The 72,089-nt window shown below is 46.3% G+C and overlaps 1 long non-coding RNA gene across 4 annotated transcripts; it reads left to right on the top strand.

Annotated features, from left to right (window-relative positions):
• The first annotated feature begins 31,915 nt into the window (after positions 1 to 31,915).
• Positions 31,916 to 68,099, top strand: LOC132388797 (uncharacterized). Of its 4 annotated transcripts, XR_009510344.1 has the most exons (4): positions 31,916 to 32,099; positions 33,499 to 33,666; positions 41,904 to 42,018; positions 43,236 to 47,135. It is a non-coding gene; the product is annotated as an uncharacterized LOC132388797 (long non-coding RNA). The 4 variants fall into 4 exon arrangements; XR_009510346.1 differs by lacking the exons at positions 41,904 to 42,018; positions 43,236 to 47,135 and adding an exon at positions 68,075 to 68,099 and having other exon boundaries at positions 31,919 to 32,099; XR_009510345.1 differs by lacking the exons at positions 41,904 to 42,018; positions 43,236 to 47,135 and adding an exon at positions 59,486 to 59,874 and having other exon boundaries at positions 31,919 to 32,099.
• Positions 68,100 to 72,089: the final 3,990 nt, after the last annotated feature.

Below are 72,089 nucleotides of genomic sequence, written 5' to 3'. Positions count from 1 at the left end.
GGATGACCTGTTGATTTGCTCCCACAGTAAGGAACAGTGTGAGCAGGACTCTATAACTCTGTTAGAGAAGCTGTCGCACGGAGGACATAGAGTATCCAAAAAGAAACTGCGATTTTGCACGCAACAAGTGGAATACTTAGGCAGGGTAATATCCAAGGGAGTGAAGGCGATAGCACCAGATCAGATTGAGGCAATATCTAAGGCCCAAATACCCCAGACTGTAGGGCAGATGATGACGTTTTTGGGAAAGGCAAGTTACAGCTCAGATTGGATAGGAGAATATGCTGAGACTGTGGCACCTTTGGGAAAGATAATGAAAGAAGCAGGACATACAAATATGAAGAACGGCTTACAGTGGAATGGAGAGGTCTAGATAGTTTTCAATGCTATTAAGCAGGAATTGCAGTCAGCACCAGCATTAGCTTTGCCTGACTACGAGAAGGTTTTACATTTGTATGTATCCAACCGACAGGAGGGTTATGTCACAGCGGTTCTAACACAGGAGAGAGGCACAGGGAAAACAAAGCAGCCGATAGCATACTACAGTACGAGACTAGATGAGGTGGCTCAGGGGTATCCACCCTGTTATCAGGGATTGGCGGTGCTGTACTATGCATATGGAAAGGCATCATCAGTAACCCTGGGCGATCCTGTGACTCTGTACACACACCACAAAGCAGCAGAATTGCTGGAAAGAGGGAAATTTGTGCTGTCGCCAGCCAGGATGGCAGCGTATCAGATGCTATTGACATTTCCAGACATAATTATACACAGATGTACTCCCAGTAATATAGCTGATTTTGTCCCTTTGGGCTATGAAGGAGAACCCCATGATTGTGTAGGGAAGACGATGGCATTTGCCAAATTGAAAGCAGATTTATGGCCAGAACCACTAGAGGATGCAAATAAAAAGGTTCTGTTCGCAGATGGCTCTTGTTAAAGGGATTATAGTAGAAATCATGCAGGGTTCTCAGTAGTACAGCAGGATCAGTCGAGCTATAAGATTATTAGGATGGAATCCTTTCCCCAACCGTGTTCCGCCCAACTAGCGGAAATCAAAGCCCTGACAGCTGCATGTGAAATGATGGAAGGTGAGAAAGTAGACATCTATACTGATTTGGCATGTGCTCATGGAGTATGCCATTTGTTCGGGGCAGTGTGGAAGCAGAGAGGTTTTAAAAAAAAAGTAATGGGGATCCCATACAACATCGTCAGCAAATTCTAGACTTAATAAAAGCCATAATGAATCCTAAAGCATTGGCTAGAGTAAAATGCCAGACACATAAAAAGGGAAATGATGTAATTAGAAAGGGAAATCAAGCTGCGGACGAGGCAGCCAGAAAAGCGTCTGGATGTACATCAGCTGTCATTGCCTCCCAGGTAAGCCTAACTCCAGAACCCGAGGTAGAGGACCTAATTGAAATACAAGGTAAGGCAACTTTGGTAGAACAGACAATGTGGAGACGGAAGTGGGGCCAAGCAGAACCCGGAAAGATTGTGGAGCATGGAAGACGTTTTGTTGGTAGCGCCCACCCCTCTACTGACGATTCTGATTTCAGAAGCGCATGGGATGGACTATTGTGCAAGGGGGGAAGTGATAAAGAAAATAAAGGATAGTTTTTGGTTACCTTATTTACAGGCTTCAGTGGACGTTGTCTTGTCACAGTGCGAGGTATGCGCACAGGATAATGTTCGGAAGGGAATTACAACCCCAATAGGTCACATTCCTGTACCTGAAGGACCATTTAAACACCTAGTGATTGATTACGTAGATATGATAAAGACAGTGAGAGGGAAAAGATACATGCTGGTAGTAATCGATCGATTTAGCAGATGGGTGGAGGCGGTACCGTCAAGAGATCAAGGGGCAAAGACAGTGATTACATTTCTGACAAATGAAGTGATCCGAAGGTTTGAAATACCTACAGAATTTAGCTTTGACAATGGTTCAGCTTTTATCCAGAAAGTGGTCAAATTGGTACTACAAGCGCTGAGGATAAAGCAAAGATTTGCATGTGTATACTACTCTCAGTCGCAGGGCATGATAGAGAGAATTAATGGAACCCTGAAAGCATTGGACTGGCTGTTGGCAGAAAAAGGAGGAATTTGTGTGATGTTTGGAGAGAAGTGCTGCACTTTTATACCAAACAACAGTAGTCCAGAAGGATCGTTTACTAAGGCAATGTATAAGTTGAAAATTCCAAGATAGTAAGTTAAACAGAATGCAGGGTCCGGACATCAGTTTTTGACTGGTTAGAAAGTAGACTCGGAGGATGGGGAGCATGGCTGACTAAAATGGCAATAACTGTCAGTATTGTATTGTTGAGCTGTGTGCTTGTGCTGAGCTGTTTTCTTCCTTGTCTCAGATCTCTTGTCGTGCGTGCTGCAACCAAACAATTTCCGATGCTCCTGGCAATTACTGAAGCAAGCTTAGTGGGGAAAGAAACACCGAAAATGTATCGTTACAGCCTGCAACACCTGCGGGATGAACAAGAGCAAAACGACAGTGTGGGAATAGATTGCAAGGGCTTCTGAGTCTTTTTCCCTGTCTCAGGTACAAAGGGAACAGAGTTTTGGCTCTGCGGCCCAGGGTAACAGGGAACAAATATTGTGAGATCTTGGCGGAGAAAATTATACTTTAACCCGAGATTTGGGAATAAGTGCTTGAGTTTATTGGGGCTTTTGTGTGCGGACTCTTAGTCTTCTTTCTCTGTGTAAGACCCCATGTAGAGATGTAGATTATGTAGTCTGAGTTTGCTATTTGCTATGCATGTACCCAATTTAGTAGGAGAATGAAATCTTAAGAATGTAGAAGACAATGGTGTGTTAATGAGAGGTAGCTAAGAGATGTAGAAACAATAGTGGCGGATGTACTTGTGATACGCAACTATAGACTGATTGGATATGCTAATGCAATTAAACCAGGAGATTGCTATAAAAATGCTATGTACAAGGATGGGTGGGCAATCAGCGACAAGCTCAATGACTGTATCAGCTTTGATTTGAAATTAAAGTTTATCCCTTCTTGAAGAATATTCTGCGTCGCCTGGTCGTTTGTGGGGCACCGCTGACATATCCCTCTCATCCGTGGACTTCTCCAATCATCTCTTAAAGGTTTCCATCTTCTCATGCAATACCCATCCATAAGAGCTCCGGAATCTTATATTGTTCCTCATCAGTTGAACCACTGGATCTCCAAATCATTGGCTCAAGGTCACCTGACCTACCTGGGTCACCTGGTTACTGGTCATTGTACAGAGCTACAACCAACATATGGTACCTGGCTCTGCACAGCCCAGCCTTATGTAATCGTATCTTTACACCCTGACCGGTCCGAACCAGTTAAATGAGGCAACCCAGACAGAGTCTAACGAGACTACAGATAGCCTGTTTGATATGTCTGGCATTTTACATAACAAGTAGCTGCTCCTCTGAGCATGGTCTCAGGTTTACTGCTCTGATTAGATTGTCCCTGGGTCAGGAATCAGTTCAGAGTCCACGCCCTTCACATAACAAATGGCGACTTGTTTGAGAATGGTCTCAGGTTTAGCAGATCATTACCTGAAGCTCCCTGTGTCCACATTCTGTTCCTCTGATTAAATTATTCCAGTTCAAGAATCAGTTCATAGCCCACAAAATAGGAGAAAACAGAGAGAACTGGTTTGTCTGCATCCCCGCCCTTGATCAGACTGTAGTTTCTTCTGGCCAACAGTGAGCCATTCAATCTGACACGACAATATCTTTCTCGGATGTGCTGCCGTCTGTCTGCACCGGGGTGGATGATGGAGGTTTTGCAGAGGTGCCGAGTGCTGTAGGAGTCGAAGGGGTTTACAGAAATGCGGTGTGATGTAGGGGTTGGAACGGGTTTGTTACGTGCCCCCCGTAACGGGTTAAAATAACCAGCAGAATTGGAACACACCTGGAGTCTGGTATTGTTACAAACAAAACACTACTTATCAGTATCTACGTAATCTCGTAATATAAAAACAGACAAATCAAACAAGTTACCAGAATTTATGCAAATCTAAGTGTGTAAATATAAAACCCCAAAATTCTTCAGCTTAGGTAGTAAATGATAGTCTTCCAATGGTATAAGAATGACGTCTGTTCAGTTTGTGATATTTTGAGGAGAGAGAGAGAGAGAGAGAGAGAGAGAGAGAGAGAGAGAGAGAGAGAGAGAGAGAGAGAGAGAGAGAGAGAGAGAGAGAGAGAGAGAGAGAGAGAGAGGGAGAGAGAGAGAGAGAGAGAGACAGAGAGATGATTTGTTTTCCAAGTAAGCTGATGTCGTCGATCTTTCCGTTGCCTTCCGAAGTCCTGGTAAAGTTTTGTGATCACACAAAAGAGTACCGACTTCATGCAGTAAAGCTGTCAAAGGTGAAACACACCGATAACAATCCACCAGTCACCCCTTTCCCACACTGCAATCAAAACCCAGCCTTTCGTGGTCACTGAAAGTTTATCCAGTGTCTATTCTTTCTGCATTACCCTCCGTGTCTTCCGTGTGTCAGTGTGTCTGTCTGAAAAGCCAGCTGACCCTGTCTATATCCCAAACATGCTGAACATCAGCTGTCCATTACATAGCTCCGCCCTTCCGTAACCATGGCAACTCAAGAGCTCGGTGGTGTCTCTCGTTCTCTCTGAATCGTTGTACACCAACTCTCTCTCTCTTTATAAAGGCCCAGTCCATATATAATACACCTCAGCATCTCGTCACAGTTTTACAGATAGCGAGGGATGTCAGCACACTTCTCCACCAATTTGGAAATGCAATTAACTTGTAGTACCAAACTGGCATTTCTGTCTGTAACAAAATGAAACCCGTCTTGTGTCGGAGTGTTTTGCTAATAATGTTCGTGCAACATTATGCTGAGTGATCCTGAGTACCTGACTGCAGACCGCAGTCCCTACACTATAATGGCAGAATATGGCATTAAAGTCAAAACTTCTGACAGTGCGGCGGATCAGATGGATCTTGGGGTCTGAGCCCACTTAACACACAAAGCTGCTACACAGGTTGATTCTGTGGTTAAGATGGCATATAGAGCATTGGCTTTCATCAAATGTGGGATTGAGTTTCAGAGCTAAGAGGTAACGTTGCAGCAATATAGGACCCTGTTCGGATCCCACTTGGAGTACTGTGCTCAGTTATATTTGCCTCACTGCAGGAAGCCTCACTACATGGAAACCATAGAAAGGGTGCAGAGGAGATTTACAAGGATGTTGTCTGAATTGGGGAGCATGCCTTATGAGAACAGGTTGAGTGAACTCGGCCTTTTCTCGGAGCGATGGAGGATGAGAGGTGACCTGATAGAGGTGTACAAGATGATGAGAGGCATTGATCGTGTGGACAGTCAGAGGCTTTCCCCAGGGCTGAAATGGCGAGCTTGAGAGGAAATAATTTAAGGTGCTTTAAAGTAAGTACAGAGGAGATGTCAGGGGTAAGTTTTTTTTTACACAGAGGGAGGTGAGTGCGGGCAATGGGCTGCCGGCGGCGGTGGTGGAGGCGGAAACGATAGAGGCTTTTAAGAGACTCCTGTATGATTACATGGAGCTTAGAAAAAGAGGGCTATGGGTAAAGCCTAGGTAGGTCTAAGGTAGGGACATGTTCGGCACAGCTCTGAGGGCCGAGGGCCCATATTGTTCTGTAGGTTTTCTATATTTCTATTCAGACGACGGCCACTGGGTTTGCCCCACCTTCCTTTAATTTGCTGTTACTAATCAAACCCAAATGCCGATTGGCCACTAGTTGATTGCTCACCGATTGCTCTATTGCACTGCCGTGAGCTGCCCCTCGGACAATGAGCCTTATCGAAGTCCCTTCCTCTCCAGATTTCCGATGTCCAGGTTGCCACTAGTCAAAGCTACCGGACTTAACTCTCAGTGATGACCGTGTCAATACCAGCAACATGACACTGGCAACCGAGTACATTGTCTTAGACAAGACACCTGCCAAATCTAATGCCACTCCCCTTCGCACTATATATGGACTGCCGTCTATGTATGCATATTGATCTGTTGTCCCCACATGTTCATTGATCCCTTTCCCTCTCTGCAATGTATATACACCAGTTAAAGCCATCTCCTGCGTGTGTGCTTTTATTTGATATGTAGTTTACACAGACACAATGCAGGCTGACATTTGAGTACAGAAGTGATGACCTTAAGTTTCTCTATTCCTCCAACCATGAGACAATTTTAGATCTAGATTCTTTGTTGTTCTCACAGTTCCAGTCCAAGAAATTCATTTGTCTCTTTCACATTTTGCAAGGGTCATGTAAGAAACGGCAAGAAAAAAAACACAGATATAACTGTTGCTAAAAATTTTATTGGAGTGTTATTATACAAATGCACCAAGTTAACATGCTGTATCTATCTGCACGCAATGCAACAAGGACTGTTCACTTGGAATAACTTTACAATTGACTTAAATTGCGATGCTCCTGTCTATATTGTAATGTCATTATGGGTGCAGTCAGAATTAGGCTGAGTGATGACACCTAATATCTTTACAAACATTTGTAGAATGTAGAAAGGCGCCAACCTTATGAATTAATGAATCCTCCAATATAATTTAGGAATTAACCTTCTTACATTGCATAAACAACTGATTAACAAACACATGTTACAAACTGCATTCCATTCCAACAGTTGCTGCATTCTCCCATGACTCATGTGGTCCTTTCCGTGGATGCAGACGTCTGGGGAGCATGAACACACTTCAGATTAGCATCATGCACTGCATCCCACAACAATAGCATTTCAAAAGTCCGGATACGGTGCACTAGCAGCAACTCACGGTAATAGCAAGGATTGAAAGATTCATCTTGGGTAGAAGGAACACTAAATCCAGCTGTCCTAAATCCGCTATGGTGATGTGGGGCTAGTCCAGCCTTGGCCAGACACATCCCAAAAAATACATCATCAATGGGGTACAGTTCAAGGTCTTGGGCTATGTGGAAAATGATGTGAGCTGTATACACAGACATGAGTATGCCCGCTCCACTAATGTATGGTGGGTAAAACTTGATGGTGGTCAATATTTCTGGTATATAATACTTACTCGACTTCTGGCGTTTGGGCCCAAACCCATAAATGAGACGGCCCATAAACAGGTGTTGCTGAACCTTCATGCCTAGCAAGTAGTCAACCATGTTATCGGTGTTGACAAAGGCATCATCATCTGCACTAAAGATGAATTTAGCACTAGGGCAAAATTCACTGACCCACTGCAGCAACTTGTATTGTTTGAGGGTGAGGTTGTAAAAGGTATCCAAGAAATCCCATTGTAGTATATCTCTGTGTTCTCTGTTTTCCATGGCTAACAGCTGATTCAATTTCCTATTTTCATTTTGGTCAGAAGAGACACCAGAAATAAAGACTCTCTTAATTAGGACCCCATTGAATTCGCGTTCTTTGCCCCAAGTCTTCCTTATCATTTCCCACCGATCCTGATTGAAAGGGTGAGATTTGATCACCAGCAGCAGGAAGACATTCTGAGATCCTTCTCGACCACCACATTTGTCTGGAACATTTTGAATCATGTCAAATTCTCGACAGTGTTTATACATCAAGTAGTTTTTTATGTGCTCTTTCTCTTGATGAAATGAGGACAGGTGCACCAATGTCGTGTTCGCGTGGCACTTTGGCTTGAGCACTGATTCAGTTGCATCACCGGTAACAACCTTGGGCAGGTCATTGCGATGAACAGTTTCTGCAACAACATCAGTCTCTCGACATTGGTCATTATCCCAGAACATGAAGAACAATCCCAGAGTAATCAGAACACCCAGCACTACTTTCTCATGGAATCGCCGATGTCTTCTCATCTTTCACCTGAAGTACAGAAAAAAAAATGATTAATTCAAAGGAAACTTTACATTTCCATGATGCTTGAGAAGAATGGGAAGTTTAAGCTGTAATGAAGATCACTAATGCTTTGTAATATTGACCCCAAAATGTTGGTGAGGTAAGGAATAGGCAGAGCCCTACTCGCTGCTGAAAGTTTAATTAACCTGAAGCATTCCATCCCAGCAGAAAAACAAATCTACCTATAGGATATCATCTCTGTCATTAAACTGAAAGTCGCATAGTTTATTTCTGGGCCTTAAAGGTATATGATTCCAAAGGCTTTATTCCACCTCGCTTCACAGCTCTCATCACTCCTCTCGGGGCTTAAACTGAGCTGGGCCAGACATAGAGCAATATAGCACAATGCAGGGATTTTTGCCCATGATGTTGCACCGACCTTTTAATCTGCTCCAAGATCAATTGATCCCTACTCTCTCAAATAGATGTCCATTATTCTTTCATCCATGTGTCTATCTAAAAGCCTCTTAAATCTCACTGATACATCTACCCTTATCACTTCCCAGGCTGTGCATTCCATACAACCACCATTTTCTTTTTGTTAAAAAAATACTACTTCTGACAAACCCCTATACTTTTCTCTAATCACCTTAACATCATGCCCCCTGATATTAGTCATTTCTGCCCTGGGGAAATGTTGTTGGCTCTCCATTCTATCTATGCCTCTTATCAGCGTTTTCACTTCTATGAAATCAACAGTCCCCAAACCACCCCCCCCCCCCATCTTTGCTCTAAGAGGAAGGTCCCAGCTCGGTCACCATTCAGGTTGAGTTCACAGGTTACTGATACTATAGAAGATGATGTATTATTGACCATTGATTAGTAACTGAATATATGGCAGTGCAGGGAAGGTAACGTGTTAGTACAGCTACTGAAAGCATCTGATTTTCGTGGTATTTCAACCTGGTTTCTGTATACCTACAATAGGAGAAACAAAGAGAAGTATACTCAAGGAACTTGGCTTTTTGCTTTTATCTTAACCAGAGAATTGTATTCTGTTACGCATCCCGTAACTGGATCACTTACCAGCAAAGATAGAGAGGTCTGTTGAAGTCTGATGGCATTACTTTAAAAAGTTTTTTATTGATAAAGGGGCACAAAAATAAGGTTAATACAAACATTCAGAAAATATCCGTCATCAATACTAAATCTAAAAGCGCGGGTATAATATTTATCAATAAGCTCTATCGTTGTCTAGGGGATAACGAATTGTCCAATGGAAATATACGGTTCACTGCATTTCGACAAGCTGCCGTCTTTTGGTTGTCGCTGTGGTGCACTTTGTTGGAGAGAGAGAGAAATAGGAATAGAATGGAACAGTTACCCTGCGGGTTTTCCAACCTTTATGATTTTGATCCGTCGGATTCTCGTTGGTGTGGCCGTTCATTTGTGGCCTCTCCTTTAGCTAAAGCCGTTCTTCCGTGGTAAGGCCGCCAATCCCAGGCAAGGGAAGGACACACACGAACCCCCCACCGGCTGCCGCTATTAAACGCTGTCACAGGATTTCTAGCGTGTCTTCTGGTGCGGCTGAGGGGCCGTCTTTACAGACCCTCTTTTATCTGCACTCACGGGGTCTCAATCAGGTTGGGATGATGCAATCTCTCCCCGTCACCCAGACCACGTTGCCCTGAGGGTTTGCACGTAACACAGTCCCCATTCCACAAAGGTGACTCCAAGAGACAATGGCGGTTTCCGTGGCTTTGTCTTGCTGAGGGGCCAGGCCACATTCCAAAAACCTTGAGGCTTCTCTCTCATTTCCTGAGTCCAAGACCCGAGTTGTTGCTGTTGATCCCACTTCCACCACTTGTTCTGGTAGCTACTTCCGGGTACTCACTGTCCTCTGTGTACAGAAGTTATCACCAAGGTCTCTTTTCAATTTTTCTCCTCTTCTCTTCTATCTGTGATCTCTCGTGTTGGACTCTCCAACTTTCCAATAATGACAATCCACCTTATCAATACCCCTTATGATTTTAAACTTCTGAGGTCACCTCCCATACTCCAAGGTATAAAGGTCCAGCATGGGCAACCTCTCTGTAACTCACGCCCTCTAAACCAAAAATACATCCTCCTAAATCTCTTCTGCACCCTCTCCAACTTGGCAGCGTCTTTCCTATAACAGGGTAACCAAAATTGAAGATAATATTCCAAAAGTGGTCTCAACAACAACTTATGTAACTGCAAATAATGCCCCGCCCCTAAACTCTACACCATAACTGATGAAGGCTAGCATGCTAAACGCTTTTTTCACCATCTTGCTTTTCAGTGAACTATGCATTTGTCAATGCCTTGCCTTTCATTGTATCAGCCCTACTCCATTTGAATGTCTATCACCTCACATATCACCACCTAACAATTACAGCACGGAAACAGGCCATCTCAGCCCTTCTACTCTCTGTCGAATGCTTACTCTCACCTAGTCCCACTGGCCCGCCCTCAGCCCACAACCCTCCATTCCTTTCCTGCCCATATACCTATCCAATTTTACTTTAAATGATAATGTTGTACCTGTCTCTACCATTTCTACTGGAACCTTGTTCCACACAGCAACAACTCTCCTAGTAAAGAAGTTCCTCCTCGTGTTACCACTAAGCTTCTGCCCCCTAACTGTAAACTCAAGTCCTTTTGCTTGAATCTCCCATACTCGCAATGGAAAAAGCCTATCCACGTCAACCCTATCTATCCCCCTCATAATTTTAAATACCTCTATCAACTCCCCCTCAAGCTTCTAAGCTCCAAAGAATAAAACCCTAACTTATTCATCCTTTCTCTGTAACTTAGGTGCTGAAACCCTGGGAATATTCTAATAAATCTCGTCTGTACCCTCTCTATTTTGTTGACATCTTCCCTAAAATTCGGTGACCAGAACTGTACACGGTATTCCAAATTTGGCCTCAACAATATCTGGTACAATTTAAACACTGCATCCCAATTCCTATACTCAATGCTCTGCTTTATAAAGGCCAGCAAACCAAAAGCTTTGTTCACCACCCTATCCACGAGATTCAACCTTCAGAGAGCTATGCGCCATTATTCCTAGAACACTCTGTTCTGCTGCATTATTCAATGCCCTACCATTTACCATGTATGTTTTATTTTGATTAGTCCAACCAAAATGTAGCACCTCACACTTATCAGCATTAAACTCCATCTGCATCGTTCTGTCCACTTTTCTAACTGGACTAAATCTCTCTGTAAGCTTTGAAAACCTACTTCATTATCCAGATCGCCACCTAACTTAGTATCATCTGCATGCTTACTAATCCAATTTACCACCCCATCATCCAGATCATGGATGCATATGACAAACAATATTGGACTAAGTACAGATCCCTGAGGCACACCACTAGTCACCAGCCTCCACCCTGACAGTTATCCACCACTACACTCTGACATCTCCCATCTAGCCACTGTCGAATCCATTTTACTATTCAATATTAATACCTGACGATTGAACCTTTCTAACTAACCTTCCGTGTGGAACCTTGTCAAAGGCCTCACTGAAGTCCATATAGACAACATCCACTGCTTTACCCCCGTCAACATTCCCTTTAACCTCTTCGGAAAATTCAATGTTCTGTCAAACATGACCTTCCATGCACGTCCATGTTGACTGTTCCTAATCAGACCCTGTCTATCCACATAGTTATATATACCATATCTAAGATTACTTTCCATTAATTTACCCAGCACTGACGTCACAATTACAGGGCTATAATTTCTAGGTTTACTCTTAGAACCTTTTTTTCAACAATGGAACCACATGAGAAATACGCCAATCCTCCGGCACCACCACCTATTCTAATGATATTTGAAATATTTCCGTCAGAGCCCCTGCTATTTCTACACTAACTTCCCTTAAGGTCCTAACTAATACCCTGTCAGTTCCCGGAGACTTATCCAGTTGTATAACCCTTAATAGAGCCAGTACTTCCTCTTCTTTAAACAGCTCAGGTATTTGTAAAGTAGCGGCGATAGCGGGGTAACACACCGACGGGAGTAACGTAAATATACCCGTTAGTCAGGAAAGTCATCTGATTGATAAGTTTATCTATTTCCGGTAAGTGAACACGAATCTGATGGTGAAATATGTTGTACTCTTTTGGACGTGGTTATCTCCAGTTTGTAATCTCCACATAGTTGCCGTCCTTCATTGTAATATGGCCCAATTGTGGACAAATATTTAAAATTGCAGTGTGGAGTTAAATCTGGCGAAAGGGAATGTCCTGTGTTTAAAAAGAAAAGAATATTCTAAAATCATAACTTTTCACCAGAGTACACATGTCCCATCCTGCTACTGTCTCTTTCCTATAAGCCTACAGCGATTTCTGCCCTCAGCTGTCACTGAAGTTTATAGTCTGACAGTAAATTGGTCCCAAAGTAAACAATAATTTCATGCGAGGACACCACCTGATCTGAACCAGGATGCGAGTCGCAGTTGCTCCCTGGAGCAGATCGATTTGTCGTGAGATACTGTATGCAATCTTTGTCACCGTCTACTGGGATGCAAAATTAAGCCTGGATCGAACAGCACATCTCAACCATTGGCTCGAATGAGTTTTTCTGTCGTTTAGTTCCTGCGCTGTGGAGCAGGGTCTGGAGTTACGTGCTGATGAGTGTGAGTGCAGGCTTCTGTGTGTGTTGTCAACTGAACATTACTCTGATTGTGTTCACTTACTGTTTGGTCCCAAGGAATTCCGGTGCTCGGATTCGCTGGAAGCAGAAGCAGGAGCTCAGCACAGAGTAAACACAGAGACTGTACTGGGTGGGCGACGTTACGATGAGTTAATACGCCCACTTGTGACTGCAGGTTTCCTACTGTTTCTTGTTATGGTCCGGAGCCCCCATTCCGGGTCTTCATTTGGACCGCGGACTCCGGACTCCTGGTCTTGTAGCAGTCCCTTCTTTGAGTCAATAAGTCAAACCTGTGGATCATTGTGGCTTGTTTGGACTCAAGGAGACGCACCTGATGCCCATCGGCTGATAGGTGGATATAAGGGGCTGTGAGACTGTCTAGTTGGGGTGGGATACAGAGAGAGAGGATGAGAATTAATCTCAGGGAATTGGGAGTGCAGAAATTGACAGTAAAAGGTTTGCTGGGCATGGGTGAGAGAACACAGGTCAGGGTATTTTTAGCTTAAGGGGTACAGGGTTTTTTATAGGATATGATGGATAAACAGAAATAGGGTACGAGGATGGGGAGGATAAAGTGTAGGTTCGGGTATGTGTATGTGTGCGATTGGGTGAAGGGATTTAGAATGAGAGTCCATCGCATACTCTGGAACAGAAGGAGGCGGTAATGCACCATTAAGTTGGGTGCCAACCGGCGTAAAACAAGACAGATAGAGAGAGAGAGAGAGTCTAGTTGGGGGTCGTACTGCTCTAAACCAGTTTTGTCCTGCTTCCCTGGTAGGCGCTGGTCCCGCGGTTCTGTCCGGTTTGCCCAGCTGGCGCTGTCGCGCTGTCCGACCGTCCATCCCGTTTTGACCTCCTCGTCCTGTGTTGCGCTGGTCGCCCTGTTTTCCCTGTGCAGACCCGTGCGTCATGTTTGTCCTGCTGGTGCTGTTCGCCCGGTCTTCGTTCCTGTTCGCCCTGGCTTGGAGAACCCACCGCTAATCAACTAGTTCTGTGAGTCAGTCTCGGAGTCACACTGGACTTAGTCCCCATCCTATCCCTTGCTTCCGTCTGTCAGGTCAGGCCAGATTGCCGTTACCTGGCGGAGGGCTCTGCCCCTTTCCCTACCCCTCCCACCCCCTGTCTGGCAATTCAGGCCGGATTGCCGTTACCTAGCGGAGGGCTCTGCCCCTTTCCCTACCCCTCCCACCCCCTATCTGGCAGGTCAGGCCAGATTGCCGTTACCTAGCGGAAGACTCTTCCCCTTTCCCTACCACCCCCACCCCCTGTCGGGCAGGTCAGGCCGGATTGCCGTTACCTAGCGGAGGGCTCTGCCCCTTTCCCTACCCCTACCACCCCCTATCTAGCAGGTCAGGCCGGATTACCGTTACCTAGCGGAGGGCTCTGCCCCTTTCCCTACCCCTCCCACCCCCTATCTGGCAGGTCAGGCCAGATTGCCGTTACCTAGCGGAAGACTCTTCCCCTTTCCCTACCCCCCTCCCACCCCCTGTCGGGCAGGTCAGGCCGGATTGCCGTTACCTAGCGGAGGGCTCTGCCCCTTTCCCTACCCCTACCACCCCCTATCTGGCAGGTCAGGCCGGATTACCGTTACCTAGCGGAGGGCTCTGCCCCTTTCCCTACCCCTCCCACCCCCTATCTGGCAGGTCAGGCCGGATTGCCGTTACCTAGCGGAGGACTCTGCCACTTTTCCTACCCGTCGCCCCGTCGGTCAGGTCAGGCCGGATTGCCGTTACCTAGCGGAGGGCTCTGCCCCTTTCCCTACCCCTCCCACCCCCTATCTGGCAGGTCAGGCCGGATTGCCGTTACCTAGCGGAGGACTCTGCCACTTTTCCTACCCGTCGCCCCCGTCGGTCAGGTCAGGCCGGATTGCCGTTACCTGGCGGAGGGCTCTGCCTGTTTCCTACCCCTCGCTCCCGACGGGTGGTACCCCGCATCTGCCCAGGTTTACCGCGTCTTGCTCAGGCCTCTGTGTTCACGCCTGGGAGGCGGAAGTGCCAAGGAGTCATGCGGCCCATCCGAAGGTCTTTGCCCCTTTCCTACCCCTCGCCTCCGTCAGGTCAGTCAGGCCAGATTGCCGTTACCTGGCGGAGGACCCTGCCTTGCCATGAACTCCAAGACCCTGCTTTGCCTGAATCCTCAGGATCCTCCTGCCTTGTCTGAACTATCCCTGAACTCCAGGATCACCTTTGAATGCCACGTTCCTCGCGCATGTTCACCCCACCTTGTTCTATCCTTTAGTTGTTTCTGTCCCGCCCCTAGTACTTCAGTGTCTGCGTCCTGCATTTGGGTCCAATCTCCACGTCCCCTTGTGACATTTCTACCATTTCAATACTGTCTTTAACTTTGTGTGGCTTTGCGGATCCGCCTGATATTTTTTTGCAGGAGTGAGTGTGCTATTTTAGCAAAGACAACAAGTATGTGTCAGTAATATTGAAAATTAAACTTTACGAGTTAAATCTCATTGTTGATAACAAATGTCGATGTGCACTGTGTTATGCTCCTCCGGTACCTAATAATACGGCCACTGATTGTATATCCGTGGTATTCTAATGCCGTTGCCCATTCAGTCCAATGTTCGACCTGATTCGCGTCCAGTGATGCCCCTCTGCACAGTGCAATAGTTCGCGATTATTTGAGGTACTGTCGTCTTCTTGGCCGATTGAATCAGTCCGCCTTTAACCACCGATCTCTGTCATCACCAAGAAGATTTGTCTCTCTGAGAATTGCCGCTACCTGATTTTTTTCCCAGCACCATTCTCCGCAAACTGAGACTGTAGAACGGGACAATCCCAGGAGTTCAGCAGTTCCTGCGAAATTCAAACTGAACACTCCGACACAGACAAACATTCCGCTCTCAAAATCACTGAGATCACATTTCATCTCCATGGTGATGTTTGTTTGGAGACAGAACGTACCCTGTGCTAAGGAACAGGACATGGAGTGACCCGCTGATAACGCTGTGGGTTTAGATAATGATTATCGCCAGGAGCTGACTGAGCATTAACCAGCGTGTGTTCATTACTTCCAGAACCCGTAACCCAGCCTTACTGGGACAGGTTGGTAACAGAACCTGGAGCCGCGGTACACGGTAAGAAGCAGTATATACTGATATATAAACTTCACAAAGGCAGTCAGCCACTTTTATGAACACGAATGGAATTGATATCTTTGATCGACATTAGAACTGTAGCGAATCGCTTTTAAGTGAATTAATAATTCCTTTCGTCTAATTGAATGCATCGACTTCCTGTGTATTTCCCGCGGGAAACCGGGGCAGTTGACAGTGTTATTGGAATCGCCGCACTTTCAACCCTGCTCCGAATCATCAGCAAAGGCTCGGGAGGTGCGATCTTTCGGCATCTCGGAACTGTCCGCGGGCTACTGCTTGCCGTCACGGGACGACCGATCCGTCCATACTCGGGGCTTTATCGATCCCCTACCAAGGGAACTGAGGATTCGCTTTGTTTATTCCTTCACGGCCGGGATTGATACTAACTGTCCATCCTAGACGGCATTTCGGTTGATGGTCAAAAGCATGGAACCACCCACACTGGAGATTACAGCCGGGGCGGGGGGTGGTCGTGGGGGGAGGCGGTGTAAGGAGTTGATGGTTTCATTATATAGTCGGTTGGTGAGACCTGTTGTGGATCACCGTCTGCAGTGTTGTTTCCCTTCTCTCCGATGTTAGCGGGTAGGTGGGAAACCAGAGGAAGGTTTACCAGACAGATATCTGCCTCTGCGAGTTTTTTTTTGTGAGGAATCTGTTGTGATCTTGACTTGTGGTGTTACATATAACAGGGGAGACATGCTTATATACAGTGCAGTTTTTTTATATATAACAGTGCATTGATTGTATCCGCGGATATTTAATTTCATTGGCATCCAGCATTCACTGTGACCAGCGCAGATCTGATTGTGATCTCGGCGCATCAATCCTGCCTCTCACCTGTAACATCTCACTCATTTGTGTATCACGACACTGCAGGATTACAATATTAACTGAAAGACTCTCCTTCTGCTGAATATTGAGGACGGTCATTCCCATGATACACTAGACCCAGAGAGGGGGAGAGGAAAACATCTCTGCTGTCTTCAGCTGGCGGTGCTTGGTTTCAGACCCTCCCACAACAGGAACTATTTAGTCCACGTCCCTGTCAAACTCCGCGGCATACTTTATGTCTCATCGAAGGTCCCACACATTTTACCAAATTTCCGTGCATTATTATAACAAAAATGTATACAAGCAGGTAAGCATTCCATCACCAACTACTGCTCTATACATGCTGGAGTATTTCCTGCCACACCCTGGGCTCCTTCACCAACTACTGCTCTATACATGCTGGAATATTTCCTGCCACACCCTGGGCTCCATCACCAACTACTGCTCTATACATGCTGGAATATTTCCTGCCACACCCTGAGCTCCTTCACCAACTACTGCTCTATTCATGTTGGAGTATTTCCTGCCACACCCCGGGCTCCATCACCAACTACTGCTCTATTCATGTTGGGGTATTTCCTGCCACACCCTGGGCTCCATCACCAACTACTGCTCTATACATGCTGGAATATTTCCTGCCAAACCCCGGGCTCCAACACCAACTACTGCTCTATTCATGTTGGAGTATTTCCTGCCACACCCCGGGCTCCATCACCAACTACTGCTCTATTCATGTTGGAGTATTTCCTGCCACACCCCGGGCTCCATCACCAACTACTGCTCTATTCATGTTGGAGTATTTCCTGCCACACCCTAGGCTCCTTCACCAACTACTGCTCTATACATGTTGGGGTATTTCCTGTCACACCCTGGGCTCGCAGCTTGTAACTCTTACCTCACCAGGTGTTGCATTCAACTAAACCTCTGGTAGTTCTGACTAACAAAAAAAAAACGATTCCTGGAAAACTCACAATAATGTCAAATATTACAGGAAACTTAACTGATGTACTGTACATCATTGAGGTGGGTACACACGGGCTGGAGAGAGGTTGCACAAGATGTGAGTGAATGAGGAGTTTGAGCCATGTGGCTGAGGGATCAAGGACAGTCACTGGTGGTCATTCAGCGATACACGGGCACTGAATAATACGATAGAAAAAGATCCCAAAATGACAAACCCAGATCATACAACAATAACTTTAGCTTCTCGCGCACTGGAATGATGTAAAAGCAATTGTAGACAGCGGCTATCGATCCAGGCGAAGTTGCGGGGCTGGGTAAGGAAGGTAAAGTTCCCGGGATAAACGTCAGTGGATGAGTGCAGCCTCGGTATCACCACCCCATCACGCTACTAGGACCAGGGCAAGAGGGGCTGAACGGGGGCTCATCTCAACACAGACCGACCCCGGCAGGTTCTGTCCAGCAAGCGCAGAGAGGCCGCCAGATCGGGGAAGATAACTGGGTGCATTACCTTACATCAGACGTCCACACTGGGGACCAGCCTCAGTACTCACCGATGAGAACTTGTTTTCACGCCCGGACAGTGAACTCTCCCCCGGATTCCCGACACTGGGGGTGATGGTCGTCTCCTAATCCGGATCCTACAGACGATCCGCCGCCGCCACCGACCCGCTTCAACATAGAACTGAAGGGAAGTCAGGACTGTAATTTATGTCATCAGAGCCTCGGAAACAAGGCCGATCTGCGGTAAAATGGGAGCGGGAAAGGGCTCACGTGACTTACACATACATGCACGTCCATGAAATATTGCAAAATTTTGCAATTTCCGCCGTCAGCTGAGATTCTAACAATAAAACTTTCTTAAGAAGGTGCGAATATATCACAGATCTGTCGTTAAGTTTAGATATACAAACATGACAGATTGTACCGCAGTCGACTGAACACATATCCTTCAGGTGTGCCTGTGTTAACTCTCAGCGAGCAAGAAGTAGTTTTTACTGATCTGCACTGACTGTGAACTCCCGCCGAGGGAACTGCGGATCCGGTTGCAGAGAGAGGAGCGGAGCCCGTCCGGAGCTTGTTGATTCGTACTGAGCGGATGATGGTGTTAAACGCCGAGTTCCATCGGGAACAGCAGCCTGAGGTGTTCTTGCTGTTTGTGTTGGGTTGTTTCGTTGCTCCCAAGCGGAGTGGAGAGCCGGTGGGAGTGTATCACTGAGACGGTAATCCCCAGCAAGCAATGACTAAATCCGACCAGTGTCTCTTTTTCGAATCATGATTTCCGTGATTTTCAAATTCCGGCAGCCCTTCGATATTTCCAACAACTACTCTGTTTGTTCCTGTCTCCTCTGGTCAGGTAAATTGTCGGCATGTTTTGTTTCTCTGTTCCTGCTAGTTCTGTTCTCCTCAAATCTGCCTGTCCTGATCCATTCATGACCCTACGTCACAAACCCGCAGAAAGCAAGGGAGCGGATAGCGTGCAACGGGGTGTAAGGGGGGGGGGGATGCGGAAGTCCGCACGGAAAATGCACAGTCACCTTTATGACACCTGGGACACGAGGATCCTGTGGCGAGTACACACACCAGATCGGATTATAAGTGGCCTCACACGACAAAAAGTGCTAGGCCTCCATTCCTCACAGGCTGAATGCTTCCTGTGCACAATTTAACCAATTCGATGTCGTGCCGCTGAGGAGAGGCCTCCTCCCTTCCAGAGGAACAGACACTCAGTCTGGCCGGAGCCGAGGTGAGGAGGAGGCTACCCAGGGGATACCCACGCAAACCCGCAGAGCCGGACAATTTACCCAGGCCAGGGCAAGCGGGCAATACGTCCCAGGTAACAGAGGTCACAGCTCCACCCCAACACTCCCCCCAGGGTTGTAGAAACATAGAAACACACAAAACCGACAGCAAAATACAGGCCCGTCGGCCCACAAGGCTGTGCCGAACACGTTCCTACCTTAGAATTTACCCATAGACCTCTATATTTCTAAACTCCCTGGAACCATTGTGCAGTTAAAAGATTCCATCGTTTCCGCTTACACCACCACAGCCGGCAGGTCAGTCCACTGGCTCACCACTCTCTGTGTACAGAAACATACCGCTGACATCTCCAAGCACGTCAAAACTATGCCCTCTCGTGCTAGCTATTTTAGCCCTGGGAGAAAAAGCCTCTCACTATCCACACGATCAGTGCCTCTCAATATCCTGTACACCTCTATCACGTCGCTTCTCATCCTCCGCTATCCAAACGGTGTACTCAGTCCGCCGCTATCCAAACTGTTGTCTGACGTCAGCACTGCCAGACTCAGCTCAAGCAACCTCATCAGGTTCTGTGATGATATTACAGTGTTCGGTACCATCAGCAACAAAGTTGATTCAGCGTACGGAGAGGAGGTTGAGAGGATTGTTAAATGGTGCGAGAACAACAGCACGAGTGTCAGCGTGGAGAAGAGAAAATGAAGCGATGATGGGGAACCAAGAAGGCAGAGATCGACCACACTCCATTGATCATCAATGGCTCTGCTCTGGAGAGGGTGAAAAAGACCAAGTTCTTTGGTGTGCACATAACAAACGATCTAACCTGGACCCACAACACCTTGACACTAGTCAGGAAGCCACAGCAGCGTCTACTGGAGCACCATGGAGAGTGTCATGTCCGGCGCCATCTTTGTATGGTACAGAAGCTGAAAGGCATCGAACCACGGGACAATAGAGGGGAGCGAAAAACCGCCGAGAGTATGATCGGGGTCTCACTCGGCCCTGTTTTTGACACATTCCGGGAGCGTTGCAGACGAAGGGGCCAAAGCATTGTTGAGAATCCCTGCCACCCATCCCATGATCTCTTTGACACACAGCGGTCACGATGAAGGTGCATGCATATCAGCACCAGGAATGCCGGGTAATAACTTCTTCCCCCGGGTTGCGAGACTAATGAATATCCCGCCACCACTGAGGTCTTGTCACTTGGACAGCGAGCTGTTTGCTTAATGTTTACTTTTTCCCAGTGTGGTGCTTTCCTACACGCACTTTGTATTCCATTAACCTGTTCAGAGTAAAATATATTGGTTTGTCTGTTGTGAGTGATAGAGGTATTGTGGTTGCACTGGGGTCCTGAGGAAGGTTTTTTCGCTTGTGTGGAGAATTTTGGTCGGGTGGGCTGGATAAATAGTTCTGCGGGGCTATAGCATCGTGTGTCTGTGTTGCGTAATGCCTGGATCAGTATAAACTCCTGATGGCGCCCTCTAGCGTCGACAAAACACTACGTCATTCTGCCCTCTGGCCTTCAGCTGCACACCAAAAGGCCACGTGACATCAGATTTTTTTTCCCTCTAGCTTGCTCAGAACAATCCGAAATATGGAAATGTTGAACAAACAATACCCATTAGAATCAACCATAATGATTGTAAGCGAAGGCGTTGCTCTCCGGATGGACTGCTCTCCATGTCACGTCAATAAAGAGTCTCCTAACGAAAACCCGGGTCCCAGTCTTGTGTGGAAAGGAAAATCCCTGACAATCTGGCGACGGGAATGGGATACCTGTCTACGGGATCCAGCTGAGCCACAGCCGAGTAATTGGGCCCTCGGACAGGAATCTCATCCCGACCTGTGAGACTTCCCTGAGAGACGGGAATCAAGATCAGGACCAGGGCGATGCGTGAGTAAGACATTCCCTGACCGGCCGGTTCCCAGTTCCTGAGCTCTGGTAAGAACAAGAACGAAACTGGGAGAGGAGATCAGACCTAATGGACGAAATATTTCTGTTAAATTTAAGGGGAGCCTGGTATTCGTATATGTTAATCAGCTGATTAAGAAGTACGCTTAGCATAGGAAACAGAACGTAGAATAGTAATAATTGGAATAAATGAAGATAGAAATACATATTAAAATGGGAAACCAGGCCAGTAGGTCTTGGTCAAGCGAACTAGAAGAGAAGAAAGGACGACGCCCGGCCGATCCGAACGCCAAGGCCTCAGTGAATAAGGACACGAAGAGGAAAGTTGCAAAATACAAGAACACAGAAGAATAATTGCGCGACACGTTAATTCCTCCCGATTCCTCCGCCTATCAGGTTTGGTTGGAACCAAGGAACAACAGGTACTCTGTTACCTTCACCAGTGATTTACGTGGCTGAATCAAGGAGCCTGGCCCTATGGAGATTCTTTCGATTTGGTAAAAATGGAAAACTGAAAGGGAGACACTGCGTTGAGTCTGGGGGTGAGGATTCTCGCTGGGATCTTAATTACAATGTTACTAAATGGGAAGAGGTAGGAAAGCGGCGCTAGCGGCCTAAGGGAAATGCCAGAAATAGGGAAGGTAATAGTCCGATGGCAGATTCTAGCGTCACTCGGAAGCTCCATTGTGAGACCTGTACCCTCTGCTGGCGCTTTCACCGCCCCATGAGGCCCCATGAAGATAGGGAGGTTATTGAGTTGGCAGTGGGATTGAAACACAGAACGGGCTGCTAGCCCAGGCTGTGGCAGCACCGGATGCTCTCCAGGACCGAAGCACTGCGGCTGTGCCCGATTCTTTCGGAGCCTGGGGCGGGTCGGACTCTCCGTTAATCGAGGTTCGGGTTTCCACCAGAGAGGGGAGAGGTGTTGCCCGATAGCCTCACAAAGCGAGGGACCTCTGTATTCAGCCGGATAATGGTAGATGATGTCCCTATTTTAAAACCCTGGACCCCGACTGAGGTACATAGTCCGATCAGGGACACCCCGATCCACTGAGAAAACATGTAGCCACTCATAATTGTTATACTCCGACCTGTCAAATATTGAACCCGTTACCTGAAGTTTTACAGGCGCTCCTCCGTATCATATACGGAATTTCCTTGCCTGGGGCGGTGACCAACTTCTCCTGCCAAGGCTACTCCCGAGAGAGATGGGCCACCGTCAGTTGGAGAGGATGCCGACAGGCTATGAAAACGTGGGTGGGCGAACTTAAAGCCCGTATCCTTGCCGCAGCTCGACAACATGGAGGCTTTGGAGAAGTTGCCCGATGCATGCAAAAGGAAGGAAACACCGTCACTGACGTCATCGCTCGATTCAAAGACACCGGGACGCAAATGCGGAAACACCCCTGGACCAGCAAAATGCCCGGTGGGCTGGACAAACCTTCCCGAACTGCCTCCGACCGGAGGACGCCCATGCGTTTTAATTGACCGTTCTGAACTGGCAGACACAGCAACGGAATGTGGTAACCCAGACCCTGACCGACATGGAACGAAATGGGTTTTTTAAGATCACGGAAGAAAGGGGTCAGTACAGGCCAGAGAGAGCCGAGGCGACGAGGAGGGAAGGGATAGGAGACGATTGGGAGAAAGGATGACCTGTGAATACTCCTGGGAAGTGACTCATTTCACTCTGCATAACCCCTTCAGGTCCCAGTAGGGAGGCTACGAGGGGAAGACGATACAACCGGCTCTGATCAGGCTGCATGAGAAGCCGCAGGAGGATCCAGTCCAGGATGTAGAAATCACTGAGAAACGAGTCCCTGTCCTGGTCGATTCCGGCGCCACTATACCGTCCGTAAGCCCCTCTGTGGCACTGCCTGAGAGTACTATGAGTAGAGAGACCGTGCGGATAACCGGACTCCCCATGACCGACCCATTTTCCCAGCCCGTAGAGATCAATGTAGAAGGTAGAGGGATTGAAGAAACATTGGACATAGCCAATAACCCACCCGTTAATCTACTCGGACTCAAGGCTTTGTGCAAACTGAAGTCGTAATTCACTACACTCCCCTGGGATGGTACCTTCTTCCCTTGAATACCTTCCAACCCTGACCCGCTCTGTCATGATCGAAAGGGCCGTGGCAGTGACGAGAGCGCGAATAAAACGTAGGATGAGAGTGATAATTGGTGGAACGTGGAGATGGTGGGATGCGGGAGCCGAATGGTGCTGAGTCTCTCTGGGCTTCTAAACGAGTTTAATTCTCCCGGTTGTTGCGTTCTCCGCTGACGACAGTTCTGTAGTGTCCAGCTGAGAACACAGCGATCGCCGGTGAAAATAGGCTCGATATTTAGTTGACTAATTGAGGTGAGCGGATATTTCTTTCTTTCTTTCTTTATTAAACGTTTTATTGATTTAAAAAGAGTATATATACAAACAAGAGGAGAATCGTCTCAAATATACATATCAATAACAATACAAACAGAAAGTGAAATAAACATTATCAAAATCCTACATAGTATTTAGCTAATATGTAGTATATAATAAAAAAGAAAACAGCTAATTCTCCTCTCATCAGCTCATAAAGAGAGAAAAAAAACTTTAAATTTAAAACAGAAGAAAAAACCCACTACACTATATGAAAAAGGGGAAAAAAGGAGAAAACAAGGGGCTGGGCAGTCCATTCTGAAGATACGACCAAAAAAAGAGGAAAGACTTTCTGATCAAATCTAAAACTTCGAAAATAAATAATTGGAAGAGAATAATTGGAATAAATAATCAAATGAAAATTATGTGAGCGGATATTTCGCTGCGCTGATGAACTGCTCTCTGAACTTGGACTGAGTTACCCCATAAATAAACGTGTTTGTGCAGCAACTTAATATCATCAGCAGGTATCCGGAGTGTTGAAATATGTATTCCGAATCGTTGTAATTATTTGGATCTAATCCGGCGATGATGTAATAAAGGAATTCGGCAACATTCACCGACCACAGGATGATGAAGCTTCCGGAGATGGTGAGAAGTAAGATCACAGACCTCCTCCTGCTCTCCATCTCCGGGTCACTGCGGTTCTCCGTCTTGTTCTGACCCCTCAGCCCCTTACGGACGCGACTCGTCACTAAAATGTGTCTGACTGTCAGAGCGTTGCGCAGTAGTATTAACGCGAACGGAAGTAATGGCACAAGAACGTTAGAAAGCCAGTCATATCCCACCCACCCGGGATCCGTATAGTAGCCAGGCTTTGTAATACAGTCCCAGGGTATATTGTCAGTCACTTTCACTGGGTGATATATAAAGAAGTATGGCACGTTTTCAAAACAGAGCAGAACGCCGGTTGTCAGAACCGCAGCCGCAGTTTTCCCGGTGCAATACTTTCCTTTCGCTTCTGGCAACAGATGGCGATAATCCGATCAAATGTAAAAGCGACGGGGAACCGGACAGAGCAATCGGTGGCTGCCTCACCTAGGACAAAGATCACACTGCATACCGGGGTGATGTCAAGGAATGTCTCGGGGAAATAATAGTAACTGACCGCCAGAATATAACATTAAAGATGATGGTCAGTAGATCCGCCGTTGTCATGGCCACCAGGTAGCGCGTGGTGCAGGTGGAGAGGGCGCATTTGCCCCGAGAAAGGATCGCAATTGGCAGTAAATTCACTGGGAAACAGAAAAAGGAATGGTACTTACTCTCTCGCTGCTCCCGATGTCACAGGAAAGAAATACGCCGGTAATTGACAACAATCAGGCTTTGCAGAAAACTTATTTCTGAAGATTTAAAGCGTGTGGAGCGGTAGTGGAAGATGGCTCGCACAAGTGCATGCTGGGTGAAAGGGTACAGTTCTCGCTACTGGAAGAGGGTCATAGTTTGTCAAATAATCGCCAAGGGCGCTTTGGAGAAATCAATGTAAACCCGCAGTTACTGCGCACATTGCACGGTATCCGGTCAGAGAGTTTCAGCTTCCGTTTTTTTTAAAGATCTTGTCTCTTTTGGAAGAAGACAGCGAGGCTTTGAGAGGAAGTGCGGCGGCGGCCATTTTCTAATTGCTTCTCAGATCGGAGTTCTGAGAGGCGGGATTGCGCAGGCGCATGAAGGAGGCCTGGGAAGGAGGGAAGATATAAAAAGAATGTAGCCTTAAGCAGCGGGCAGCTTCGTTTGCCGGCAGCGGCCTCAGTCTCCAGGACATAGTATGATGGACACTCACTCCTGGTTCCTTCTTCCAGTCAATAAAAGCCGATATCTCGCCTACGTCTCAGTGTGAGTTATTGATGGTGCATCAGCAGGTAATAGAGAGTACCCCAGCGGCTGTAGCCCTTAACAATCAGTACTCATGTTTGAGTACTGTTGGGGGGAGACAGCCTACCTGCAGGAAGTGACAGTGGCCGGGCCTCCGGCACAGAGGACGGCCCTGTAGCTCAGAAGGGTAGGGATAGAAGAAAGAGGACCATAGTAATAGGAGACTCGATAGTCAGGGGTTCAGACAGGCGGTTCTGTGGAGGTGATCGGGAGTCCCGGATGGTAGTTTGCCTCCCTGGTGCCAGGGTTCGGGACGTTTCTGATCGCGTCCAAGATATCCTGAAGTGGGAGGGTGAGGAGCCAGAGGTCGTGGTACATGTAGGAACCCATGAAATAGGTAGGAAAGGGGAAGAGGTCCTGAAACGAGAGTATAGGGAGTTAGGAAGGCAGTTAAGAAGAAGGACCGCAAAGGTAATAATCTCGGGATTACTGCCTGTGCCACGCGACAGTGAGAGTAGGAGTGGAATTAGGTGGAGGATAAATGCGTGGCTGAGGGATTGGAGCAGGGGACAGGGATTCAAGTTTCTGGATAATTGGGACCTCTTCTGGGGCAGGGGTGACCTGTTCAAGAAGGACGGGTTACACTTGAGTCCTAGGGGGATCAATATCCTAGCGGGGAGGTTTGCTAGGGCTACAGGGCAGACTTTAAACTAGTAAGATGGGGGGGGGGGGCGGGAATCAATTTGAGGAAACTATGGGAGAGGAGGTTAGTTCACCAGTACTGCAAGTAAGTAGACAGTGTGTGAGGGGGGGAAAGGCAGATGATGCAGAAGGGATGAGCTCAGCCGAAGATGTAGGGGAGAAGAAAGAAAAGGATAATAAATTTAATGCATTGTTAGGGATGAAAAGAGAGGAGCAGGTGGAGAGTATCTTAAATGTATCTATTTAATGCTAGGAGCATTTTAAGAAAGTTGGACGAGCTTAAAGCGTGGATTGCTACCTGGAATTATGATGTTGTAGCTATTAGTGAAACATGGTTGCAGGAAGGGTGTGATTGGCAAGTAAATATTCCTGGATTTAGTTGCTTCAGGTGTGATAGAGTAGGAGGGGCCAGAGGAGGAGGTGTTGCATTGCTTGTCCGAGAAAATCTTATGGCGGTGCTTTGGAAGGATAGATTAGAGAGCTCCTCTAGGGTGGCTATTTGGGTGGAATTGAGGAATGCGAAAGGTGTAGTAACACTGATAGGAGTGTATTATAGGCCACCTAATGGAGAGCGTAAGTTGGAAGAGCAAATGTGTAAGGAGATAGCAGATATTTGTAGTAAACACAAGGTGGTGATTGTGGGAGATTTTAATTTTCCACACGTAGATTGGGAAGCTCATTCTGTAAAAGGGCTGGATGGTTTAGAGTTTGTGAAATGTGTGCAGGATAGTTTTTTGCAACAATGCATAGAAGTACCGACTAGAGATGGGGCAGTGTTGGATCTCCTGTTAGGGAATGCGATAGGTCAGCTGACAGATGTATGTGTTGGGGAGCACTTCGGGTCCAGTGATCACAATATCATTAGCTTCAATACAATTATGGAGAAGGACAGGACTGGACCTAGAGTTGAGATTTTTGATTGGAGAAAGGCTAACTTTGAGGAGATGCGAAGGGATTTAGAGAGAGTGGATTGGGTCAAGTTGTTTTATGCAAACGATGTAATAGAGAAATGGAGGTCATTTAAGGGTGAAATTATGAGGGTACAGAATCTTTTTGTTCCTGTTAGGTTGAAAGGAAAGGTTAAAGGTTTGAAAGCACCATGTTTTCAAGGAATATTAGAAACTTGGTTCGGAAAAAGAGGGATGTCTACAATAGATATAGGCAGCATGGAGTAAAGGAATTGCTCTAGAAGTATAAAGAATGTAAAAGGAATCTTAAGAAAGAGACTAGAAAAGCTAAAGAAGATATGAGGTTGGTTTGGCAAATAAGGTGAAAGTAAATCCGAAAGGTTTCTACAGTTATATTAAAAGCAAGAGGATAGTGAGGGATAAAATTGGTCCCTTAGAGAATCAGGGTGGCCAGCTATGTGTGGAGCCGAGGGAGATGGGAGAGATTTTGAATGATTTCTTCTCTTTGGTATTCACTAAGGAGAAGGATATTAAATTGTGTAAGGTGTGGGAAAAAAGTAAGGAAGTTATGGAACCTATGACAATTAAAGAGGTGGAAGTACTGGCGTTTTTAAGAAATTTAGAAGTGGATAAATCTCCGGGTCCTGACAGGATAATCCCCAGGACCTTGAGGGAAGTTTGTGTAGAGATGGCAGGAGCTCTGACGGAGATCTTTCAGATGTCATTAGAAACGGGGATTGTGCCGGAGGATCGGCGTATTGCTCATTTGGTTCCATTGTTTAAAAAGGGTTCTAGAAGTAAGCCTAGCAATTATAAACCTGTCAGTTTGACATCGGTGGTGGGTAAATTAATGGAAAGTATTCTTAGAGATAGTATTTCTAATTATCTGGATAGACAGGATCTGATTAGGAGTAGCCAGCATGGATTTGTGTGTGGAGGGTCATGTTTGACAAACCTTATTGAATTTTTTGAAGAAGTTACGAGGAATGTTGACGAGGGTAAGGCAGTGGATGTAGTCAATATGGACTTCAGCAAGGCTTTTAGCAAAGTTCCACATGGAAGGTTAGTTAAGAAGATTCATTCGTTAGGTATTAATGCTGGAGTAATAAAATGGATTCAACAGTGGCTAGATGGGAGATGCCAGAGAGTAGTGGTGGATAATTGTTTACCGGGATGGAGGCCAGTGACTAGTGGGGTGCTTCAGGGATCTGTTTTGGGGCCAATGTTGTTTGTAATATACATAAATGATCTGGATGATGGGGTGGTAAATTGGATTAGTAAGAATGCCGATGATACTAAGGTAGGAGATGTTGTGGATAATGAGGTGGGTTTTCAAAGCTTGCGGGGAGATTTATGCTGGTTAGAAGAATGGGCTGAACGTTGGCAGATGGAGTTTAATGCTGAGAAGTGTGAGGTTCTACATATTGGCAGGAATAATCCAAATACAACATACAGGGTAAATGGTAGGGCATTGAGGAATGCAGTGGAACAGAGAGATCTAGGAATAACAGTGCATAGTTCCCTGAAGGTGGAGTCTCATGTAGATAGGGTGGTGAAGAAGGCATTTGGAACGCTGGCCTTTATAAATCAGAGCATTGAGTACAGAAGTTGGGATGTAATGTTAAAATTGTGCAGGGCATTGGTAAGGCCAAATTTGGAATATTGTGTACAGTTCTGGTTACCGAATTACAGGAAAGATATCAATAAATTAGAGAGAGTGCAGAGACGATTTACTAGGATGTTACCTGGGTTTCAGCACTTAAGTTACAGAGAAAGGTTGAACAAGTTAGGTCTCTATTCATTGGAGCTTAGAAGGCTGAGGGGGGATTTGATCGAGGTATTTAAAATTTTGAGAGTAATAGATAGAGTTGACGTGAATAGGCTGTTTCCATTGAGAGTAGGGGAGATTCAAACGAGAGGACCTGATTTGAGAGTTAGGGGGCAGAAGTTTAAGGGAAACACGAGGGGGTATTTCTTTACTCAGAGAGTGATAGCTGAGTGGAATGAACTTCCTGCAGAAGTAGTAGAGGCCAGTTCAGTTGTGTCATTTAAGGTAAAATTGGATAGGTATATGGACAGGAAAGGAGTGGAGGGTTATGGGCTGTGTGCGGGTAGGTGGGACTAGGTGAGATTAAGAGTTCGGCACGGACTAGGAGGGCCGAGATGGCCTGTTTCCATGATGTGATTGTTATACGGTTATATATGGTTATATCACTAAAGATTAAACAAGATTGGGAGAGAGAACTTAATATGACCTTTGTTAATGAAGATCGACTTCGAATTTTGAAAAACGTAAATTCTTCTTCTATATGTACCAACCATTGTTTAATTCAATTTAAAATTGTTCACCGTTATTATTTAACAAATGAGAGACTATCTAAAATATTTCCTACTATAGACTAATGCTGTGATAGATGTGAAACTGAAGTAGCTACTTTGTCACATATATTCTGGTCATATTCTTCATTAAAATCGATTTGAAAATCTTTATTTCCAACAAGTTCTAAAGCTCTGAAAATGAATTTACAACCTAATAGGTTGACTGTTCTATTTGGTATAGTTCCACGTCATATTCAGGGTATTTCATCTTCAGATCAACATGTAATTGCATTTGTTACACTATTGACAAGACAGGCTATTTTATTAAAACACAAAGATACTTCTTCCCTTGCATTTATTGAATTGTTTTCTCAAGGAATCTTATGTCTTACTTTGAAAAAAATTAGAAGAACATTTGATCAAAAACAACAAAACAATAACAGTAACAAAGCCTTGTGGCTGCAGAGAAAGTGCAGTGCAGACAGACATATGGTGCAGGGTCACGTCGTGTTACATTGTGAGGCCGAGTCCATTTCATCGATCATTTGGCTTCTAACCACAGACAGGAAGCCGTCCTTGAGCGGGGTGGTTCGCGCTTTAAGGCTTTTGTATCTCTTCCCCGATGGGGGAGCGGGTTTGCAGCGAGAATGTCCAGGTTGTGAGGGTCTTTGTGTACATGGCCTGCTTTTCCGAGGGAGGGGAAGTGTAGGAAGAGTCCACGGAGTGGAGGCTTGCTTCTCTGATGTTCTCTGCAGTTCCTTGCAGTCATGGGCAGAGCAGTAGCCATACGAAGGCGTGAAGTATCGACAAGAAGCTCAGAGACCTTGGCCTTCACCCTTGTGTAGCTGGATCGTGGACTTCCTGTCAGATCGCCGGCAGGTGCTAAGTGTGGGCTCACTCACCCCTCTCTCTCTCTCTCTCTGACCCTCAGCACACATACCCCACAGGGTTGTCTTCTTGCCCCCTCCTTTTCTCTGTGCACCCATGAGTTGTGTCGCTATCCGCAGCTCCAATCTGCTAACTAAATTTGCTGACGACACTACACTGACTGGCCTAATCTCACATAAGCCGACGGAGAAGTCATCACCCCGACACAGTGGTGGCAAGAAAACAACGTCTCCCTCATTGTGACAAAAACAAAGGAGCTGGTTGTGGATTACAGGAGGAATGGAGACAGGGACAAAATTCAACATTTCCATGTTTGTTATTGAGACAAAATGCACATTTTAATATTTGTCATGACACAATGTATTTTATATATCGTTAATTACTTAAAACATATTTACAGATTGTTACTGACAGAGTATCGTATAATTTGTGTTCCGTGTGTTATCTGAATGTACTTGCCTGTGATGCTGCCACAAGTCAGTGTTCCTCTGTACCTGTACCTTTTCGTATTTGTGCACTTGGCAATAAATTCAACAGGACCTGAGAAATCTCAGTGAGATTTGATTAGTGATGATCAGCTTGGCAGCTCGGTAGGTCGAATGTATGAGACAGTACACCGTTAAATGCAAAACCCTGAACAGTGTCGATGATCAGAGGGATCTCAGACTCCAAGGAGGCGGGACTATGACGTCAGTCACAGGCTGACAGAGAGAGAGAGAGAGAGAGAGAGAGAGAGAGAGAGAGAGAGAGAGAGAGAGAGACTGGAAAAGCCAATCGCTTCAGTTAGTCGCAGCTGAGGCTTAGAACTCTCCTATGCCCACAAGAGTGGGTTGATCATCGGTACACGGAAACACAACGAAAGTCTGTGGCTGTCACTTCGTATAATCCATAGGAGTGGGGTTTGGAATATCTTGTGTTAACCCTTGCCTGGGTATGTTGTGTGGTAACCCCTGGAAGACGGTATTCCTGTGACAGGTCACTTTCGCTGATGACTCGTATGTGGACGGATTCAACGGATAAGAACTTCGTCGACGGTTATTTTGAAGTAACGGCCTTTTCTCTACGTTTCACCCTGGATTACAAATATCTCTCTCCTATCATTTATTCCGTGGATTACTGAACTTTCCTACTTTACCATCTTAAGACTCTAAGCTTTGTTCCCTCAGGTTCGATAATCTGGGGGTTATATTTACACATATATACACTTAACACTGTTAACTTTCCTTTATTTTGTTAAGTTACTATATACTAATAAAGAGAGTGGTTTTAACATCAAAACCAGACTCCAGTGTGAACTCTATTGCTGCTGGTTCGTTTCTAAAACGTTACAGGTTGTAACACAGTTTTATAAAACTAGTTAGACCGTATCTGGAGTGCTTCATACAGTTCTGGTCGCCCCCATTCTCGGAAAGATGTCGGGGCTTTGGGAGCGGCGCAGAAGAGGTTTACCAGGACACTGCCTGGATGAGAGGGCATGAGCTATAAGCAGAGGCTGGACAAACTTGTGTTGTTTTCTCCAGAGCGGCTCAAGCTGGGAAGAGACTGAATGGACGTTTATAAGATGAGGAGAGGAATAGATAGAATGGACAGACGATATATTTTTCCTGGGGGTTGAAATGTCTAATACATTTAAGGTAAGTGGAGATGTGAGCGGCAAGTTTGCTTCTTTCCACAGACTAATGAGTAGCTGGAGTCTCTGCCTGGGGGAGGGGGGGAGGTGTCGCCAATCCTGACACGTGATCCCGTTTGCCCCTCCCATTTAACCGCAGATTGGCAGCATCTGCGCGTCTGTTTCCGAGGGCCCGACTCCCGATGATGTAACAATCTCTTCGCTCATGTTCACAGTCTCCGGGTGGACGGTGTTATCCTCTCCGCTCAGAGCTGAAGTGGGTCGGCTGTGTGATCGGGAAAGACTTTCATCTCTTCCCACGGGATCAGTGTCTGCGGGCCGAAGATATCACTTTCCCATCGGTGAGTATTGAGACCGATCCCGAGCGGGGAGATCCGATGTTGGCCGTGAGCCCCGAACTGAGGGCCAGGAATTCATTTGTTTCCCAACTATCCGGGCTCGTCAGAAATGTGTCGACTTCACTTAATCTGCATTGAACGATACAAACCAGGAGCCCAGGCTGTCTGTTTCCGCAGAATTTAAATGAAAGTCTGGCCGACAGGTCACGTGAGGCTGTGTGCCGCAGATTCGCCCCGCCCTCCGCGTTGTGACGCCAGATCACGTGGTGTGATTTTGGCCACTGAGTCCCATAACTTCCCCGAACTCGTCTTGCTTCCTGAAGCTCCTCGCGTTTGTCCTGGAGCTTTATGGCTGTTGTGTCTTCTCCCGGACTGGGGTGGGTGAGAAAGGAGAACGTCCGAGGTTGTGGGGATCTTTGATTTTACTGCCTGCTATACCGATGGACTGGGAAGTCTCGGGGGAGAATGGTTCGAGCCTCAGCTCCACGCAGTAGAGCTGAGCCACACGTTACTCCTGCAAGTTTATAGTCCAGCGACGGCGGTCGGTCAAGTATAGACAAGACAGGATCTGTAATACAAACTTCCTGAAATGGTGCTGTTTTAGTCTGGAAATGGAGTGATAGTATAACAGTAAAGGAAGCACAACTTGTCCTTGTAAATTATCCTGGAACCAGTTTGTCTGTTATTCCTGGAAATGTGTTCAGTACAGTTGTTGCTAATGAGGTTCACATGAATAATCTCAGGAATGATCGGCTTTATGTGTGAGGAGCATTTGATGGTTCTGGACCTGTGCTGGATGGAGTTCAGAGGGACGGTGGGGGTGGTGGGGGGATGTATGGTTAAGTAAACCTACCGAATGCTGAAAAGCCTGGATACAGTGGGCATGGAGAGGATGTTTCCATCAGACAGAAAGTCTGTGATCTGACAGCACAGTCTCAGAATAAAGATGCTTCCCTTTAAAACTGAGATAATTTTTTTTTTGGCTACAAGATGTCTGATATGTGGAATTTGTTGCCGCAGAATTTGTTTGAGGCTGCCATTTGGGTATATTTGTGACAGATTAATATATTGATGATTGCTGAGTAGCTTCAGGGTTACAGGAGGAAGGCAGGAATATGGTGTTGGTGTAAACATCAGCCCTGGTTGAGTGGTGGGCAGACCAGATGGATTGAATCACCTGATTCTGTTCCTGGGTCTTATGTCTTACCATGACTGAATGATGGCTCCTTCTTATCCCATATCGTCTGTGTCATGTGAGGGACAATAAAAAATTGTTCACTGAGATCATTATATTTGCCTTCAATGTTTAAATTTCAGTGAGTTTTGATCCTAGTAACATTAAGCAGAAATGTTTGGTCCACCTTTGTATTGTTAATGTGCTTCATTATCTTTCATGTTAAAGTTAGACCTGCAGTGAGACATTTATTGGAAGAAAAGCACACAACTGGAAGCAGAGCGCGACTGAAGACGAGGGAACAGCAGCAAGTGAAACAGCCCGAGGATTGAGAGCACCGACTGGAGAGAACCCATCTGACTCGGAGATTCCAGTGATTCAGTCAGGAGAAAGTTGGTGAGTCTCATTTACTCAAACGCTGGTCCTTTAGACATTACATACCTGTGCAAAGGAAGGTACAAAATGGTTGGGAGTGAGACAGAATGTGCCCAGAAGAACCAGTTATGCCAGTACCAGTCAGACCCAGTTGTGAAGAAGCCCCCTGCCCCAATATTCCCTTTAAACCTTTTGCCCTTCACCCTTAACCCATGTCCTCTGGTTTTTTTCTCCCCTAACCTCAGTGGAAAAAGCCTGCTTGCATTCACTCTATCTATACCCATCATAATTTTATACACCTCTATCAAATCACCCCTCATTCTCCTACGCTCCAGGGAATAAAGTCCTAACCTATTCAAACTTTCTCTGTAACTCAGTTTCTCAAGTCCCAGCAACATCCTTGTAAACCTTCTCTGCACTCTTTCGACCTTATTAATATTCTTCCTGTGATTCGGTGACCAAAACTGCACACAATACTCCAAATTTCCCCTCACTAATGCAATATACAACCTCACCATTACATTCCAACTCATATACTCAGTACTTTGATTTATAAAGGCCAATGTACCAAAAGCTCTCTTTACTACCCTATCTACATGTGATGCCACTTTTAGGGAATTTTGTATCAGTATTCCTAGATCCCTCTGTTGTAGTACACTCCTCAGTGCCCATACCTTGTATGTTCTACCTTCGTTTGACCTTCCGAAGTGCAATACCTCACACTTGTCTGTATTAAACTCTATCTGCCATTTTTCCAACTGGTTCAGATCCCTCTGCAAGCTTTGAAAACCTTCCTCACTGTACACTACACCTCCAATCTTTGTATCATCAACAAATTTGCTGATCCAATTTACCAAATTATTATCCAGATCATTGATATAGATGACAAATAACAATGGACCCAGCACTGATTCCTGTGCTTCACCAGATTCCAGAAGGTTCACCAGAGTGATTCCTGGGATAGCAGGACGTTCATATGAAGAAAGACTGGATCGACTAGGCTTATACTCACTGGAATTTAGAAGATTAAGGGGGGATCTTATTGAAACATATAAAATTCTAAAGGGATTGGACAGGCTAGATGCAGGAAGATTGTTTCCAATGTTGGAGGAGTCCAGAATGAGGGGTCACAGTTTAAGGATAAAGGGGAAGACTTTTAGGACCGAGATGAGGAAAAACTTCTTCACACAGAGGGTGGAGAATCCGTGGAATTCTCTGCCACAGGAAACAGTTGAGGCTGGTTCATTGGCTATATTCAAGAGGGTGTTAGATATGGCCCTTGTGGCTAAAGGGATCAGGGGTATAGAGAGAAAGCAGGTACAGGGTTCTGAGTTGGATGATCAGCCATGTTCATACTGAATGGCGGTGTAGGCTCGAAGGGCCGAATGGCCTACTCCTGCACCTTTTTTGTATGTTTCTATGTGTGGAAAATTAGAATCTCCCACAATCACAACCTTGTGCTTACTACAAATATCTGCTATCTCCTTACAAATTTGCTCCTCCAATTCTCGCTCCCAATTAGGTGGTTTACAGTACGCCCCTATACGTGTTACTATACCTTTCCCAATCCTCAGTTCCACCCAAATAGGCTCCCTAACTGAGCCCTGTAATCTATCCTGTCAAAGCACCGCTGTAATATTTTCTCAGACAAGCATTGCAATACCTCCGCCTCTTGCCCTTCTGATTCTATCACACCAGAAGCAACGAAATCCAGGGATATTTAGTTGCGAATCACACCCCTCCTGCAACCATGTTTCACTAATAGATACAACATCGTATTTCCAGTTATCAATCCATGCTCTAAGCTCATCCACCTTTCTTACAATGCTCCTAGCATTAAAATAGGTGCATTCCAGATACTTTCCTCCTCTTCCTCTCTGTTTATCCCTAACGGTGCAAGCAACTTTATTATCTCTTTTTTTTCCTTCTCCCCTACTTCTTCGGTCTGAGCGCTCCTACATCAGGGAGGAAGTTCAAATCATCTCTGTGTTAAAAGTTTAGCCATCACAGTGACTGAAGGCAGCTGCAGGTTCATGAGGGACTGTTACTGTCAGATTCTGCAGTTCTTGCAGCTGCACACCGCACCCAGGACTGAACCCTGGTCACTGAGTATTGGAGGAGTCTGTTCTGCTGATGTTAGCCTTAAACTAGGCAGAAGTTTTACATTGTGGATCTGTGAATGATAAATCAATTCTATATCATTTATCCCGTGTCTCAGGTATTTACTATCTCTATCACCCTCACTATATAAGGCCACTCAGTCCATCTGGTTCGTGTCCATGTTTCTGTTCCATATCAGTTTATCAAAATCTATCTCTGCCATTTCCCTCTCAACCTCCCTATGATGACAGGTTACAACTAGTCACCTCTGCGTGTGATAAGAGATTTCCCTTGAATTTCATAGAATTATAGAAATCTACAGAGCATTATAGACGTGTTGGCCCATAATGTTGTGCCGACCATGTAACTTACTCTAGAAACTGTCCAGAATTACCCTACCGCATAGCCACCTATTTTCCTGAGCTCCATCTAAGAGTCCCTTAAAAGACCCTATTGTATCTGCCTCTACCACCGTTGCTGGCAGTGCATTCCAAACACACACCACTTTGTTTAAAAAACTTAGCTCTGACATCTCCTCTGTACCAACGCTCAAGCAACTTAAACCTATGCCCCTCGTGTTAGCCGTTCCAGCCCTGAGAAAAAGCCTTTGGCTATCCACACGACCAATGCCTGTCATCATCAAATACACCTCCACGAATTTCCTGCATGATTTTCTCCATGCTGAAGAACTGTGGTTTTAACGTTCTTCAGAACTCCAGACTGAGGTGGTTAACTCCTTTTTCCCTGCTCTTTTGAACGTTTTGAGTCATTTTCACTAATTTCAAAGGACTGTGCCTCAGACAGTTGGGTTGTTGCAACGCGCCTCTAAAGTCTGATAGCACATCAGCGAGTTCACACTGTGGAGAGGCCGTTCACCTGCTCAGACTGTGGGAAGGGATTCACGTTATCATCTCACCTATTGAGACATCAGTTAGTACACACAGGTGAGAGGCCATTCACCTGCTCAGACTGTGGGAAAGGATTCACTCAGTCATCCCACCTACGAGCACACTACTCAGTTCACACTGGGGAGACTCTGGACACAAATAAATCAGTCCTATTTTAAACTCAGTCTCTGGTACTTAGTGAATTTATAACACACGTAGTGCACAGTAGAGTGTCAACTCAGGCCGCCTGGACCTTGCTGAGATTCAATTCCACGACAGTCCTTTTAAATCATCCCCTGTTATTCACCTCTCACTCTCACTGTGGTGATGGGTTCCAAACAGTCACTACTCTGTGGGTGAAGAGGTTTCCCTTGAATTTCCAGCAGACTGAAGAAGTTGAGCTGACTGCAGTTCTGTCTGAGATGTTCTTCGCCCTTCAAATCTCTGGAGGAGGAAGAGTGACATTGGTAGTTAACCTCCTTAATCACGACTCATTTCCATTTTATGGGGCATTTTTCCTGATAACAAAGGGTTGTTGAAAACACCAGTGTTCTTTAAAGACTGGAAGTAGAATCGGAAACCATCAGTTGGATGTTCAAAGAATCATGGTCAGAAACCAGAGGCAGGTCTGCACACGGTAGAGTTTGGGGCTCTGGAAGATGGTTAGGGTAAGAATGTATCGTGAGAAGGGAATCAGCAGCAGGGAGAGGAACTGCATAACAGAGTAGGAACATTTCAAAGCTGATTGACAGAAAATAATTGTATTGTCTGACTGATGACAGAAACAATACCTGTTGTGAGGTGCTCCATTGGTCGAGGGAGATGTGGGTGTTGGGAATGGTTATATCTATTGAGGGAGTTAGTCCTGCTTGTTCATCCTGTAATATAATTTCTGGATGGTTATTATATAACCACATAACAATTACAGCATGTAAACAGGCCATCTCGGCCCTTCGAGTCGGTGCTGAAAGCTTACTCTCACCTAATCCCACCGAACTGCATTCACCCCATAAAAAATATCGAACCTGCTTCTACCACTTCTACTAGAAGCTCTTCCACACAGCTACCACTCTCTGAGTAAAGAAGTTCCCACTCATGTTACCCCTAAACTTTTTCCCCCTAACTCTCAACTCATGTCCTCTTGTTTGCATCTCCCCTACTCTCAATGGAAAAAGCCTATCCACGTCAACTCGATCTATCCCCATCATAATTTTAAATTCCTCTATCGAGTCCCCCCTGAACCTTCTACACTCCAAAGAATAAAGACCTAACTTGTTCAACCTTTCCCTGTAACTTAGGTGTTGAAACCCAGGTAACATTCTAGTAAATTTTCTCCGTACTCTCTCAATTATATTGACATCTTTCCTATATTTCGGTGACAGAACTGCACACAATACTCCATATTTGGCCTGAACAATGCCTTGTATAATTTTAACATTACATCCCAACTCCTATACTCAGTGCTCTGATTTATAAAGGCCAGCATACCAAAAGCTTTCTTTACAACCCTATCCACATGAGATTCCACCTTCAGGGGACTATTCACCATTATTCTATTATCTATGCCCCATAGATCACTCTGTCTACTGCATTCTTCAATGCCCTACAATTTACCATGTATGTCCTATTTTGATCAGACCTACCAAAATGTAGCACCTCACACTTTTCAACATTAGCCTCCATCTGCGATCTTTCTGTCCACTCTTCTAACTGGCTTAAATCTCTCTGCAAGCTTTGCAAACCTACTTCATTATCCACAATGCCACCTGTCTTAGTATTATCTGCATACTTTCCAATCCAATTTACCGCTCCATCATCCAGATCATTAATGTATATGACAAACAACATTGGACCCAATACGGATCCCTGAGGCACACCGCTAGTCACCGCCCTCTAACCTGACAAACAGTTATCCACCACTACTCTCTGGCTTCTCCCACCCAGCCACTGTTGAATCCATTTTACTACTTCAATATTAATACCTAACATTTGAACCTTCCTAACTATCCTTCCATGTGGAATCTTGTCAAAGGCCTTACTGAAGTCCATATAGATAACATCCACTGCTTTACCCTCGTCAACCTTCCTAGTAACCACTTCAAAAAGTTCAATACGGTTTGTCAAACATGATCTTCCACACACAAATCCATGTTGACTGTTCCTAATCAAACCCTGTCTAATCAGATAATTATATACCATATCCAAAAATATTTTCCATTAATTTATCCATCACTGACGTCAAACTTACAGGCCCATCATTGCTAGGTTTACTCTAAGACCCCTTTTTAAACAATGGAACATGAGCAATTTGCCAATCTTCCGGCACCATCCATGTTTTTAATGATATTTGAAATATTTCCGTCAGAGCTCCTGCTGTTTCTACACTAAATTCCCTCAAGGTTCTAGAGAATATCCTGTCAGGAACCGGAGAGTTGTCCACTTTTATATTCCTTAAAAGCTCCTTACTTCCTTTTCTTTAATCATCAGAGTTTCCTTAACTACCCTACTTGTTTCTCTTACCTTACACAATTCAATATCCTTCTCCTTAGTGAATATCAATGAAAATAATTTTTCAAAATCTCCCCCATAGCTGTCAACTCTGATTCTCTAAGGGACCAATTCTATCCCTCACTATCGTTTTGCTATTAATATAACTGTAGAAACCCTTTGGATTCATTTTCACCTTACTTGCCAAAGCAGCCTCAGATCCTCATTTAGCTTTTCTAATTACTTTCTTAAGCTTCTTTTTACATTCTTTATATTCCTCGAGCTCCTCATTTGCTCCATGCTGCCTATATTTATTATAGATCTCTTTTTCTGAACCATGTTTCCAATATCTCTTGAAACCATGGCTCTCTAGAACTTTTAACCTTTCCTTTCAACCCAATAGGAACATAAAGATCCTGTACCCTCAAAATTTCACCTTTAAATGAACTCCATTTCTTTGTTATATCCTTCCCATAAACAAATTGTCCCAATCGACTCCTAAATCTTTTCACATTTCATCAAAGTCAGCCTTTCTCCAATCAAACATCTCAACCCTGGGTCCAGTCCTATCCTTTTCCATACTTATATTGAAACTAATGGTATTGTGATCACTGGACCCGAAGTGCTCCCCAACACATACCTCCATCACCTGACCTATCTCTTTCCCAGCAGGAGATCCAACACTGCTACTTCTCTAGTTGGTACCTCCATGTATTGCTGCAAAAACCTATCCTGCACACATTTTACAAACTCCAAACCATCCATCCCTTTTATAGAATGGACTTCCAGTCTGTGTGTGGAAAATTAAAATCTGCCACAATCACAACCTTGTGCTTAGTACAAATATCTGCTATCTCCTCACAAATTTGCTCCTCCAATTCTCGCTCCCCATTATGTGGTCTATAATACACCCCTATAAGTATTACTACACCTTTCCCATTCCTCAATTCCACCCAAGTAGTCTCCCGAGACGAGCCCTCTAATCTGTCCTGTCAAAACACCACTGTAATATTTTCTCGGACAAGTAATTCAACGCAAAACAACGAAAATCTAGGTATATTTAGTTGCCAATCACACCTGTCCTGCAACCATGTTTCACTAATAGCTACAACATCATATTTCCATGTCTCAATCCATGCTCTATCCTCATCCAACTATCTAACAATGCTCCTAGCATTAAAATAGATGCATTTAAGAAACTCTCCACCTCTTCCTCTCTGTTTATCCCTTATGGGGCACGCAACTTTATTATCTTTTTGTTTTCCTTCTCCCCTACATCTTCGGTCTGAACCCCCCTACATCAGGGAGGAAGTTCAAATCATCTCTGTGTTAAAAGTCTAACCATCACAGTAACTGAAGGCAGCTGCGGGTTCATGAGGAACTGTTACTGTCAGATTCTGCAGTTCTTGTGGCTGCTCATCGCACCCAGGACTGAACCCTGGTCACTGAGCATTGGAGGAGTCTGTTCTTCTGATGTTAGTCTTAAACTAGACTGGTGCTTAATACTGTGGATCTGTGAAAGATAAAACAGTTTGTATAAAATGCCGTGTCTCAGGTACTTACTGTCTGTACCACACTCACAATGTACACTGGAAAGGCCACTCGGTCCATCTGGTTCCTGCCCATGTTTCTGTTCCATATCTGTATATCAAAATCTACCCCTGCCGTTCCCCTCCCACTCTCCTTGAGATGACAGGTTGCAACTAGTCACCACTCCGTGGGATAGGAGATTTCCCTTGAATTTCATAGAATCATCGAAATCTATTTTCCTAAGCTCCATGTACCTTTCTGAGTCTCTTAAAAGACCCTATTGTATCCGCCTCTACCACCGTCGCTGGCAGTGCATTCCACACACACACCACTACCACTCTTTGTTTAAAAAAAACTTTGCTCTGATATCTCCTCTGTACCTACTTCCAGGCAGCTGAAACCTATTTCCCCTCGTGTTAGCCATTTCTGCCCTGGGAAAAAGCCTCTGGCTATCCACACGACCAATGCCTCTCATCATCTTATAGACCTGAATGATTTTCTCCAGTCTGAGTAAGATGATGAGCTCACCGTGGTTTTGACGTTCTCACCCCTCCCCATCCCCTACCCCTCTCCCACCCCTCTCCCCCTTCCCCTCCCTTCCCCCTCCTCCTTTGTGTTTTACGTCAAAGACCCTTCTCACTCAGGCACTTAAAGCGACACTCGCAGTAAACGAACTTGCAGTTTCGTAACACAATGCACCTCTAAAGTCTGACAGCAGACTAGCGAGTGAAACTTCGATGGTGCAGAGTCAGGCTTTGGGGCTGCAAAGACAGATGGGGTCTAGAGTTTACGAGGAGGAGGAACCAGACCAGCAGGATGTGGCTACACAAGAAAGATTAGAAGCATTTGGAAACTGGTTGATCGAAAAAAAAAGGTGGTTAATTTCTGCAAAATACTGGTGGAAATCAACAGTCAGGCAGAAATTTTGGAGAGGCATAAAAAGACAACGTTTAGACTGAACCAGCACGCCTAGCCTGTGTACTCCGCTGCTTAGTTGCTGCTTGAACTGCAGAGTTCCTCCAGCATTTTGTGTGTGTGCGTCTCTGTATTCTCAGCAACTGCAGAATCTCCTGTGTTTTATAACCGCATTTTACTTTGGCAATAGATACTCATTGATATTGAGAATATTGCTTATGGGAGCTGCTTTCTGCGTTAAAACAGCTGCAGATTTTTCGATACACACAAAAAAAAATTAGGTATGGACCTTGAACCGGTGCCTGCACAAATTTTTAATGGCACCGTGATTACCCTTAGGGCCATGAGTTAAAAATTTCGCCGTCGATGAAATGCGCAGGCGTCAGGCTGAGGACGTCCCCGAGTATTAGGCATGCGCGCAGCACACTGAAGGCATTGAAAATGTCGGATGCAGGTAAGAGCGATTGTCCATGATTTTAACTTAAACACCGGCTTCAGGATAATTCCTGTGAAAGCCAGACATCATAGTCCGCAATCCCAGGACAGTCCTGCTCTCTTCCATCTCTCTCAGCCCGATGATCCATACACGGGCCCAGGGGAGCTTCCGGTTGATGAGGGAATGGGAACCGATGGATCTCTCAGACAGAGCTGAGCTCCAGCTATCTAAATGCAAGGATTAGGAACTCGGAGGAAGGGAACAAAATCTTTTACATCACCAGTTGAGAAAATCACTTTTGTTCTACCTCCAATCACAAAGAAGAGGAAATCTGCAGATGCTGGAAATCCAAGCAACACACACAAAATGCCGGAGGAACTCAGCATTCGTACTCAATCCAGTCAATGCCAAACAAATATTTACACTGTCTAATGCAACTACCTGCACTGGGACCATCGCCCTCCATACCCCTACCATCCAGGCTCCCATCCAAACTTCTTTTAAATGGTGAAACCGAGCTCATATTCACCACTTGTGCTGGCATCTCACTGCACACTCTCACGACCATTTCAGTAAAGAGCTTTTCCAAATGTTCCCATTAAATTTTCACTTCCCCACTTACCCATGACCTATGGTTGTCATCACACCCATCCTCAGTGGAAAAAGCTGCTTACCTGCACCCTATCTCCTGTCATAATGTTGTCTATTCCCAACAAATCCTCAAAGAAATGCATAATATCTTTGTTTATGTTTAGAGTCTTTTTCAGATGTATAGGATGATGAGGGACACTGATCGTGTGGATAGCTAGAGGTTTTTATACCAGGGCTGAAATGGCTAATGTGAAGAGGTATAGTTTTAAGGTGCTTGAATGTTGATACGGAGGGGATGTCAGGGGTAACTTTATTTACACTGAGAGTTGTGGGTGCATGGAACGGATTGCAGGCTACTTGTGTGAGATTGTTTCAGTTACTGTGGGGCCAGGCACCCATGCAGCTCAGTGGGAACAGGGAATAATACCAATGGAGAGAGTCAAACTGAGCCAGGTCACAGATTGGAGACGGCAGAAATGCTCCATTCTTATAGAGACAGGAAAAGCGTCAGGAGATGATTTCTGTCTCCAACTTGGGTTGAACTTAACTGTAACAGTGTGATGCCAGGTCACACCTTGACAACTCAAGCGATCTCATTAGAAATGTCCCACACCCATTGATGGATTTTGTAAATCTTTTTACAGGTTAAAAATGACAAGGAATTTGCCTACGGGAATCTCGAACACAACACACCAGTTTTGCTGTCTCTGTCCAGATATTTAAGAACAGGAGCAAGGGTTTCAGTCAATCATCCTTCCTGCTCAGACTGTCGAGAGGGATTCACTTGATCATCTGACCAATTGGCATGCCCATTAGTTTACATGGGGGGAGCCCATTCATCTGCTCAGACGGTGGGAATGGATTCACTCAGTCATCTCAACTGAAGGTACATCGGCAAGTTCACACTGGGACAAGGCCATTCACCTGTTCTGTGTGTGAGCAGGGATTCAGTGGGTCTTCCCACCTGTGGACACACCAGTCAAATCACATTGGGCAAAGACTGGTCATCTGAAGAATTTGTGGGGAAGCATTCACTCTGTCATCTGACCTAATGGCTCAACAGCGAGTTCACACTCGGGAGCGGCCGTTCACCTGCTCAGACTGTGGGAAAGGATTCACTCAGTCATCTCAGTTACTGAGACACCAGTCAGTTCACACTGGGGACAGGCCATTCAACTGCTCACTCTGCGGGAAGGGATTCACTTCCGCATATCAGCTACTGAGACACCAGTCAGTTCACACCGGAGAGTGGCCGTTCACCTGCTCAGACTGTGGGAAGCGATTCACTGAATTATCTCGACTGAAGATACATCAGTGAGTTCACACTGGAGAGAGGCCATTCACCTGCTCAGATTGTGGGAAGGGATTCGCTCAGTCATCTCAACTGAAGGTACATCAGCGAGTTCACACTGGGGAAAGGCCATTCACCTGCTCAGACTGTGGGAAGGGATTCGCTTCGTCATCCCATCTGAAGATACATCAGCGAGTTCACACTGGAGAGAGGCCGTTCACCTGCTCAGACTGTGGGAAGGGTTTCTCTTCGTCATCCCACCTGAAGGTACATCAGCGAGTTCACACTGGAGAGAGGCCATTCACCTGCTCAAACTGTGGGAAAGGATTCACTCAGTCATCCATCCTAAAGGCACACCAGCGACTTCACACTGGGTAGAGACTGATCTGCTCGGACTTTGGGAAAAGATTCTCTCAGCCAAATCAACCAGTGTGCATCATTGAGTTCACACTGGGGAGAGGCCATTCACCGGCTGTGAATGTAGGAAGCGATTCACTCCATCATCTAATCTTATGTAGCTCTCAGTTCTTCTGGCAGCTTAACAGAGGGGGTTATAGCCCCCCCCCCCCCCAGTCCAGTTTGGCCAAACTGAAGAATCTCATTTGGGTGGATACTGTGCGATGTGTCCCCTGTGTAATGTGTCCCTGGGGTTCATACTTTCTGTGGACTGTCTCTTTAAAATGCAAAGAGAACCGAGACTGACATTGGACACGCTGTTGGATTTCTGCAGAAGTGCTGGGTTGCTATGGTGACCAGCTAATGTTTATGTTCTGTGTGGTTAAGCAAGGTCAGAATGATCCTTTACCGACACAGAACAAGCAAGCGACTTCTTACAGAGAGAGGGGGCGGAGCTACGTGATGGACAGCTGGTGTTCAGCACAACGGTATTTAAACACATGTAACTGCTTTTCTCGCAGGACACGCGGACGCACGAAGGCTCGTACGAAAGTTTCTGCTAGTTGGATTTTCTTGTACCCACAAGGGTGGGATTTGAGGATCGATAAAGAAGAATCGATCTGTGGCTGTTAGTGTGTGTATGAGCGACCCTGTGGGATCTACCGGTGAGTCTAACCCTTGCCTGGGTTGGGAGACTTTCTCTTGAAGAAGGTGCTCTTGAGTTGGTCACGTCTGGCTAACTTGGAAGATTTGATGGGCATTGGAAAAGGTCGACAACACCTGTTTACTTGGATTACATCTCCATCTCCCTCTCCCTCTCCCTTCTTCCCTCCCTCCCTCCTCCCCCCCCCCCCCCCCCCAATCTTGTGAACTAAATTGAATCTACCACATCATCGTAAGACTATGTCGTTTACCACCTAGGTTTTGGATTTTATATACAGGTGGCTCCCGTTTTTCGGACGTTCGCTCTACAAGAGCTCACTGTTACGAAAGACCTACATTAGTACCCGTTTTTGCTAACCAAAGAGGATTTTCACTTTTACGATAAAGATGATGACTGCTTTATACGTGAGTTTACCCCGAGAAAGACTACCGTGACCGTGAAGCCTTGTGTGGCAGTTGTGTACGCATGCGTGCACGTGCCGATTTTGTTTCTCTCCAAATCGATTTCAGTTCACTATCTTTCCGATCTTCTGTGAAACTACACCGTATATACAATATTTCTACTTTATATAGTGTGTATACTTATCATATCATTCCTACTTTTACTATAGTTTAGTGTTATTTTAGGTTTTATGTGCTATTTGGTATGATCTGGTGAGTTATTCTTTGGGCCTGGGAACGTCCACAATCTTTTCCCATTTAAATTAATGGTGATTGCTTCTTTGCTTCATGACATTTTGGCTTACAAACGGTTTCATAGGAATGCTCTACCTTCAGATACCGGGGGTAACCTGTATTCACACCTATATATGCATAAGATTGCTAACCCTTGGATTATCTGGTTTAAGTACACTATTATTAGTAGTTACCAATAAAATAGTGTTTGTTCACTGCAAAACCAGACTCCAAGTGTGTTCAATTGTTGCTGGTAGTTTTATAGGTTTGTGTCTGTGTGACACCTGAAGTAACAAATGGTACATAATATGTGATTAAACTATTAAGATTTATAATTCTTACTTTGACTAAAGGGTCAGTAAAGAAAACAAAAAAAAAAAGAAAAAAAGGCCCACTCTCTCCATTCACGTCTTCTCATCTCTCCCCAGCAAAAGGCCATGAAAATCTCTCTTCCAGACTCACAAGAAAGAACATTTCTGTCATTGGATAGTCTCACACTCCAAAACCCTGTTATCTCTAGTTGTAACCTAAACATTGCTGCTGCAGAGAAACCATTACCTCAGCAGTGAAACATTACAGAGAGGCCGTTACATCAGCAGTGAAACTTCACAGTATGTTACACTTGTGACACAATACCGGGTTCAAACTGGGGAGAAAGTTTCAATGAGCTGCATGCTGGATATTAGTCCATCACCGTTGCTGAATGCAATTTCGAGACTGACTGTCGGTGCTGAACTCTGCAATTATTGCTGCTGCTCACCACACCCAGTTCTGCACCCTGGTCACTGGGCATGGGAGGAATTTCTTCTGCTGCACATTCACCTTTAATGGAACTGCAGTTTAATATTCTGGATCTGAGACAAATAAACCAGTTCTATTTTAAACTCTGTCTTCCACCTACTAAATCTGCCTCAGCTATTCAATGGTTTCTCTCTAATTATGGTATCTCTGATATATGGTGTTTTCTTCATCCAACTGAGAGAGATTATTCTTTTTTTTTCACATGTTCACCATACCTTTACTAGAATTGACTACTTCTTACTTGACAATCAACACATTCCATTTGTCTATTCTTGTGATTATCAGAGTATACTGATTTCTGACCATGCCCCAATTACTCTGTCCTTAAATTTTCCTGGCCTTCCTCAGAGGAATAAACTGGCGGTTTGATTCAACTTTACTATCAGATGATGATTTTCTAAAAATTATCAAGGATCAGATAACCTTTTATTTCAACACCAATACATCACCTGAAGTGTCTTCCCAGATCGTCTGGGATGCTATGAAAGCAAATCTGAGGGGTCAAATAATCTCCTATACAGCAAATCTTAATAGAAAGTCCTGTGCAGATCGATTAGACCTCATTAATCAGATTAAAGAATTGGATCAACTCTATGCGCAAACTAAGAATCTTGAACTATACAAGAAACGTGTAGAACTTCAAACTAAATTTAATCTTCTGTCCACTCAATCTGTCGAACGCCAACTTCTTGAAAGTAAGAGTCGTTTTTATATTCATGGTGACAAATCTGGTAAATTTCTAGCCAATCAGCTGAGGCGTTCCAAAGCCAAGCAACATATTACAAAGATCCGGAAGGAGAATGGAGACCTTACATCAGATCACTTAGAAATCAATGACGCATTTAATTTTTTTTTTCTCGACTTTATACCTCTGAATCTTTGAATGACAATATCTCTATCGATCATTTTTTAAATAATCTGAATATTCCTTCACTTTCATCTGATTTTAAAGCCAAACTTACTGCACCTATATTATTAGAAGAAATATATTCTGCATTGTCCTCAGGGAAATCTCCTGGACCCGATGGGTTCCCTGTAGAGTTTTATAAATCATTTTCTTCACTTCCCTCCCCTCAGTTACTTTCAGTATTATCTGACTCGTTTAACTACAGCAAATTGCCACCCTCTTTCAATGAGGCTTCTATTATTCCTTTATTAAAAAAGGGTAAAGACCCAACAGAGTGTTCCTCGTATAGGCCGATTTCATTGCTTAATGTTGTTGTTAAAATCTTGGCCAAAGATTTGGCTTATAGATTAGAAACTGTAATCCCCTCTATTATTTCTGATGATCAAACTGGTTTTATTAAAAACCGTCTTCCTTTTGTTAACATTCGGCGTTTATTTAACATTTTATATTCACCTCCAACTGGGATTCCTGAATGTGTTATTTCCCTTGATGCGGAGAAAGCATTTGATCGTATAGAGTGGAACTAACTTTTTGCAGTTTTAGAAAAATTTGACTTCGGTCAAAGTTTGATCTCTTGGATCAAATTGCTGTATTTGTGTCCGACTGCCTCTGTTTTAACTAATTCTCAGAAATCCCAGTTATTTACCCTCAAACGTGGCACCCGTCAGGGATGCCCTTCAAGTCCCTTTCTCTTTGATTTGGCTATAGAACCTTTGGCGATAGCTTTTCGAAATTGTCCTGAACTGACCGGGATTTGGAGAGGGGGTGTTGAGCATAAAGTTTCTCTTTATGCTGATGACTTATCACTTTTTCTTTCAAATCCGTCTACATCCTTGCCTCCAATGTTTTCACTTCTTGACCAGTTTAGCCAGTTATCGGGATATAAACTTAATTTACATAAGAACGAAATTTTCCCAATTAATAAAGAAGCACAAGAATTAGCATTTCGTGATCTCCCTTTTAAAGTAGTCCACAATCAATTTAATTATCTTGGGATTATAGTCACAAGGAAGTTTAAAGATCTCTTTCGTGAAAATGTTGCCAATCTTTCATATACTATAAAACGGAGTCTGTTACAATGGTCACCTCTATCTATCTCTTTGGTAGGTCATATTAATGTTGTTAAAATGTATGTTCTCCCTAAACTTTTATATTTATTTCAATCAATCCCAATTTTTATTCCTAAATCCTTTTTTGATTCCTTAGACTCCATTATTTTGTCATATCTGTGGAAGAATAAGCGCTCTAGAATTAACAAAGCTTATCTCCAAAAGTCTAAAAAAGAGGGTGGCATGGCTTTACCTGACTTTCGTTTATATTATTGGGCAGCCAATATACATTGTGCTACCTTTTGGTCTTTTTTCCATGGCCAACCCGAGTGCCCTAACTGGGTGGCGATGGAGTTGAGCTCCACTAATGAATTATCTACCTCTGCACTTCTCGGCACCGTACTCCCTAGTAGTTTGTCCAGATTAATAGTTAATCCTCTTGTCAGACACACTTTACGTATATGGGCTCAGTTTAGGAAATTTTATGGGTTCCATGGTTTTTCCTTTTCTACCCCTATCTTACATAATCACCTTTTTTTTACCTACTACGTATGACTCAGCCTTCCATGATTGGTATAGGAACGGCATTAGACATTTTGAAGATCTTTATATTCATAATCGCTTCGCCTCTTTTCAACAGCTCTCTGCTAAGTTTAATCTGCCTAATGCTAATTTTTTTAGATATCTCCAAATTAGACTCTTTATTACTCCTTTAATCCCCAACATCCATGAAATGCCTGAGAAAAATGTTATGGACTTAATTCTTTTTATTAATCCACTAGGTTAAGGTTTAATATTTATTCGTGATAAATTAGCAGCCCTACGACGTGCCCCTGTGGATAAAATTAAAATGGCATGGGAGCATGATTTAAATACCTCCTTATCCGATGACTTGGGACTTGGGACTCGATTCTCAAATCGATTAACTCAACCGCTCTGTGTGCTCGCCATTGGCCTTTTATAGTTTAACATTGTTCATAGAGCCCATATGTCCAAATCTAAATTATCTCGGTTTTACTCTAACATCAGTCCGCTTTGTGATAAATGCAAAAGGGGCGAGGCCTCTCTCATTCTTATGTACTGGCTTTGTCCTAGCTTGGAGAAATTTTGGAAAGATGTCTTCATAACGTTATCGTATATTCTGAATCACCACCTAGAACCTAACCCTTTAATTGCTTTGTTTGGTTTCTGGGGTGAGACAGATTTACGTCTGAGTTTGACGAAGTGTCGAATATTATCTTTTGCCTCTCTCCTGGCTATGCGTTTAATCTTCCTTAGATGGCGAGATGTTGCCCCGCCCACACATGCTCAATGGCTTAACGATATCATGGCCTGCTTAGACCTTGAAAAAATTCATTATTCAGTCCTTAATTCGGATTTGAAGTTCCATAATTCTGGGGACCTTTTATTGAGTACTTTCATAACCTTCCTCTTGACTAGGGTTTTTTTTCGGTCCCTTGCTTTCAGCTCCTTTTTTTTGGTAGTAGGCATTAATACCTTCTGTTGCTAAGTGTCTTCACAGTTCGGGGGTTTGATTGTCCTGATTTATATTCTCTATATTGTGTTGTGGTTGGTCTGGAGTTTTTTTTTTCGTTGCGGGGCTTGGGGAGGACACTAATTTTACATGTCTTCAATTTGGCTGCTTTCTCAATTATCTTTCTTCGTATCATATTATTATTGTATGTTTATTTTTGCACTGTATCAATGTTTTTCATTTTGATCCTGGCTTCTTTTTATCTTTTTATATGTCGAAAGTGTATTAAAAAAACTAATAAAAAAACTCTGTGTTTGGTACTTAGTGAATTTATAACACAACTGGTGTACTCAGGCCTGCTGAACCCGGCCAGTGAATCTGTTCCACATCCGTCCATCTAAATCCGCCCCCCCCCCCCCGTGTTGTTTCCCTTGAATTCTCTGCAGACTGAGGAAGTCGAGATGGCTGCAGTTCTAATCTCTGGGCGGATGAAGAATGACATTGTTCGTTAACCTCCTTAATCACAACTCATTTCCACATTATGACTCATTTTCCCTGCTTCTAAAGGGTTGTTGGAAACACCACTGTCCTCCAAAGACTTAAATTGGAATGGGAACCCATAAGTTGGATGTTCAAAGGAGCAGGGTCAGAAACCAGAGGCGGGGCAGGGCAGAGTTTGGGACTCTGGGCGATGGATGGGCTAAGAACGTATGATAAGGAAAAAGGACTCAACAGTGGGACGTGGCAATGGATGACAGAGTAGCAACATGTGGACGCTAATTGGCAGACGAAATAACTTGGTTATTTGACTGACGAAAAATGCCTGTGGTGAGGGGCCCCATTGATCGAGGCACATGTGTGTGTTGAGAATGGTTATACCTACTGCTTGTTTATCCTGTAATATTATATCTGAATGGTTATGTGAGATGATCCTATCTGAAACAATGTATTGATTATCATATAAATTGTGTGATTATGTCCTTAACTGAATCAGGCTTGAAGTCATGGTGCCTTAATGAAGTTACGGTGGTCATTCATCAGTTTGTGTTTTAAAGCAAGATTTTGGTGAATGATTTTTGCCACTTGATTTTACCTGCATAAGTAATCAGATTGAGTTCAACTACTGCAGGATCCTGGAATGTGATGGGTTGTGTCTGGTTTCTCTTGGCATTTTCTGCATTTAGTGCCTTGTTTGCTTGTATTGCATGTATTTCAGATTTTTTTTCTTTTTCTTAAACACCTTGTCCTGTATTTCCGCAAGGAACTCCTCTGTTTCTGGGAAGAGCTCTCCAACTCTCAGTCAGGTGCTTGGTGCTTCCTTGTCACCATCGAGTCTTCTCAGATCGTTGGGATGTCTCCCATGGAGGGTCATATTCATTCCACTGGTTCATGTTTTCTTCCAGAGTGATGATTCAATTTTCTGAGTTGGCCTCTCATTTAAGTTTTCTGCTCTGTATTTCTTATCACGATTGCATATACACACATGGAGTGCTGAATCCAGTTCATTTTTGATGAAAATACATATAACTAGAAGTTTAATCTGACTGTTGTGTGATTTCGTTTTATTTCATGTGTGTTATTTCTCTTCCTCCTCCTGTCCAAGGTAATGTTAATCTAAGTGGGTTTGAGTGTAAATGGTCTTTTCTAAAGCTTTCTTAAGTTCTTGTTTATCATTCTAAATTTTACTGATTGAAATGGGACCAAGATATTTTTAATTAAAAAAAAATCAATGTCGGTATTGATTGTCAGAAACACACTGAGTCTCAGCAATTTGCAGAACGGTAAACTTTATTTTTCGAGTCTGCAGAGTCGGACCCAACCAGCTCCTGCTAGATTGAGTGCCGAATTACACTTTGCACAGTTTTTTATACCCTACTTGTTTACGACTTTGTGAGTTGCACCCATGTGAGGTGCAGACATTCTTCCTTAATCTCATTACAAAATTACAAATGTGATAACCCTTTGGCCCACTTATCAGCCTCAGCGCATTAACACCGTTATTGTTCAACCGTTAAGCATGTCTTCCCGTTACCCGTATCGCTTCTTTAATCAGCAAGCTATTGTTTCATCCTGATTTTGCAAATTGGTTTATACGTTGCCCTGCAAGTTGCTTTGCACGTTCTTTCTGTGTCAGCACATTCTAAATGGACTCCTTAAGAATCATTTCTCTCAATCCACCCTTTTTCTTTTTAGAATGTGCTATCAGTTGGGCTTTTGCCACGGGTTTACATAGGCTTCTTCCTCTAGCTCTATTTCCCTTTGTAGGAGTACCTGAACAGGATCAGCTGGGGCCCCTGGTTGCATGACTTGTCTTGCCACCCGAGCTACTAGCTCCCGCAAGCAGGGGATCAGACATGGTAGCAGAAGGAGGACCATCAATCCCCCTCCTATAACCCCTAAAGCAGTTCGCCACCAGCCTCCTTTTTGTTGTAGTCATAACATTTCTCGTTTACATGCGAGTGTGATACAAAGGACCCTGGAAAAACAGTCATGCCCACCCTTACCGTCGTCCTGCACTTATCACATCCCCCTTCAGCGCTTCTCAACAATAGCAGTATATACATTACAGTCCCAAAGTTCATTTTGTCCGTCTTTTGAGCTTTAGCACCATCGGGTCTTCTCCCTGGACGCAAGTCCATTCTGCACCTTCTTCGGGCTTTACGGGTCCCTTGATTCTCGCGGCGTGGGTCCACCCTTTTTCTTTTGTCCTTACTGCAGCTTCGGTGGTGAGTAGCACCTGGAATGGGCCTTCCCACTGCGGCTGTAACTTCTCTGGCTTCCAAGTCTTAATCAGGACCCAGTCACCGGGCTGAGTTCGGTGGAGTGCGAAGTCCAGAGGTGGGGTTTGTGCGAGTAACCCCTTCCTGCGCAATTCTGCAAAAGAACGAGACAGTGCCTGTAAATAGTCCCTTACAAAGACATCTCCCCCTTGCAGGGAAGGATAGCCCTCCACCTTGTTCCAATATGGAAGGCCAAACAACATTTCATAAGGGGATACTCCTATATCTTTTCGAGGAGCCGTGCGGATTCTTAGTAGGGCCAGGGGTAGACACTTGGTCCAGGGTAGCTTGGTTTCCATCATTAGTTTTGTCAATTGCGTCTTCAAAGTACTGTTCATCCTCTCAACTCTTCCTGAGCTCTGAGGGTGCCAGGGGGTGTGCAGCTTCCATTGGATTCCTAAGGCGTCACAGATTAGCTGGTGTGTTTTTGAGGCAAAGTGTGTTTCCCTATCTGAATCAATAGACCCCATTATTCCATATCTCGGGACTATATTTTCTAATAGGATCCGTGCCACTGTAGGGGCGTCCGCTTTAGTGGTTGGGAATGCTTCCACCCACCGAGTGAAGTGATCCACAATTACTAACAGGTACTTCCATCTCTGAACTTGTGGTAGTTCCGTAAAGTCTATTTGGATCCGATGGAACGGTCGGACGGCTAGTGTTTGTCCCCCCTTATGGGTGGCACGCATCATTTTCTTGTTTACCTTTTGGCAGGTGTAACAGCCCCACACCTCCTGTTGAGCTAGTGTGAATATCCCTTTACAAACATAGTCCCTTAGGATAGTGTCGCACATAGCTTGCACTCCCCAATGGCTTTGTTGTTGTAGTTGTTGCAGTATATGACGAGTTACTTCCTTATTCAGTACTTGCCGTCCGTCGGGGGTCTTCCACTCGCCTTCTGATGTTTGTCGGGCTCCCCTGTTGATTCCCCGTATAAGAACTGTGCCGGGTTACAACTATTGTTCCTTTCAAAGCTTACATCATCCCCGACCATCAGAATGGTTTCGTATTTCAGTATGCGAGAGTCCGTCAACCACCGCTGAGCTTTTTGGGCTAAGAGGGTGCTAACGGAGTGCTGGGTATACACCGTCATTCTTCCCCCAAAGGTTAATTTCCGTGCTTCTTCTACTAGTACGGCTGCTGCCGCTACGGCTTGTATGCACGTCGGCCATCCCCGGGATACCGGGTCTAACATTTTTGATAAAAAGGCCACAGGTTGCCGCTTTCCTCCTTTTTCTTGGGTTAGTACTCCTAACGCAGTTCCTTCATTGTTTGTTGCATACAGCTGAAAGGGCTTTTCCAGTGCTGGCAGTGTTAATACCGGGGCCCCAATTAGTTGCCCTTTTATTTTCCTGAACTTCTGTTCTTCTTCTTCGGTCCAGCTGATTATTCCCCGGTCTTCCTTTGCCAATTTGTCGTACATAAACTTCACCAGGGAGGTATAATTCTTTATCCAAATCCGGCAATAGCCCACTAAGCCCAGAAATTGTCTTATTTCCTTCTTTGTCCTGGGAAGCGGTATTTTAGTTATTCCCGCTATTCTTTCTGGGGTTATTTGGCGGTGCCCTTTACTGACTCTGTGTCCGAGATATGTTATTTCCTTCTCGACAAATTGCAGTTTCTTCTTGGACACCCGCAATCCTTTTTCTCCTAGGTAATTCAGGAGTCTTATAGTATCGTCTCGCACTACCTCCTCTGCTGGTCCCGATAGTAGTAGGTCATCGACATACTGTAATAGTTGGTTCTTTTCGGTACAATGGAATCCAGCCAATACTTGCTCCAGTACCTGTTCGAATAGGTTTGGGGACTCCGTGAACCCTTGGGGCAAGACGGTCCACCGGAGTTGCTTCTTCCGCCCAGTGAAGGGATTTTCCCATTCAAATGCGAACATATCTCGGCTACCTTCCTCCAACGGGCAACTCCAAAAGGCATCTTTTAGATCTATCACACTGAACCATTCATGTTCAGGAGGTATTTTGCTCATTAATGTATAGGGGTTAGGCACTACCGGGTATCGTGTTTGGACTACCGCATTTAAGCCTCTCAGATCTTGAACCATTCGATACGTGCCGTCGGGCTTTCGGACCGGTAGGATGGGGGTATTAAAGGGTGACATACATTCTTCCAGGAGTCCATCTGATACTAATGTCTCAATTACAGGTTGTAATCCCCTCCTCCCTTCCATGGCAATGGGATATTGCCGTCTTCTCACCGGGCGGCTGTTTGGCAACAGGGTGATTTTCAGTGGGGTGATGTCCAGGCCGCCCCGATTACCTTCTTGATACCAGACACTGGCCTTTATTTCCTGATCATCCTTTTCAGTCATTACGAACAGTTTCACCTGAATTTCACCTTGATATGGCACCGTCCCGATCCCAAGCAGTGCCTGCAAATCTCTTCCCAATAAGTTGAATCCGGCTGACGGAAGTAATAACACATCCTGGATACCTTCCCGGTCGTCGCATTTTATCTGTACATCTTCTATTATTGGGACCTGCATAGTTTTTCCTCCTATTCCGGAAACCCCAATGGTTTTGGTCCCAATCTTGGTTCCCGGAGGGGCTTGGATTATACTAGTTCTTTCAGCTCCTGAGTCGACCATAAAGGTTACTTCTGACCCTTGAGGAACTAATTTTAAATTTACCAGGGGTTCCTGCTTGTATCTCGTCCCCAAGGGTTGGGACCCCTGACACCCCTATTCTTCTTCCATGAGGGCATAAGCTCGGACTTCTTTTCGATATCTTGGGCACTCCCTCTTAAAGTGGCCTTCCTCATTGCAGTAAAAACATCGTGCCGCCCTCCTCATCCTCCTTCCCTCAGTACAGCCGCTTCTCTCTGGCCTTGCTTCCCTTTTCTCTTTGTTCTCTGAGTTTACTTGGCGGATGGTTTGAACCATTACTTTCGCTGCCTTTTTCTGATTTTCTTCATCTCTCTGGACATAGACCTTTTGGGCCTGTCTAAGCAATTCACTTAGTGGTTTTTTCGTTCCAATCTTCCTGTTTCTCAAGCTTCTTCCGGATGTCTTGCCATGCTTTTGATACAAATTCAATTCGTATGAATTGTTCCCCTACTGCCGAATTAGGGTCCACCCCCGCATACTGTTGCACATTTTTCCGCACCCTATCGAGGAAGTCGGTTGGGCTCTCATCTTTCCCTTGGTAGTTTCCAAACGCCTTGGCAAAGTTGTGACCTTTTGGCACAGCCTCCCTTATTCCCTTAATGATGTACTCTCGCCACTGTCGCATATTGCGTCTTCCCTCTTCTGCTTGTTTGTCCCACTGTGGGTCGTTTACTGGAAATTTCTGGTCCCCCGGTAACTCATTCGGCTGTTCCCTTCCCCAAATTGATATTGCAGCTTGTAGTATCATTTGCCTCTCTTGTGCAGAAAATAGCGTTCCCATAATCGCATGCATTTCTTCCCAAGTGTAAACATTAGGTCCTAAGAATTGATCCAACTGTTCTGCCAGTCCCATTGGATCTTCTAATAAAGTTTTCATATCTTTCTTAAATCCTCGTACTTCGGTACTTGTCAGAGGGACGTTTACAAATCCTGTCCCTCCTCGTGCTCCTCCCATTGGAACCTCTCGAAGGGGACACAGCTGTACCTCTTCCTTTTTTAATTCGTCTTTCTTTTTCTTATCTGCTCCTGTCACACTCCTTGTTTCGATCCTTGCTTTTGCTTTTTCCCTAACATCCCTCTCTTCCCTCTCCGGGTCTATTTCTTCTGTTTTTTCACTTTCTTCACGTCCTCCCTCTGCTCCCGCAAGGGGCGCAGAAGGCTGGACATAGGGAGGGGGTAAATGATCGAGTGGGTCCCACTTCCGCTCCCCTTTAATGCCCAATTTAAAACTCTTTGTTGTTACTCCTGGCCAGGGAGCCCAACAAAAAGCATAAGCAATTTCTTCCGGTTTTACATTTGGTTTTGAATTAACGTAAATGTTTAAGGCTTGTCGTACCCAATCCTCCTCAGACCCAAGCCGCGGCCACCAGACCGCAGGTTTTTCTATCGGCTGTTTCGACCAAATTAAACAGTACTGTATCATTTTTTTCTTTTGTTTCCCTTTTAGTCTTCCACATCCCCAATTCTCAAACATTCTACCGAGGGGGCTATCAGGAGGAACCCCCGGGTATGGTCCCGGTCTTCTCCGTCTCCTCTTTCTTTTTAGAGCCACCCCCTCCCATCTTATTTCGCTCTTACTTAATCCCGCACCCTTCTACTGCAACAGTAGGCACTTTACCCGGTGCGTCCCAAGGACTTTTATCAGGAGGACCCCCGGGTAGCGATCCCGGTCTTCTCCGTCCATACTTATTCCCGCACCCTTCTACTATAATAGTAGGCACTTACCCGGTGCGTCCTGGGGACTTCCAGTACCAGGTACTGTCCCCTTCTCCCCGTTTACCGCTCTGCGCTGTCCGGATATCACTCGCTCAAGCCGCGTTGGAGCGACGAGCAAGGAGTCAGGGACCGCCAAACTCGGCGGGGTGCACCGTCTCCGATGTCCTTCCTCGTGTCCACCGCGGCCGGAGTGTGGATCCCGGACGAGCCCCCACGTTGTCAGAAACACACTGAGTCTCAGCAATTTGCAGAACGGTAAACTTTATTTTTCGAGTCTGCAGAGTCGGACCCAACCAGCTCCTGCTAGATTGAGTGCCGAATTACACTTTGCACAGTTTTTTATACCCTACTTGTTTACGACTTTGTGAGTTGCACCCATGTGAGGTGCAGACATTCTTCCTTAATCTCATTACAAAATTACAAATGTGATAACCCTTTGGCCCACTTGTCAGCCTCAGCGCATTAACACCGTTATTGTTCAACCGTTAAGCATGTCTTCCCGTTACCCGTATCGCTTCTTTAATCAGCAAGCTATTGTTTCATCCTGATTTTGCAAATTGGTTTATACGTTGCCCTGCAAGTTGCTTTGCACGTTCTTTCTGTGTCAGCACATTCTAAATGGACTCCTTAAGAATCATTTCTCTCATTGATGAAAATGTTTATTGCCTGTATTGTATTTGTTAATTATTGAGCTCTATTTGGTAGTTTTTTTTAAAGCCTTGGACTAAATTTTGTCAAAGGTTTTCCCTATTCCGCACTACTTTCTATTTTCTTTGCTTGTTGATATTCCAGATACGAGGGTATCAAGAGTCCCGGTGAAGGGTCTTGGCCTGAAATGTTGATTCCCATCTATAGATGCTGCCTGACATGCTGAGCTCCTCCAGCACTTTGTGTGTAGTTCTCTAGATTTCTAGCATCTGCAGGTCCTCTTGTTTCCCAGATACTTATGTTTCTTGAAAGAACAAGCCAATAACAAGCTCGTAGTGGGGTTGTGTGGCTCTGTTGGTGAAATATTAAATAAAATCTTTAGCAAGAGTTAGTAAAGGGTTGGAAGGTGTAGAATCTGTGGGTAGCATTAAGGAACAGCAAATGTTAAGAAAACCCCTGATGGGAATTGTGCAGAGACTTTCAAACAATAGTAAGAATGAGGTCCACAAATTACAATGGGAAATAGAAAATGTGTGCCATACGGGCGATGTTACCAGAGTCATGGGGGATTGTCATTCAGGTGATTAAGAAAATTAGGATGCTATTGGTCTCGAGGAGGAATTCCTGGAATGCCTACGAGATGGGTTTTTTTTTAGAGCAGCTCGTGGTTGAGCCCGCTTGGGGATCAGATATACTGGATTATTGTAATGAACCGGAATTAATTAGGTCACTTCAGTCCAAAGAACCCTTAGGGGTAAGTGCTCTTAATATGATCAAATTCACCCCGAAATTATAGAAGGAGAAGCTAAAGTCAGATATGGAATAAAGAGAATTAGAGAGGCATGAGATTAAAAATAGGTCAAAATTGATTTTAATAGAACATGGGCAGGGACGTAAACAGAACAGCAATGGCTGGAATTTCTGGAAGCAATTTGGAAGGCACAGGATATATACAATGACATACAAAAGTTTGGGCACCCCGGTCAAAATTTCTATTCCTGTGAATAGCTAAGCGAGTAAAAGATGACCTGATTACAAAAGGCATAAAGTTAAAGATGACACATTTCTTTAATATTTTAAGCAAGATTACATTTTTAGTTCCATCTTTTACAATCTCAAAATAATAAACAAGAAAAAAGGCCGGAAGCAAAAGTTTGTGTGCCCTGCATTGTCAGTACTGAGTAACACCCCGTTTGGCAAGTATCACAGCTTGTAAACACTTTCTGTAGCCAGCCAAGAGTCTTTCGGTTTTTGTTTGGGTAAATGTCTGTGTTCAGTCATAAGTAGCAAAGTACTGACTATGGAAATTACAAATCAGAATATTATTAGAGTCACAGAGAGCAGCAGCGCAGGAACAGGCCGCTCGGCCCTTCTAGTCCATGCCGACCTGTTTTTGTTGTTGCTGCCCAGTTCCAGCTACCTGCAGCAGAGCCTCCATACACCTCCCATCCACGTCCTCACACAAATTCCTTTTTAGTGTCTAAATCAAACCCACATCCTCCACTTCCACTGGCAGCTCATTCCACACTCTCAGAATTCACTCAAAGAATTCCCCTTCAGATTCCCCAAAAATAATTCACTTTCACCCTGAACGTATGTCCAATGTCAGGGTGAGAGGGAGGACGAGACAGAGAGGGAAGACGGTAAGGAGAGTGTGTGGTCAAATGCAGAGAGGAAAACAGAGCAGAGAGTTTATACTGAATATATTTCAGAAAAAGTAATTGAACTTGCTGCAAACCTACTCTCCATATCCTGTACATTCTTAACCAAATTATTGATCTAGATGACAATAATGGTTGATGTTCAAAGTAAATGTTATTTATCAGAGTGCATATATGTCACCACGTACAACCCTGAGATTGTTTTTCCTACAGGAACGCTTAGCAAATCTATAGAATAGTAACAGGAGCAATGAAAGATCAAGTGGAGCATCGAATTCAACAATCTGTGCAAATGCAAATATCATTAAATATCAATGAATAATGAGCGCAATGTGGTGTAACCCTGGGGAACCTCACTAAGCCCGGGCCTCGAGTCCAATAAACAGCCTCCCACCCTCACTCTCTGCTTCCTACCATCAAGGCAACTGTGCATCCAGTGAGCCAGCTCTCCCTGGATCCCGTGTGATCTGACTTTCCACAGCAACTTACCATGTGAACCTTATCAAAGGCCTCACTGATGCCCAAATAGGCCACGATGCTGGGACAGAGGTTTCACAGATAAGAGGGCATGGATTGAAGCAGAGGATGAGCATGTTTAGCGGGATCTGAGGAGGAGGGTAGCTGAAATCTGGAACTCACTGCCCGAGGTCGTGGTGGAGGTAGGTCCCTTCACAACATTTACGAAGTGGATGAGCATTTAAAATGCCGAGATACAGTCGGCTGTGAACCAAGTGCTGATAAATGGGACCAGTGTTGACAGTGAGTGGATGGTCAGAACAGGTATGGCCGGCCAAAGGCCTGTTTCCGTGCTGTGTGATCCACCACTCCGGGCATGGTAAATTAACGATGGTGGCACCGCAAGGCATTGATTTCAAAACTCCACACCCCTCTCCAACCTGAAATAAACCAGACTGAACCCCTTTGTCACCACTGTGAGTATCTGTTTCTGTCAAAGTAATATACAAATTGATCACTTCTGCTAAACAACTGGCAATTGATGAAGTTCCTGTGTCTTCTTCCATTAATGTTGCTGCCTTACAGCAAAACTAACCCTCTCACTGTGGCAGAATCAGTGATTAAATCCGGCCCCAAACATCGTGATTTCATCCCTGCACATTGTAACTTGAACCATCTCACTGACGGTATGATGGAAAAACAGCCCCTGCCCTCTGCACGTGTGATCACATCTCCCCTGCCTCTGACAATTCACATACCCTCAGAATGGTTTTCTGATTTCGTCTGAAGGTTATGGTACATTCAGCTCATCATCTGACCTGACAAACCATGTCTTCCCACAGCTGGTTCCACCTGTTGGTGTGTCCTCTTTCCTCCTCCTCCAGGGAAGCTGCATCTCTGCACAAACTCCTCACTTGAGACGACTGTCTATACCCGTGACACAGGAAATCACATCTCTGTCACTCTCCTGATACCGTGTCTGACCTGCTCACCTCCAGGTATACTCCCTCAACAAGCTCCTTCCTCAGTCACCGTCTGTGAGATTATATAAAAATACAATTACTGTAAAACGATCTGTCAGACATCTCCTGTACCCCTCCACCCTGAACGATGGTTTGCTGATTAAAGCTTTCTCCTCAGCCCTTCCGTATTCCTTTTCCCTTTGCAAACTCCAGCTATGCCAGCTGATCCGAATCCACTGTGAGGACATTTATATCTCACAGAAGGACGTAGAAACCCGTGTTGTTCTCTGACACAGAGGTCACTGACACCCCACCGCCATCATAATCTGTACCAACAGCCCATGACGGTGACAGCTCTTCCAGACACTGGGGCTTTGTAACAAACACAATGTTAACAGCAAGATTAGACAGCGTGTGGCGACCCATTTCCTAGCGTATCCGAACCGACTCACAATTAGATAGCCTACGGGGGTTTGCGAGCACAGAGCTTTGGAGTCTCTGCGCCATGGGGGGCCGGTTGAGGGAGGCTTAAAAGTGAGGCTGAAGTTTTCGAATAAAGTTTTTTCCTTCGACTGCAGTTACCGACTCCGTGTCGTAATTTTAGCGCTGCGTGTAGCACACCGCTACAATTGGTGACCCCGACGTTCCAAACGATTTTTGGACCAGAAATGACCGACGCCGCCTCTGTTCATGCGGTTTCGTTGAAACTGCCAGGTTTCTGGACACAGCGCCCGGACCTATGGTTCCAGCAAGCCGAAGCCCAATTCCACGTTCGCCAGATCACCTCAGAAGACACCCGCTACTACTACGTGGTGAGCTCCCTGGACCAGGACACAGCGGCCCAGGTCGCGGAGTTCGTACAGTCGCCCCCGGCAGACGGCAAGTACACGGAATTCAAAGCCCTGCTCCTCAGGACTTTCGGACTCTCACGGCGCGAGCGGGCTGCCCGTTTACTGCACCTGGATGGCTTGGGCGACAGACCTCCATCGGCTTTAATGAATGAGATGTTGCCTCTGGCCGACGGACACACATGCCTCATGTTTGAGCAGGCATTCCTGGAGCAGCTGCCCGAGGACATACGCCTGCTGCTGTCCGACGCGGATTTCAGTGACCCCCGGAAGGTGGCAGCCCGGGCGGACTTGCTGTGGAACGACAAAAAGGTGAGCGGGGCGTCCATCGCACAGATCTCCCAGCCACGCTCCCGGCAGCAAACCAGTCCAGGCCCGGCCGCAGAGCCCGCCAATCCCCGGCCCAGGGTACACTGGTGCTTCTACCACCAGCGGTGGGGCGCAGAAGCCCGCCGTTGTCGCCCGCCCTGCAAGTTCCCGGGAAACGCCAGGGCCAGCCGCCGCTGATGGCTACGGCGGCTGGCCATCGGGATAGCCTCCTGTATGTGTGGGATAGAAAGTCGGGACGCCGGTTTTTGGTCGATACTGGGGCTGAGATCAGCGTTTTACCTCCGACGAGTTACGACACCCGCAGCAGGGCACCGGGGCCCCCCCGAGGGCCGTGAATGGCAGCACAGTAAGGACCTATGGCACCCGTCAGGTGCAGCTACAGTTCGGCTCCAGCCAGTTCACGTGGGACTTCACACTGGCCGCCGTAGCCCAACCGTTTCTGGGTGCGGATTTTTTGTCGACCTGCCCAGGAAGAGACTGGTACACGCCGAGAGCTTTCAGACTTTCTCCCTGGGTGCAGCCCAGTTGCCAGCCCCTCACCTCGGCTCCATCACGCTGTCCGACAACGACTTCACCGGGGTCCTGGCGGAGTTCCCATCGGTTCTGGCACCGCAGTTCACAGCGGTCATGCCCAGGCACGGCGTACAGCACCACATCCCGACCCAGGGACCACCCCTCCACGCCCGCGCTCGGCGGCCTCCCCCGGACAAGCTCCGACTGGCGAAGGAGGAGTTCCAGAGGATGGAGGAATTGGGGATCATCCGGCGGTCCGACAGCCCATGGGCCTCCCCCCTGCACATGGTGCCCAAAGCGACGGGGGGCTGGAGACCGTGCGGCGACTACCGCAGGCTGAACGAGGCTACCACACCGGACCGCTACCCTGTGCCGCACATTCAGGACTTTGCACGGCGCACGGATCTTCTCCAAGGTAGACCTCGTCCGAGGGTACCATCAAATCCCGATGCATCCTGACGACGTCCCCAAAACGGCTCTCATCACCCCGTTTGGCCTTTTCGAGTTCCTCCGCATGCCGTTCGGTCTGAAGAATCCCGCACAGACGTTCCAGCGGTTAATGGACGCGGTGGGACGCGACCTGAACTTCGCTTTCATCTATTCGGATGACATCCTCATAGCCAGCAGCAGTCATCAGGAGCATCTGCCCCACCTCCGTCAACTCTGCGCCCGACTGAGTGAGTACGGTCTTACAATCAACCCCGCCAAATGCCAGTTCGGACTCGATACCATTGACTTCCTGGGCCACAGGATTACTAAAGACGGGGCAACCCCTCTGCCCACTAAGGTAGATGCGGTCCGCCACTTCCCCCGACCCAGCACGATCAAAGGCCTTCAGGAATTCGTAGGTATGGTCAATTTCTACCGCCGCTTCCTCCCTTCAGCTGCCCGGATCATGCGCCCCCTGTTCGCCCTGATGTCGGGTCCGAGCAAGGACATTACCTGGGACGAGGAGTCCGCCGCCGCTTTCGTTCAAACGAAGGGAGCTTTGGCGAACGCCGCAATGCTAGTACAATCCAGAATGGACGCCCCTACCGCCCTCACGGTGGACGCATCAAACACGGCAGTCGGTGGGGTGCTGGAGCAACTCATCGCAGGTCGCTGGCAACCCCTGGCGTTTTTCAGCAAACACCTGCGACCACCCGAGCTCAAGTACAGTGCTTTCGACCGGGAGCTGTTGGCGTTCTACCTGGCAATCCGGCATTTCAGGTACTTCCTAGAAGGTCGGCCATTCACCGCGTTCACGGACCACAAACCGCTTACCTTTGCGTTTACGAAAGCATCCGACCCCTGGTCGTCCCGCCAGCAACGCCACCTGTCCTACATCTCTGAATACACGACGGATGTCCGGCACGTCTCAGGTAAGGACAATGTCGTGACGGATGCGCTCTCTCGCCCTACCGTTCATGCCCTTTCCCAAGGGGTAGACTTTGAGGCGCTGGCAGAGGCGCAGCAGGCGGATGAGGAGATTCCGAGTTACAGAACCGCAGTCTCCGGTTTGCAGCTCCAGGACCTCCCCGTGGGCCCGGGTGAGAGGACCCTACTCTGTGACATCGCCACCGGCCAGCCCCATCCCGTCGTCCCGACAGCATGGCGGCGCCGCGTTTTCGACTCCATTCATAACTTGGCGCATCCCTCCATCCGGACAACTGTCCGGATGGTTTCCAGCAGGTTCGTTTGGCACGGACTCCGCAAACAGGTCAGTGAACGGGCCAAAACGTGCATGCACTGCCAGACGGCCAAGGTGCAGCGGCACACCAAAGCCCCACCGCAGCAGTTCCATCCCGCCCACCGGCGTTTCGACCACATTCATGTGGATATTGTGGGCCCCCTGCCAGTGTCGCGCGGAGCGCGGCACCTCCTGACTATTGTGGACCGGTTCACAAGATGGCCGGAGGCGGTCCCGCTCACCGACACCACCTCCGAATCTTGCGCCCGAGCCCTGATCGCCACCTGGATATCTCGCTTTGGTGCACCAGCCCACGTTACCTCCGACAGAGGCGCCCAGTTCACCTCCAGCCTGTGGTCAGCTATGGCCAGCCTTTTGGGGACTCAGCTGCACCACACCACTGCCTACCACCCACAGTCGAACGGGCTAGTGGAGCGTTTCCACCGTCACCTGAAGTCGGCCCTCGTGGCCCGCCTGCGAGGAGCCAACTGGGCGGACGAGCTTCCCTGGGTCCTACTCGGCATCCGCACAGCACCCAAGGACGACCTGCACGCCTCGTCGGCCGAGTTGGTATACGGCGCGCCCCTGATCGTCCCCGGGGAGTTCCTACCAGCCCCACGGGGGCAAGAGGAAGAACCCGCAGCAGCCCTGGGCAGACTTCGCGAGAAGCTCGGTAACCTTGCCCCCATACCCACCCGACCTGCGTACCCAAAGACCTGCAGAACTGTAAGTTTGTGTTTGTACGGAGGGGCGGGCATCGGCCACCGCTGCAGCGGCCATACGAGGGGCCGTTTATGGTGCTCCGGAACAACGGGTCCGCGTTCGTGCTGGACGTTGGGGGGAAGGAGGAGGTTTTCACGGTGGACCGCCTCAAACCGGCCCATGTGGACCTGGCGCAACCGGCCAAGTTTCCGGCACCTCGGCGCAGAGGCCGATCTCCCAAGCAGGTTCTGGCCCAGACTGTGGACATTGGGGGGTGTATCGTCGGTTCTGGGGGGGGGGGCGTTATGTGGCGACACATTTCCTGGCACATCCGAACCGACTCACAATCAGATAGCCTACGGGGGTTTGCGAGCACAGGGCTTTGGAGCCTGTGCGCCACGGGGGGCAGGTGGAGCGAGGCTTAAAAGTTTTTCCTTCGACTGCAGTTACCGACTCCATGTCGTAATTTTAGCGCTGCGTGTAGCACACCGCTACAGTATCTTCTGTAAGAACTTTGCTGCTATCGCTCTTCCTCTGACCAATCTCCTGAAGAAGGGTGAAAAGTTTGTTTGGACCGAGCCTTGTCAGAAGGCATTTGATTGATTGTTATCGGTATTTGAGATTAGGCCAATCAATGTACTGCTGTCAGCAAATTTAATTGGCAGATTGGAGCTGTGGGTGGCAACACAAATCATGGGTGCACAGAGAGTAAAGGAGAAGGCCAAAGAGACAACCCTGTGGGGTATGTGTGCTGAGGGTCAGAGAGACAGAGGAGATGGAGCCCACTCTTACCACCTGCTGGTGATCTGACAGGAAGTCAGGATCCAGCTACACAAGGCAGGGTGAACGCCGAGGTCTCTGAGCTCCATGTCGATACTTCATGCCTTTGTATGGCTACTGCTCTGCCCATGACTGCAAGGAACTGCAGAGAACTTTGGAGAGCAGAGAACATCAGAGAAACAAGCCTCCCCTCCATGGACTCTTCCTACACTTGCCCTCCCTCGGAAAAGCAGGCCATGTACTCAAAGAACCTCATTACCTGGACATTCTTGCTGCAAACCCGCTCCCCAATCGGGGAAGAGATAAAAAAGCCTTAAAGTGCGTAACACCAGGCTGAAGAACGGCTTCCTGTCTGCAGTTATAAGCCAAATGAATGATAAAATGGACTTGGCCTCACAATGTAACTCGACGTGACCCTGCACCATATGTCTATCTGCACTGTACTTTCTCTGCAGCCACAATGCTTTCTTACAGTGATTATTGTGTTGTATATCAGCTCAATGTACTTTTGAAATGTATCCATCTGCGTGGATGGTACATCAGGCAAGATTCTCACTGCAGCTCAGTACATGATGATAATAAACAAATTCCCCATTTTAATTGTGTGGAAATATTAGACAGACTGAGCTTCTGCTCTGGAACCACAGAAGGAAACTGGCCTGTTGTCATTTCTGTGGAATGCAAATATATGGAAAAGGCTTCAATCTCACATTACGATCTGCGGTAACTGGGATCAGGTGACCGGTGGTGGGTCTCCCATATCAATATCAGAATCTGGTTTAATAGCACCGGCATATGTCATGAAATTTGTTGTTGCTGCGGTAGTAGTAGGACCCTAATTCATAACAATAGTTTTTAACAATTGTGATTTTTAAAGAAGAATATATATATATAGTACAAAAATAGAAAAAAAAATAATAAGCTATTTTAATTGTGTGGAGCAATTTGACTGACTGGGTGTTGCTTTGGAAATTCTGAAGTGAAGCTGAACTAAACTTTACACATTTATGAGAAGCTCAGATAAATACAAATGGCTAAATTCTCACATAAACGGGTCAGACACCCAGAAACATCGGCTGCACTTCAGCATCTCAAAACAGTGGAATGAAACATGCAGAAAGTATTGCAGAGAAAAAAATACATTGTCCACCCATAACGAGAGGACGTGACAGATCCGGATCTCACTGACTTGTCTGAACGGGTGAAAGGTGAAGCTACACATACACGTAGAGCAGTGACCCGCAGATGCTGCAGATCTGCAGAGAAACGTGAACAGGAACCGGGATCAGGTGACGGGTGGAGGGTCTCCCTCCTGAACCAGTGACTCTGCTCCTCGCCCCTCACACGCTGCCCGACCCATTCACCGCATTCCCCACATTATTCCATATTTACCCCAGATACATGATTATTTTTCCACACCATATATTCCCCGATCTCTTTCCCTTCATGTCCAGGTCAGAGTCACCGGCTCCATTCCCATCCAGGTCCAAAACATAATTCAGACCCAAACAGGAAATGTTCACGTTTCATTTAAATCAGTTCTGTGTTTATAAACACTAATTTCTATTCACATTCCTCCGGAGCCTTGCTGGACAGGAACACTGAAACATCAAGTGAGAAACAGCAGGAGGCCATTCAGCCCCTCTAACCATCAGCAAGATGGCGTCTGCTCTCCCATCTAGCCACATGTTTCTGCCCAGTCCTCATTTCCTCCATCCCTTCAGTCTCCACACATTTGCCGCCCTCTGTTTAACGTGGGGACGATCACCGAGTCTTCACCGCCCTCTGTGGTGGGGATTTACAGACATTCACCACCGTCTGAGTGGAGATATTTCCCCTCATCTCAGTCCTGGATAGTCTATTCCTGTTTCAGAGACTGGGATCCCTGGTTCAACCGGCAATGATGTTGTGCATTTCAATGTGTTCTCCTCTCAGTCCTCGATTCTCCAAATGAAAGAATTATCGCATTTGATATTTCTCCATATGATGACCACACCACTCTAGGGATCAGTCAGGTGAATGTTCATTGCACTCCCTATAACAAATACCACCTCCCCACCTCCCCCCTCACCTGTATCCACCTCTCACTCCCCAGCTCTTGCCCCATCCCCAACCCTCACCTCTTTTCTCTGATTATTTCCCGTCCACACTTAGTCCAGAGGGAGGGTCTCGGCCCGAAATGTTGACGGTCCATTTCCCTCCACAGATGCTGCCCGACCCACTGAGTTCCTCCGGCAGTTTGTTCTTTGGTCTGTCTAACCCGTGTTAGTATGGGGAGCGGGATTTTACACCATATTCCAGGTACAATCTCAACAAATCCCAAATAATTGTCACTTTGCCCGGCCCATCGGCCCCTCTTGCAGTTCAACAGTCTGCTGGTGTTTGCCCCCAATGTGGTGAATCCCTCTGCTCGACACCACCGTGGGCTCAGACATTTCTACGGATGAGCCCCTCCTATCCCCACCGGGACAAACATACTGTCCGCCCCCTCTCACACCATCTTCATTCTTTCAATAAAATCCCCCCTCTCTCTCACTACCAGGGGAACCGGCATCGAACCGACGGGCCGAGCTGTCTCCTCCGACCTCTCAGCGATACATCAGACTCCGGCCGCAGGAGACGCTTCACAAACGCCCCAACTGCCCTCGGAGGGAAATGGAAATAAATCAGAAAGCGGACATTTACTTTGAGGTTTTCTCCGCTCTGAGGAGGCTGTCGGCGCTCGAGCGGGAGACGGACTCAGAGGGGTAACGCCCACTCGGCTTGTCCGCCTCCGCGACTGGGTATAATCAGTGATTGACATCGCTTCGCACGAATTGGTATAGCACAGATCCTGAATCCTGCGTTGACAGCGGTGAGGGGAGGAAAGGGGCTGGTCACGTGATCATTAGCCCAGCTGTTAAACCGATAAAGGTCGAGCGCAGCAGCGCGTGTGTGACGTCAGGCGCGTGGGGTGAGAAGCTGTATGACGTCACCTGTGGGAGAGCGCTCGCATTCAAAAGCACATTGACGGACTTTTCAGTGGGAGAACAACATTAATCACGGGTTTCATCACTGAATCCAGTGTTGTGGGATGTAAAGTCCCCTGTTATGTGTCCGGCTGTGCCGTGTTGTTGGTGGAGTGGGCAGCGTGGTGTTTGTCTCGATTCGGGTCACAACACCAGAATTGCCAGCGGGGTCCACACACAGTGTATTAGTCAACAGAAAACCTCACGTCCCTGCAGTCTTTGTCTCCTGGTAAACTCAACACCCTGACAGTGTGGACCATAGATACCCCTTCCTCTCAGAGTCAGGGAATCATTCAGACAGCTGATCGTTGTGAGGAATTAAATTTATTCGTCATTAAAGTTCACCCAGATTCGTTTGGACGGATTTGATGTGGAGTTCGGGGTGTCACAGTGAAAGTGCCGGACGGCCGAACTCTCTCCGTTGTCTAAACATCCTTCCAGGTGAGGCGACACTTCACCTGTGAATCTTCCGGGGTCGCCCGTTGTGTCCGCTGCTCCCGATGCGGCCGCCTCGACACTGGTGACACCGGCTCCTCCGCAGTTGTGCGGGGTAGGGGTGTTTTTTTTTACCGGGGGTCGATATTATTGTTCCCTTTTGTGCCGGAGGGGTGGATTTGGGGGTTGATGATCGGGAAGTCGTTCTCTTTTATGCGGGGGGGGGGGGGTGGGAGTTTCATTTTTCTCTCTGAACGACTTTCATGCTCTTTCTTTGTTTCGTACATCTCTGGCGAAAAAAAAAAAGAGTTATTTATGGAGACCTACTTTGATTATAAATTAACCTTTGAACTATCCGCTCCGAGCGGGACTTCCGGTGTCCAAACATTTCAATTCCGATTCCCATTCCTGTTCCAACGTGTCAGCCCATCTTGTGCCAAGTCGAGTCCACCCTGAGTGTCCAGGATCAGCAACTTATATTCCGTCTGGGCACCCCCCCCCCCCACACACACACACACACAACCCGATAGCATAAATATCGATTTCTCCTTCCGGTGAACAAATTTCCCTCACACCCCTCCCTCCCACTCCCTCTCTGACTTTTCACGTCCTCTCTCCTGCTTATCACTTCTCTCTGGATCCACTGCTCCATCCCTTTCTCCTATTCTCCACTCTCCTCTCCTATTAGACTCTATTTTCTTCTGCTCTTGAGGTTTCCCACCTACCTGGCTTCACCTGTCACCTTCCAGCGAGACATTTCCTCGCCCGCCCCGATTTTATTCAGATATTTCTCCCATCCCATCTCAGTGCTGAAGGAGGGTTCAACTGGAAACGTCGACTGTTGACTCTTTCCGATAGATGCTGCCCGGCCTGCTGAGTTCCTCCAGCATTTTGTTCGTGTAGCTCTGAATTTCCAGCATCTGTAGACTTTGTCTTGTTTGTGATTTACCTCTCCGTTCTCCCTCCCGCCTCCGGCTACTGGTCCCCCGATAGGGACATCTGGCCAAGGCTGGTGCAGCCCAGAACCTCCTGCTAAACGCAGGCGCAGGGCCGACCGTAGCTGTCGCCGGCGGTTCTTCTGTTCAGGATTCCGTGAAGATGGTACTGATCTCGGGTTTGTGGAAATCTGGGGCTGCCGTGGAAGAACAACTTTGTGGGCCGAAGAGCCTGTATTGTGCTGTAGGTTTTCCATGTTTCTATGAAAAGTGTCGGGAACGAGCTCTGCCGGACGGCTGGAGGCTCCGGGCTCTCCGGTCCCGCAGCCCCGGTTTTAGCTTTGCGCCCGAGCCCGGGCTGTGGGATCAGCTAGTTGTGGTTCCCAGGCGAGGAGGGATATGGGGTGAAAGGTATCTGTCTCTGTGTGTGTGGGTAGAGGTTATGGGTGGACTGTGGGTGTGGGGTGAGAGGAGTGACGTTTTGGGGGACCGTATTCGAGGGGGGGGATGCGGGGTGAGGTTGCTGTTGTGAGAAAGTGGGATGATCGGACGTTCCGTGACCCGGGTCAAATAAAGTTGTAAACAGGGGAGGATCTGCTCCGTTGTATCGGACGCTCGCGTGTCCTTTTAGGAAGCAGCAATTCTCTCTGCAAATGAATTACTGTCTAATCTTGCTGCTAATATTGTGTTTGTTACAAAGCCCCAGTGTCTGGCAGAGCTGTCACCGTCATGGGCTGTTGGTGCAGACTGGGATGGCGGTGGGGTGTCAGTGACCTCTGTATCAGAGAACGACACGGGTTTCTACATCCTCCTGTGAGATATAAATGTCCTCACAGTGGATTCGGATCAGCTGGCATAGCTGGAGTTTGCAAAGGGAAAGGGAATAGGGAACGGGCTGAGGAGAGAGAGTTTTAATCAGCAAACCATCGTCCGGGGTGGAGGGGTACAGGAGCTGTCTGATAGATCGTTTTACAGTAATTGGTTTTTATATAATCTCACAGATAGTGACTGAGGAAGGAGCTTGGTGAGGGAGGAGACCCGGAGGTGAGCAGGTCAGATACCGTATCAGGAGAGTGACAGAGATGTGATTTCCTGTGTCACGGATATAGACAGTCGTCTGAAGTGAGGAGTTTGGTGGAGATGCAGCTTCCCTGGAGGTGGAGGAAAGAGGACACACAAACAGGTGGAACCAGCTGTGGGAAGACATGGTTTGTCAGGTCTGACGACGAGCTGAATGTACCATAACCTTCAGACTGAATCAGAAAACCATTCTGAGGGTATTTGAAATGTCAGAAGCAGGGGAGATGTGATCACATGTGCAGAGGGCAGGGTTTGTGTCTCCATCAGACCGTCAGTGAGATCGTTCAAGTTACAATGTGCAGGGATGAAATCACAGTGTTTGGGGCCGGATTTAATCACTGATTCTGTCATAGTGAGAGGGTTAGTTTTGCTGTATGCCGGCAACAGTAATGGAAGAAGACACAGGAACTTCATCAATTGCCAGTTGTTTAGCAGAAGTGATCAATCTCTATGTTAGATTGACAGAAACAGATACTCCCAGTGGTGACAAAGGTTGCAGTCTGGTTTATTTTAGGTTGAGGAGGGGTGTGGATTTTTGAAATCAATGCCTTGCGGTGCCACCATCGTTAATTTACCATGCCCGGAGTGGTGGATCACACAGCACGGAAACAGGCCTTTGGCCGGCCATACCTGTTCTGACCATCCACTCACTGTCTACACTGGTCCCGTTTATCAGCACTTGGTTCACAGCCGACTGTATCTCGGCAGTTTCAATGCTCATCCTCTTCGTAAATGTTGTGAAGGGACCTGCCTCCACCACAACCTCGGGCAGTGAGTTCCAGATTTCAGCTGCCCTCTGAGTGAGAAATCTCTTCCTCAGATCCCTCTAAACCTCTTCATCCTCTGCTTAAATCTATGCCCTCTGATCGGTGACATCTCTGACCCAGGATCGTGGCCGATATGGGCATCAGTGAGTTCTTTCATACGGTTCAGCATGGTAAGTTGCTGTCGAAAGTTAGATCACACGGGGTCCAGGGAGAGCTGGTTAACTGGATGCACAGATGTCTTGATGGTAGGAAGCAGAGAGTGATGGTGAGAGGCTGTTTATTGGACTCGAGGCCCGAGCCCAGTGAGGTTCCCCAGGGTTACACCCCATTGC

The sequence above is a fragment of the Hypanus sabinus genome, unplaced genomic scaffold (assembly GCF_030144855.1).
Source record: "Hypanus sabinus isolate sHypSab1 unplaced genomic scaffold, sHypSab1.hap1 scaffold_412, whole genome shotgun sequence".
Lineage (NCBI taxonomy): Eukaryota > Metazoa > Chordata > Chondrichthyes > Myliobatiformes > Dasyatidae > Hypanus > Hypanus sabinus.
This window is presented reverse-complemented; position numbering and strand designations above follow the sequence as displayed.